This window comes from Gossypium arboreum, chromosome 12, assembly GCF_025698485.1.
Source record: "Gossypium arboreum isolate Shixiya-1 chromosome 12, ASM2569848v2, whole genome shotgun sequence".
Lineage (NCBI taxonomy): Eukaryota > Viridiplantae > Streptophyta > Magnoliopsida > Malvales > Malvaceae > Gossypium > Gossypium arboreum.
In genome coordinates this window covers 94,751,559-94,823,647 of record NC_069081.1, presented here as the reverse complement: position 1 = coordinate 94,823,647, position 72,089 = coordinate 94,751,559, and the positions used below count along the sequence as shown (strand labels likewise).

Here is a 72,089-nt window from a genome sequence, read left to right as displayed (position 1 = left end):
ATGGTCATAAATGAAGTAAAAGGTTTTATCTCATTATTTTAATAAATGTTTAAAAGGAATTATAGACATTCATCATTAATATATTTATAACACTTACACATAAAATAAAAAATACTAGAGTATTTAAAAAAACCCAAAAATAAATATGAAAAGAGTTAACTAATCGATCACATCACGTCAATTACATCAATGACTTAATAGGTCTAAAGGCTAGCTTAGCTTTTAATGTTAAAAAAAAAAAATACTTACCTGACTTAAAGTTGCCTCCCTCCCACAGCGCCTTATATATAAAGGGGGTAGGCCTTTAGTTTGGTCCCATATTTTAGAACTAAAATTTTAAATAGAAGAGAAGAGGAGAGACAGGTTAACTTTTTTTATTAGTTCTAATCTAAGTTTATTGTGTTTGTGTTAGTTTGTGCTATTTGAAATTGAAGTTAATAAATATGATTAAGGTATATAAATTATATATTTTGATGTCCACGTATTATATTAAAAGTAGTTATTGTAATATAATATTTAATTATATTTAATTTATCAAGTGGTGGTTAATTTTTTAAAAATTATGCAAATATTAGAACGCCTTTTCCAATAAATGCATATCACACTACATCGAAAGTCAACAAAACAGTAAAATTATTAAATTAAAACTATTTATTCGCGTGATATTTATTTATAAAGCGTGATATGTTTTAATACTTCATTGCCCAATTTATTATCATTATCTTATTACCTATTTTGTATTAAATTGATGATTGATATTAATTGATGATATTATCATTATGCTTACAATTTTGGATTCATTATCTTACTACCTACTTCGATAAGCTTGGATTGAATTTTGAATTCAACATTTAAGAATTTTGATTGAGTGTTTTATATTATGTAATTTGTTATGCCTAATAATTTAAATATAATATTACATTATATATATATATATGTTAAAATTAGTTTCTTAGGTTTTATATTGAAAATTCTTCCTTTTTCAATTCAACATGTTTTTAGAAAATATTTATTTATAATTTAAATATATTATATTTATTTGTTAAAATTTTGGTATGAAATTTTAATATTCAAATTTAAATATATTTTTCATTAAAATTTATTATATAATCAAAATTGTATTAATATTTAAAATTTGAAAAACAAAAATATTTAGAAATTGTAAATTTTGAAAAAGAAAAATACTTAAAATTTGTATAAGTTAAAAATGCATATTTCATTTAAAATATATATTAAGATATACTTAATTGAGATATTAATTTTTATTTTACCATAAATTTTATTTTTAGATATTTGATTTATCCTTTTTTTATATAAAAATTTACCATACATTATGAGTATTGGGTATTGAGGTCGCAAATCCATTTTCCCAAGTACTGTCTTGAGACGAGCGGATCATATCTTACTTACAGTTGGTGGGATTTAAGGGCGTGACATTGATCCGAAAGTTTGACCTAAGGGCTGATCTAATATCCATCTTGGTTAAGCGGTGGCACCTAGATACCCACACTTTCCATATGTCGTGCGACAAGTGCACGATCACATTAGAAGACATCACTATGCAACTTGGCCTACAAGTTGACAATGATGTGATCACGGGATGAAACACAGTGTTGGAACCTTCGATGGCATGTAACAGCTTGCTTGGATGGTCCCCTGGTGCTAGGAAAAAGAACTTCATGACCTTGAAATTCTCATGGTTGAGCGCGAATTTCAAGAAATTTTCGAGCACCACCACTGAGAATGAGCTAAGGTGCGTTGTTTAAGCCTATATTTTGTAGCTGCTAAGTGAGGTACTTATGTCAGATGGAACGTCTAATAGGGTCCACTCAATGAACTTGTCTCTATTGGAGGATTTCAACAGTGCTGGTACTTACAGCTGAGGATCAGCAATGTTGGTGACATTGTACCAAGAGTTTTGTCGGGCAACAAATCACAGGGCACATAACATGGTTGGTTGTTTGGTATTGTTACAGTCCTAGGTGGTGTATAGGATGTCGTTTTTGGCGCCTGTTAGGCACCAACCATATATATGCCCACTTGTAACAGGTAAAAAAAATTATATTCAACATTTAATAACTCATATAAGTGTGGATAATATTTTATGGTTTATGTGCTAACGTGTTTGTCTAGATTTCAGATGGGCCACGCCTCCGGGTATTGGAACAAGACACTTTGTTCTTGTACTCCTTGTGGAAGTTGACAGTGATGTGGCGAATGGACCACTACAGGACCTCAGAATACCGAGACGCAACAAGATGGCCCTTGGATCTGTTAAAGACAATACAAATGTTATCTTTCCTGAAAACATGCCTCCACAAGTTCCTAATAAAAATTCTCACGATTTGAAGTTCTCTGACTCCACGATGGCAAAGAAATTTGGTAGTGCATTTCAGTTACCGTCTTGTGCAATTGCAATCAATAATATCTACGTGTATTTTCCATAAAGCCATGTTCCATCAACGTGCACTAGCAGTTTGCTGTAGGAGAAGGCCCTAACACATAAATCAAATGTCCAGAACAACCTGTAGAAAACTCTTCTCCCCGGTTCAAGTTCCCCATTCAGGCCTCTGTAAGGAAAAGTCTATAAGTTCACGACATTACTTTGCACGTACTCCAGAACCACTGAAATCCATCCCTAAAGTTCATCATATGACTCATCCCAATCACCGTACAACTACTCAATGGCAATTTGTTTCGCCCACCATGTTTTCCTGTACCACACTCTATACTGGAATTAGGCCTACATGTCCACAATCAGGACCAATATAGGAAAGGTTGCCATATTTTTTACCAGCGGCTTGGTGCAGTTGCAGATACTTTTAGTATCCAGTTTCTAATGGTCTTACGTCATACGTGCAACGGTGCATATATGAAGCCCTTTTAAATACAGCTCAAAATCGCCAGTCGTACCCTTCGTCAGCCCTCTAACATTCCCAAACATATAATGTCAGTGTAGACTTTGTGACCTAGTAATCAATCGACACCTTCATGATGTACTATTTTATGGAAAATACGGAGTCTCCCTTGTTTTGTAAACCATTACCCAACGAACAACTCTTCCAATTGTGAATTTGACGCTAATCTATGAGCAGGAGCTATATTAGCGTACTCAAAGAACTCAAGTGCATGCATTGTATCTGTATTTACGCTCAACATGTAGGCCCTAGGGTCAATCTGTAAAACAATGCCACGACTCGGGTTCTCGAAAGAAGGGGTGTAAACATCTTCAACCTCTTGTAGGCTTTCATCGTTGATATCATCTAGAACCTCATTAAAATTGGGGTCACTAAAATCTTCAACGTCGTGATTAAAATCTTTATCAGTACCGGACCCTTTTTCGACATATGCATCAGTGTCCATCACCTCCAGATGTATTTATAGTCAGGACCAAGACAGGGTTTTTATACGAACTCCCACCATAATTTAAATTTTCGAGCATTTGCGATGTCCCTCCACAGTCTGAATGATCTGTCCATCCCACATTAAGATCAAAGTCAAACCCATAATGTTGACTTATTGGATTGACATTTTTAATGAGCTTTAAATCGGCTAACTTAACGAATAACTTAACTAGTTAGGGATTCTTATTCCCAATCGACAACTATATGGTAATCATAGTACCCAAATCATCATCATCTAACAGTTGAATCTCTATAAATTTCCACGGATCTATAGAGATTGGAAACTTCTAAAATAATCTCAACATTATTAGGAAATGTGCCCATATTGTAGTAAACATGTAACTGTTTTCTATTTATTTGAACGATGAATAAATAAATAAAGTTAATTTCACATTTCACTATTATGTCTTTTATATTTTGCATGCATAGCGAAATTGTGACAAGCAAATATTAGCTCATTGATTGTTTAAAGTTCAAATTAAAGATAAGTGGCATTGTAATGAATGCTTACATTACGAGAAGGACAACTTACTTCAGTAGATAATCTAAATGAGTTCGTAATCTCGTAAAAGAATCAAAGTGAGCATTTGATTCAAATAATAAGAAGGATTATTATGTCGTCTATAATTCCAATTTGGGAAATGGCTAGCCTTGGCTACAAAGCAGTTAAATCCACGAGTAGAGATATAGATGTATTCATTGGTAGAATAATACATTGGACTGGACCCAAGATAATTAATTCTGAATTCGTTTTTGAATTAGTTCACTTATGACGTTCATGGTATGATTTACCTAAATCCTGAGTTAGTCATTGATCATGCGTATGCAACTCATGTGCTTTGATATAAGTAGAGGCTTATGCTTTAAAGATGATCGAGCCCATAGTTGGTATGTTGGGTACATAACTTGTTATGGCATGACTTTACTAGCAATAGTAGAACTCATAGCTCAATTAAAGAGTTAATGATATCCTCTTATCGACATTGTGTGGATTGATAAATACGTAATGTGACCACGGGTTACTCGTTCTCGAATAAGCAACTTATCACAGTCATTTGTTGACAATGATCATCTTAATCATTAAGAAGATACAATAGAATCCATGAGATAAAATAGGATTGTATTAAGTGAATAGATTTAACTCAAAGGAATCAAGGATATCATATGAAGGTAACACACATATGACGAGGTTATTGGACAAAGTAGTCGGATGAATTACATTCGTAAAGAGTATACAATAAAGAGTTTTTAATCATGGTACTTCTTATGAGCTGACTCCATGATTAAGTAATTGCGAATTATCGGAACGATGCTTCTGGATATAATTGCAATCACTAGAGCCTAATAATATATGTCTGATTGGTCCATCCGCTAGCTCAAAAAAAGCTTGATCGAACTACATTTGAATCAAAAAAAAATTACGACTTTGGGAATAATTTAATTGATTCAATTTATTTTGTAACACCCCTCACCTGTATTCAACTCCGGGACGGGGTTCGAAGCGTTACTAGACTTAAACATTCACAAACATACAAAACCGGGTTACCAAATTTTGCCCAAAATTAAAAATTTTCAAACACATGCATATTTCCCTTATACAGGCCTTCGAAGCCTATAACATACATCGGGTTGGTTCGGGACTAAACCGAGAACTTTGAAAATCTTTGGGCAACTTAACCAATTTTCTAGCTTTGAAGAGTCACACGCCCGTGTGGGTTGGGCCGTGTGGTCGGACACGTTCGCATGGCTTGGGACCCGCCCATGTCCTCAACCCGTGTAACTCTCTATTTATGACGTCAACAACCGTTTAAGGGCATACGGCCAAGGCACACACCAGTAGCCAGAGGCCGTGTCCTCCACACGGCTGAGACACACAATCGTGTCTCTACCTGTGTGGTCAATACTTAGGCTAATTTCCAAGCATTTCTGTCATCTTTACATATACACTCATACACGATTTCAATGGCATTCATCATGTAAATATGCCATATACTTCTCATACATAGTGAACAAGCACAATCACATAACTACATCACAAGACATTAACACATATCATGGATAAATAGACTTACAAGCCAAAATCTTTATAAGCCACATCTCATGGCTATAAAAAACAAATCAATATAAACCAATACCTTTGGCTAATCACAACAATATTCATCATAGAAAAACTAAGTCCCTATACATGCCACTCGCATAAAAACATTTCATGTTCACATGCCAGTACTCCAAGGATAATGACTCGATAGTGTGATGCTGCCTCCGACGATCTCCAACCCTGAGCTAGCCTGAAAAAACTAAAAGAAATGGAAAGGAGGGAGTAAGCTTTACGCTTAGTAAGCTCGCATGAAAATAATAAGCAATGCGATAACATGCTATTTTCATATTCTTTCTATTTATTCAAATTCCAGCTAAGTTGTTTTCCCAAGTCATAGTCATTAAATTTTTTATATCCAGAGCTACGGAACACAAAATTAATATCCGTTAATTTTATAAGAAACTAGACTCATATATCTTCTTATCATAAAATTTTCATAATTTTTGGTGTAGCCAATAAGTACAATTTATTATTCGAAGTCTCCCATATTTGCTATTTGACAGCTTCGACCTTTCTTCACTAAAATTTATTTATCCCCTAGTACGAGACTCGAATAATGTTCCTATCTTTTTCTCCTGAAATTATGCTCATTAATTATTTGAGTAATATGAATTTTAACTCATAATTATTTTTGTACAATTTCTAGTGATTTTCCAAAGTTGAGACAGGGGAATCTGGAATCACTCCGACTCTATCTCACAAGAATTCAAATATCTCATGATACAGAATTCTTTAGCTTTCATTGTTTCATTTTTCTGAAACTAGACTCATTAAGATTTAATTTCATATATTATTAAGCTTCTAACTCAATTTCTACTATTTTTAGTGTATTTCAAAGTCAGACCAATGCTGCTATCCAAATTTGTTTTTGTACAATATAATGATCACTATCATAAGATCATTTCCAACTATCATGAACTTACCATTTCATGGATCCCTTACTCATTTTTCACGATGGAGCTCCATATAAAAGTTATTATTGCTCATGGGCACATTTAATCATACATTCCAAGTATAGGATAATTTCCTATCGCATGCACTCATGTGACAGCCCTAATTAGACCCTAGTCGGAATGTGGTTTCGGGACCACAAAACCGAGTCACAAAAATTTATTTTTATTTTAATTGCATATATTTATGTGTGATAGTGTATGTGTGAAAAAAAAATTAATTAAATGTTTAAAAATTAGTCTTAGGAATGTGAATTTTCTTGAAAGGACTTAGTTGAGAAACTTAGAAAAGATGATATGTAAATTGTAAGGATCAAATAACAACAAGCTGAGAAAGCATGGATTTGCATATCAAAATACCCTTAATGCATGAAGTAGCTGGCCATGTGATGATGTTCCTCCACTAAGTCTAATTAAATATATATTATAATGGTAAATGACAAAATAATCTAAATAAAAAAAATAGATTAATAAGAAAAAGATGAATAAAAGAAGAAATGGAAGGAGAGAGAAGTGTTCGTCTTCTTCTTGCAAAGCCGAACCTAAGTGAAGAAAGAAAGAAAAATTTTTAAAAGCATTCGGTCAATTTAAGGGTTAATCAAGGTAAGATTTCATGTTTTTTTTCATTAAATTTTATGAAATTTAGTTAGTAGACAAATCTATATTATAACCCATAGGTTGATTTTTCTATTTGGTGACAAAATGTGCATTCGGTTGTGATGTTTAGATGTTATGAGGATAGTGTTTGATGCTTTGGATGGAATATTAGAAAGATGAAGAATGAACTAGTTAATAGATATATGAACATTGGTATGAACTTATGAATAGATGTGGAGTTTTTATTATTATTTTTAGTTAGAAACATTTGGTCAAATTGTTATGTGGAGGAACTAAGTGTTTAAATGAAATAAAAATGATATTACATTTGAAACTGTATATTCGGCCTTATAATTAAGTATATAGGTGATGTTGAATTTAATCTTGCACATTCGGCTATATAGGTATACACATTTGTGATATTATCTTTGATTGTATATAATCGACTAAATGAGTGATGTTGGCTTATAAGTTGAGTTTGATTCATGATTATATATATATATTTGAATGTAAACATATTTGAGATAATGTTATGTTTGGAAGTGATGATGCATCCGACCTTGAGGTAATAGATGAATATTTGTTGAAGTTTTAATGTCTTGAACAATTACGGTTGTAAAATGTAATGAAAATTATTAGACTATATATGTGGGTAATTAGCAAGGGTGGTTGCCGTATATACAAATATATATATATATATATATGTGTGTGTGTTATATATGTATGTATAATTAAAATATTGATTGGATTATTGATAGTAATGTGATATTACGTGGTTATTAGCCGAATAACTCAAAAGCATAAGGTAGAAAGATCAAATTTTACCATGTGTTCCTTATGATATAAAATCATTAAAATTTGGATACAAATAACTAGCAAGGCGGTTAAACTAGTTAATTTATTTAATCAAGCTAAAGAACTTAAAGGAGGGGAATCAAGCAAGGGCAAAGCGAGGAGCATCGAGTAGCCGATTTGGAACTGTTTTATCCAACACAAGGTAAGTCCATAAGCATTTCTAAGGTTGATTAATTTATACATAAATGACTCTAGCGTATCATGAGAGAATTTCTTTTGTTAGGTATTCTTTTGGAGTGATATACATATTTATAATTGTGGCCGTATATGCCAATTGAATTAAGTAAATTGTCTTATTATAATGGGTCAACATTGGCACTATGTGTGCGGATTTGAATGGCACTATGTGTGAGGAATTGAATGGCACTATGTGTGCTGATTTGGATGTCAATACATGAGTAAATCTTCAAGGCACTATGTGTGCGGTGTAGCATGGCACTATGTGTGCGAATTTGTTTAGCACTATGTGTGCGAAATCGTTTGATGATATAAGAAGTATAGGGAAAGAATAAAGTGCTAGAGCTATTACCTGAAATATCGAAGTTGAGACATGAAACGTATATGCATGGATACATCTACTTCACCATTGTTTCATACTTTGAAAAAAAAAAGAAGATTTAAACCATTTGGTTGTTTGATAGTTGATCGGATAGCAATATTTGGCTTGTGGTTGGATCGATAATCTAGTTAATTGTAGCATAGATCGGTATGGCTGAAATAGTTGATCTTACATTATTTCTCTTATAATCTCATGTTAATGGTCTGTATTATATTGCTTATGACTTACTGAGTTGAATACTCATTTGGTGTGTTTGCTTGTCTCCTATTTAGATTTCCTTGACCCATTTTGTGTGCTTGGAATCATCGTCGAAGTCATCACACCAGCTTGCAACATTTTGGTACCCTCTTCTTAGTTGATCTAAATGAACATTTTGGCATGTATAGGCTAATATGTATTTTGTTTGAACTTTGATATGTATACTTCCAGCCATGTGAATATGGCTTAAATACTAAGTTTGAATTTGGTTATGTTTAATCATGGTATAAATCGTCTTGGTTATAATGTGTAATGCTATTAATGAATTATATATATATATAAATCTATACATATGTTTGAGTGTTGAAAATGCTAAGAAATATTGATTATGTGTTTTTGGGGTAGTTCGATTATGACACATTTATATAGGTGATTAATTGCAATTTGGCTATTGTATATGATCTTAGTATTTAAATTTAGATAGCGTAATGGGTCGTCTGGTTATGTCTGAACATAACATAAAATCGTATGATATGGTTGTTATATGATGTAAACTTATGTAATGGTTTTGATTGAACTTGATAATGATGAATTATGTGTTCCGGCTATGTATGAATAAGGATCGTATATGGTAGTATAATGAATTATGCATTATTAAAGATGAACTTAACGAAATGAAGATGATGGAAGAAGATGCATGAAAATTTTACGAATAAGTATTTGGTTCGGTAATATCTCGTAACCCATTCCAGCGATGGAAACGGGTTAGGGGTGTAACAACTCAATCATCAAATTAGTCTCATGACAATGCACCATGTAAATTTGTCCTAGGAGAGCTCATCATTTATCATTTCATTGATATACATCATATTAATCCCGTTGAGTTTCTAGGAAATTTCGATGGATTATCCATTTACCGTCAATTGATAAGAATGATTATTTCATGTATGCACTCCCGCGAACCTCACATCTTACGGCGGGATTACCAGTCCAGGCTAAATCCCCCGTATCATAAACTCATAAGGTGATGTCGGGATTACCAGTCTAGGCTAAATCCCTTATTGCGACAAACACCCTTACTGAGTTCGGATCTGAATTGCCAGTCCAGGCTAAATTCAGACCCTAATCGGATTACCCGTCCAGGCTAAATCCAATGCATATATATTTTACGAGAGGCTCGATCATCCAAAAGAACACCCGTCTGGGCTAGATCCATTTCATAATTGAGATCAACGGATTACCCGTCCGGGCTAAATCCTTTTCTGTAACACATGCAGGATCTCAAGTCACATGTAAATCATGATTTATCCATCGAACTTCCTTTTAACCTCAGCCGAGACATTTATCATCATGTCATTATTAATCACACATTTCATTGATTTTCATGCCATCGTCAAATATAATTATCATACATTCATAAAACATGAAATTAGGCATATTATGAGTTTACTTTAAGTTATTTGAACTTACTTGTCGAAATCTCGCCAAGTACAACTGTGTAGCAATTCATACAACCCAGGTAATAGTAATTTAACGCTCAATTCATGTAACAATAATTTGCCATTCAATTTCACATGACACAACAAGCATTACATTTTTTCATATCATACATACCATCCATCAACTTCTCTTAAACATATTAAATCATACAATTTATGTCATATCAATAGAGAATTACAATTCATGCATGGTATTGCATTATTATTAACACACGAACTTACCTCGATCCAGAAACGGTAATTTACCATTTTAGTCTATAACCTTGTATTTTCCCGATTTAAGCCCGAATCTCGATTTCCTTAATCTATAATATCACATTTAGCCTAATAATTAGTCACATTATTCATACAGGTCCAAAAATCATATTTTTAAAAATTTACATTTTGACCCTTAAACTTTTGCATATTTTCACTTTTGCCCCAAGGTTCAGAAATTAAAATTCATCCTATTTTCTTATGTTTTATTACATGCTGATCATTTTTCCCTTCTATGGAAACATCAAATTCTCACTCTAACATGTATTTATGAACATTAAGTATTTTTACCGATTATATCGTTTTACTCGTTTTCACATAAAATCACTTAGCAAAAGTTGTTTAACACAACTTCAAACTTTATATTCTACCATTAAACATCAAAATACATGCATATCATTCATGGGTAAATTTTTAAACACAAACCCTAGCTCAAAATAATGGTAGAAATAGCTAGAACATGTTACCGGAACTTCAAAAATGTAAAGAACATTAAAAACGAGGCTCGAGATCACTTACAAATGAGCTTGGAAAGCTTGAAAACCCTAGCCATGGTGTTTTTCATGATACATTCAGACATGAGGAAGAAGATGAGCAAATTTGGCTTATTTTGGCATTTTTAATTCATTTAATTACCAATTTACTAAAATGCCCTTAATGAAAAACTTTTAAAAACCTATCATATCATGTCCATTTTTGTCCAAAAACTTAAAAATGGTCTAATTACCATTTAAGGACCTTTAATTTAAAAAATCATAACAATTAGACACTTCTAACATGTAGAACTCAACTTTTGCACTTTTTACAATTTAGTCCTTTTGACCAAACTCAAACATCGAAATTTTTGAACAAAATTTTCATGAAATCATTCCGTGAAATCGTAGACCATAAAAATATAATAAAAATAAAATTTTCCTCATCGGATTTGTGGTCCCGAAACCACTGTTCCGACTAGGCCCAAAATCAGGATGTTACATATTTGATATGGAATTAAATTAGGTGGTCATTAGTGTAGACCCAATTTTTAGCCCGGGCCCATACACATGCAAAAACCAAAAAATAAAACAAAATATTAAATAAGTCTATTTACAAATAATAGCCAGCCTAATTACAATGAATAATAAACCCAAAATAGAAACCAATTACATAAAAATCCAAGTGAAACAAAAGCCCAATTTTTCAAAAAAAACCCTTAGCCCACAAACTTTTTTTTCAGCAAAGAAGGAAACTGCCTCCCTTCAGCCACTGCCCACGTTCTCCACCCACGACCATCAGCACCTCTCCATCACATGTTGGCACACCAGGCACGACCCACAACTCGTTCGTTGCTCGGCCACGTCCGTTCATGTCACCATGGCTTGCGATCTAAGCAAGAAAATGGGCAGAAACCGGTTGTATTTGGCTAAAAAGCCATTAAATTTTTTATTGTGAGAGGGGTTTTTTTTCTTTCTATGAATACAATAGCGAAAATACATACGAAATCAAATACAAACAGAGAACAAAAGCAATAATATTTGTTGAAGGTGATTTTTTAGTTTCTTTCCTGTTCTGATTTTGTTATTATTCTTTCATTTACTTCTTGTGTGAGAAAGACAATAATATTTGCTAAGGAAGAGAGAGGAGGCTCACCGGAGCCATGTCGTGCTCGCGTCGACGAAGGGAGACTCACCAGAGTCACGGCGGCGGTTGGGTGAGCCATTGGTGGCCTTTTTGGCTGGAAGGCAAAGGAGAGAGTGAGGGAGAAAAGAGAATTTCATAAAACTTTTAGGGTTTTTTTAAAAAAATAAAAGGTTAAAACGTTTTTGACAAAAAAAATTTGGTTTTAATAGTTAATAAAAGGAAATAGCATTGGGGGAAGAAACAGATAGCTTTTTGCCTTGATTTATGCGCATGATTTCTTTAAATGGCTAATTTGCGTGTTTGGTCCCTCCCCCTTGCGCTGGTTTGTAATTGAAGCATGTTTATATTTTTTGTTTTTTTTTTAAATTATCCCAGGAATTTGCGCATTCATTCATTTCAGTCCGTGCTGAAAGGAATTGTTTTGGGGCACGGTTTATTTGCTTTTTCGGTCCTTGCAAATTCACACGCGCTATATTTGGGTCCTGATTTTGGTTTTGATGGCTTATTTTATTTATTAATTGTCCCATTTAGTTTAATTTTATTTCAATTGAGTTTATTTCCATTTCAACATATATAAATGCATTATTTCTTTAATTTATTTAGCATTTAACTTTTTAAAATTTTTAAACATACATTTTGGGTTACTAAAATTTTTACTTTGTTATTTATTTGTTTAAATTGTAAAGTATAATTTTAAAATTCTATTTTTATGTAGTATTATTCTAAATTCTTGTATAATATTTAATTAAAATACTTTTATATATTATTATTGTACATGTATAATTATGATGAAATTAGTTTTATTTCATATCGTTATTAATTCTATGTTTTTATATATTATTATTGTACATGTATAATTATAATGAAATTAGTTTTATTTCATATACGTTATTAATTCTATGTTATTTTATTTATATAGTTTCTTTTAAATCTATTTAATATATATTTTCTTTTCAAATCATTATGTAAATATTTTCTTCTAAACTTATTATATATATATTTTCTTTAAAATTATTCATATACAATTTGGTTTTTTCGAGGATCCTGTTTTAAATTGCATATTTTATTTATTTTAATTACTTTGGTATCTTTGTATATAAATTTTTTATTTTTCATGTAAATGTGTATATCATTTAATAATCACATATTTATTATCCGTTTTTTATACATATAAGCTATTTTGAATTCTAATATATGTTATCCCTTTGTATATTGTTCATATGGTTTTTGTTTTGCGTTATATGTTCCTAGTTTTCATGTAGATTTGTGTATCATGTGTTATTTTTTGTTTTCAATTTGTATTCACTTATTATTGTTTCATGCTTATAATTATGTTTTAGTTTCTTATTATTGCATCATGATTTTTTTAAAAATCCCGCATTTTCGCCCAACATCGATTGCTTTTTAACTTAAAGTAACCCAAGCGAATTTTTTTGAGCAGATTTCATAATTGCTTATTTGGGAAACTCTTCAAAACAAGGCAATGTTTCGTGTTTGAGAAATTCGGGAAAACGTGCCCTAACGTGTTGGGTTTCGATTTTATTTTTCCGTTTTGCCAAATAACGGAGTACCCTTTTAAGAATTCGTTGTGTGTTTTGGAAATTATGAGGTGATCTCAGTCTTTGGTGGCTTAAAGTATCGTGTCCTAACGTGCTGGATGTGGTATTTTATTTCTTTGGAGCAAGTGAACCTTAAAATCCAATTCGAATTGTTCATACATTTTTAAAGGAATCGTATTTTAAATTTTTTCTAAATTTTCAACGATAGGACATTCAATAATCAATTGGCACCAATTTTGGGCGTTACGGAGGTGCTAACCCTTCCTCGTGCGTAACCGAATCCCGAACCCTTTTTCTAAATTTTCGTAGACCTAAAATTATTATTTTAATAAATCAAATGTTTTATTAAAATGATCAACCTCAAGGTGATCCGATTACACCTTAAAAAAGGTCGGTGGCGACTCCATAATTCGTTTTTAAAGTCGATCCCAGTTTTTTTTCCAAAATAAAAATGGTTTCGACAATTAAAATTATTCAACTAGAGAATTTGATTAAAGAATTTTCTTGAAAAATTAATTTGGAAAATCTAAGTGATTTTTGGAAAAAAAAACAATTTTGATCAAGTAAGATTAAATTAATCAAATCAATTAAAATTAATATGATATTTTTGAAAGTTAATTTTCAAGTCAGACAATTGGCCCGATGGGTACTTGAACTTGAAATTTGGACCTGAGATCGTACATTGGGCTCGGGAGCCCAAAACTGAGACCAAGACCCAAAAACTGGTCGAACCAAGCCTGGTATGTGAAATTGGGTCTGATATGTGAAACTAGGCCGACGGTCCAACCGGTGGTTATACTGGATTAGTTGGATCATCATTGACCCGAACCGAATCGGCTCGGGTTGCCGTAAGGGTGTTGGACTTGCATCACTAAATACAGTAGTGACGATGGCTACGACGGTGACGTCTCAGTGGCCAGTGACGGTTAGTTGTCGGTGGTTGAGCAGCGGAAGAGTTACACTTCTACTTGGACTCTATCAGAGGACTTGATTTCAGATTAATTATTCCAAAATAATATTATTTTAATAGTTTAATATTAAATTTAATTTAATACTTATCTTAATAGTATTTTATTAATTTAATCTGAAGTGATTATCTTAATATTAAATTTAATTTAATATTTATCTTGTAGAGAAACATCCTATTATTTTAATAAGATTTAAATATTATATTAATTTAATATTAAAGTGATTAAGTTTAATTATAGCTGAACTCTTTAAGCTTTCCATTTATAAAGAGAGCCTTGGGTCATTATTTTCACACACTTGAAATCAAGATAAAGTTGTAGAGAAAAAATTCTCTAAAAAGATTATTCTAGAAAATTTCTAGAGATATTTTTCTGATTTACAACTTAACCTAAAAGTTTAGAAAAATTACAAAATTACCCCACTGGTAATTTTTGTGAATTTTTTTTTTTTGATTCGAAGTAAGCCCACACTAGGCAAACGTGAGCTTGAGAATAAGAGAGAAGATTACTTGGTTGAAGTGTTCAACCTAGACGAATCAAAAAGGTACATTATTTATTTAAATGTTTATTGCTTTAGATATCACAACCAAGATCTTGTTTTGGAAAAAAAAATAAAAACTCTGATTTTTTCCCTAAATTTATTTTCCATTGCATTTTCTAAATCCGTTTTTCCAACAGATATCGCCCTTCCACAACAGATAATTATTTTCGCACTGATCTTTCTTTTCATTTCTTCTAGCTTCACAGTTTTATTGAATCGCAATCCTACTCTCTGTCGACCTTGAAATACACAACCAACATCACCTTCTACAATTTCTCCATAAAAAAGAATGTACACAAAAACACTGAGTTATCCATCTTCACAACAATTTTTGAGCTCTCCTACTGAACACAACAATTTTGTCTCTTTTTTTTCTTTTTTTTTCAATTCAACTGTTACAAGAGTGTTAAGAAAAAATTGTATATGAAGCACCACTAAGGTGGTCAAGCCAAAGAGAATGACTCCACCAAAATTTAAAAAAATTATTTTTTGTTAAAAACAATTTTAAAAAATTTAAAAAAAAATGGGAGTAGATGGCGCTAATCTCTTTGGCTCTACCAACTTTTACTATTCATTTCAGGTCAATTACGTACATGGTCAGCTTTATAACTAATAAAAAAAAAACTAAAAACATGTTTCTCTGTAATTCTTTTTCAATCACGACCAACTATATAAAAATTACTTTTACATATTTCTTTAAATAAATTGATACTCAAAAAGGAAAGATGAACAACTAAAACTTCTTTTTAAATCAAAGTGACCCAAAATGAAATAAGAAAGTTATGTGCTTTTTATTAAAATATATTATTTGTTATGTTTTAAGGGTAAATTTTACCGGATCAAAATAAATGATAAAATTGTTAAAGAAATACTATTTCAAGTAAAATGTAATTGATAATATATGTTATAGTAGATTAAATATTAACTTATCTCAATTTTTTATTTCTAATTTATTCAACATAAATTACAAATATTTTTTTATTGTTAAACTCAAGCTTAACTCTGGCCACTTTGTATTTAAAAATTATATTATTTTTTATATAAATAAGATATATCAAATACACTCAAAACATTAAAATAAATATTTCTCAACAAATTGAAAATACATAAAAAGAAAAAAGTTTTTATACTTAAATAACACTAAGATAATTGCAACTTAGCAAACAAATGCCTCTAACTTAGTAGCAAAATTAATAATAAAACAAGATTTACACAATATCCAAACAATAACAACAAAATAATAGCAAAATAGTAGTGAAAAGAATTTAGGCAAATTCAGGCCAGACCAGGGCCTGGCCAAAAAATCTTACCAAATGCCTGGCCCATTTAGAAAACAGGCATTATTTCTGTCCAAGCTCATTTCTCGGGCCTATATTTTTGCCTAAACCCTCCTATTTTTCAGGCGGGCCGGCTCATGATTAGGTCTAAAGTAATCTTCCTTCAAACATTAGAGGCATTTGTTTTGCGTTAATTAAGTTTGTCTTCTTCACGACTTATTACTTTTTGTCATCATTTTAGCGTTACTTAATTATCATCCAAATTTTAAATCAATCCTTAAATTTTAAAAAGTTCTAATGAAGTTTTTAAAATATAAGCATTATATCAATCAATCCTTCCATTAGTCTACCTCTAAATTTAAGCTTAAATGGGTCGGATTATGTACCGCCTTATTTTGGTATGTATCCTAACTCTTTTATTTTCATACAAGCACAAATTATTGCACCACATTTTTCTGTTTTTAGTCTTATGTCAGGTTGGACTGTTAGTCATCCATCATAGATATGGTACACGCCCAGGCCATATTATTTCCTGATGACCATGACGCATACGACCGAAGGCGAACCCTGACAACCACAACCCTAACCGGAAACTGAACCTGGAAGGAATCCAGCGTGTAACCGTCGACCACCTCGATGTGGCACAATAACATTTAAATTAATATAAGTTCTTTTGAATTTTTTTGTGCACTATTTGATTTTTGTACCATTAAACTCTAATCAAAATTCGAATTTACTTTGAATATTTTCACATAGCACTATAATAAGATTTGATTTGAACAGAAATATCAAAATTTTTTTGTTGAAAATTCACATGAACAAATATTAAATTTATTTTGGATTAACAATGGCTAACAATTCCCATGAAGAAATATTATAATGTTTAACTTCGATGTGGATAGGACGGCATTTTATGACCCGGGTTCTTACACCACCCGCATAACCTTTGTTGGTTTGAGCGTTTCCAAATATCCATGTTGTCGCGTATTTGGGTCGAGTATGGTCAACCTTTTGGTTTGTGACGAAAGTCTCTACCAGGTAACAACCTAAATGGAGCAAGCGATATAGACATCCACTTATGTTCATCTAGAACTGATGAGAATACGTGTCGCCACACGTTGTACGATTTTTCTAATTTGTACACTTCGTCAACAAAGCTTATTGGATCCAAACAAATATTCATACTACTTGCAATTGCATGAGCACATGGATAACGAAGTGTGTCAAATATCCCACAGTCGCAAGTCCTGTTTCTCAAGTGTACCCGATACACCCCCAGTAATACCTTTATTCAACCTGTCAAACTTCGTCACCCAAAACCATAGGTTGTCGTGCAAGTGAAAAACTACTTGTATGCAATTTGCTCGTGCCTTACCATTATTAATTTCTTCCACTACTATCGGGCACTATACATGGCCTCTCTGTAATTTCCCGGCATAACTGGCCACTGGCTTTGGAAACACTTTTACCAGAAAGAAGTATGTCTATTTCACATGTAGTTATCGACAAATAACGTGTTCCTTTTAAAACAAAATTAATGCATTTTGCCATGTTAGATGTCATGTGGTCATATCATAGCCCACTGTAACGCCCTAAAAGTTATATTTTTGTTCTGTTATAACATAACACAAAATCTGTATCTACTTCAGTAGTTAAGTATTCTGGGTGTGTGTGTGAGGTCCCAAGTTCAAGCCGTGACTTGGGCAAACTTTGATATTTTTTATAAATAAAGCCCTAACCCTTCTCAGTAGGATTAAGTTTAATTGTTGGTAAGCTTATATCAAAATGAGCCTGTTGGCCTAGTGGTTAAGATATGTGCTGCTGCGAAGGGGATCCTGTGTTCGAGTCATTGCAAAGATATTATTTTTGGCTTGTGTGTTAGAAGAGTTTGTATTAGACTAAAAATCTGAATAGAGGAGTTATGGGGAGAGATTTAAGGAGTGAATGAATGGATGAGGGAAAGATCTTCTTTTATTTTATTTTCTTTGAATTTTTTTCTTTCTTCAGGAGAGGAAAAAAAAAAGAAGTGACGTGAATTCTTTGCCTTCCTTTTTCTTTTCGTTTTCTTTCTTCCCCAACTCTGTAATATTCAGTTTTACTTCCTTTTCGATCAGTTCCTCATTCATGGTTCGGCTGGGCTTGAAATTGTTGGACTCGTCCTTTCGGTGTAGTAAGTATATTTTGGTTTAGAAATTTCTTTAGTATCAAAGAGTAATCCATGGTTGCTAAAGGTTGTTATTTTGTATTTAGGAACAGATTGTGGAACGGAGGATCTTTCGTCAGCGATTTAGAATGCATAAAAAGAGTTTTCGTCAGCAGTTAGTTAGGTTTTTTCCAATTCGTTATTGTTGGAATTCGTTAAATACTTACTAAATGGACGTTGTGTATCTTGGTTTTAGGACTTGAAATGCTTGAGAATGCTAACTCGTCAAAACCGATACCAGGTGTGTACCAGAAACGTAGAAAATTGGGTTAGGTAAAAAGTCAAAAAGCTTACTATCGATGCCACACGGGCATGTGGTCGCCCGAGTGGTAGGCCATGTGACAGCACACGGGTGTGTGATCGACGAGCCAGGCCATGCGCATATGACACAGCCGTGTGTTGGTTGGGCGAGGCCGTGTGTGCCACACAAACTCGGCCAATTTGGGCTGTGTGGGCCATATGAGTGTGTAGGATTTTGGGCCAGGCCGTGTGATCCACACGGCCAAGGCTAACATGGGCCGTGTGGGCCCACATAGGCAGACAATATGGGCGTGTAAGCCCATTTTCACTGTTTGACTGTTAAGGTTGCAGAGGTTGCCCGAGTCGACTGTGGACCTACTGTAGGGTCAGTAAGCTTACCTAAACCCCTAAATGAATGAAATGATTGTATGACTGATTTATATGTATACATGTTATCGAGCATGACACTGAACTGATATTGTATGTACTGTACTATGATTATATCATGTCATAACTGTATAATGTATTGTATTGGGTTGGGGTTGATATTGTTTGGTAGAAGTATACTGAAAGGCCTCGAGCCTAATTTATTGGCAGCTCAGCTGCAACCCGCTGTATAGTGTCGCATTCGGTACTACTTGAAGTGTAGGGATGGATGGGTTGATTATATCCCTACATAGAGTATAGAGTTGGACGAAGATGGTGTGTAGAGGCTGGTTGGGTAGGATTTTTGTGACTACATATATGTTACTGTTACTGTACTGAGATGGGCTAAGGCCCAAACTGGACTGAAAATGTTACTAAAAAAGGCTTATGCCCAAACTGTGATTATCTGTATGTTATCTGTTTTTGTGCATGGGGATTACACACTGAGTTTATGTAAACCCACCCCTTCTGTCTTATCTGTACAAGTAATCCCTAATCATAGGCGGATCGGTACAACGAGGGACTCAGAGGTGGCCACACGACCGCACATATATTTTCATACTTGATTATGATTTTAAGTATTATTATTTGGGGTATTTTTATTGTAATAAGGCCTTTATGGATTTTTACCTTAATTTTGGATTTTTTTATCATTTATTATGATTTATAATCACTAATGGTAATGAAATATGAGTTTTCAAAAGTTACAAATGTTTTCTTTCAAAACCCCACTACGCAAACCGTTTTAAAAGCTTCCTCAAATTATATCGACATGTAAATAAATGTATAATGATTTGGAAATAAATAACTTGATTTAGAGTTAATATAGGATAACAAAAATTATTTAAACGAGGAAAATGGTTTTTCAACGACTTAGTTTTCGAAAGCACTTTGATGTGACATCGCCAGATTCGGCCATAACATCTAGGCCAGGTTTGGAGTGTTACACCCGTCGTCGTATGCTTGTGTCCACTGTTCTAATGGTATGTTTTCGAGATATGTTTTCTCTGCCGAGTTAGTTGAACCCAATATTTCCAATATCTCATGAAAATGGTCATTCATGATCTTATACCCTATCAATATAAGTGCATAGCGACAATTACATACCAAGAAATATAAAAATACAAACAAGATATTACAAACCAAATAATATTGGTGGAAATCAGATACCCATGTTCTTCACTTATTGTCACTCAATGGTAGATTGATGTTGCTAATAATAGTTGGACGCAACGTGCCTTAATCAGTACCGATAGTGTGTGAGATCCTAAATGTAATGCCCAAAATTGGGTCTAGTTGGAACAGAGGTTTCGGGACCACAAAATTCGAGATAGAAATAATTATTTTATGATTATTTTGAGGTCTATGATATGATTGCATGATTGTGTGAAAATTTCGTGAAGAAATTCTATGCATAAAGTGCTCAATTTGAAGTTAGGGACTAAATTGAATAAGTTGCAAAACTTGCATTCTAGAAGTTTCTAGTATGAAATTGCTTTGAAATATTAATTAGGAGGTCTTGAATAGAAATTTTACCAATTTCTAAGTGATGGACAAAAATTGGACATGGATGGAATTTTTGAAAGTTTAGTAAGGAAGGGCATTTTGGTCATTTGGTAATTAAAAGAAATAAAAAGGGAAAATAAAGCCAAAATTGACTCATCTTTTTCATGGAGGCCGAAATTAGCATGGGGGAAGCCATGGCTAGGGTTTTCAAGCTTTCCAAGCTCAATAGTAAGTCCGTTCTACTGCCGTTTTTCAAGTTCTTTACATTTTTGGAATCCCGGTAATTTGATTAAGCTTATTCTAGCAATAATTTAAGCTAGGGTTCATATTTGGAAAAATACCAATACGTGAAATGTGTTTATTTTGCTGTTTTATGATAGAATATGAGGTTTTAAATTATGTTAGACAACTTGTGCTACTCGGTTTTGAGTGAAAACGAGTAAAAGGGCTTAATCGGTAAAAATACCTAATAGTCATAAGTATATGTTAGAGTGAGAATTTGATGTTTCCATAGAAGGGAAAAGTGATCAACATGTCATGAAACATAAGAAAAAGGAATGAAGTTTAATTCCCGAGCCTTGGGGAAAAAAGTGTAAATATGCAAAAGTTTAGGGGCAAAATTGTAATTTTTCCAAAGTTTGAGTTAAGGACTGTTTTGAATAGTACATTAATTAAATAAGTAAAATATGATGTTTTAGATCCCGAAAAATGAGATTTGAACCTAGAATGAGAGAAAAATCGAAAATTGGGAAAGTTGGTAAAATGGCCGTTTTAGTATCTAGGTAAGTTCATATGTATAATAAGCATTAATTTATGCATGTTTCAATGTAAAATTGATATATTTATTATGATTTCGAGGTGTTGAAAGTATGTAAGTTGGTATGATAATAATACTGACAATAATGTTTGTAATTTATATTTGAAAGTTAAATTTAGTGAATTAATTGAATTATGTTAAATTAAATGATTATGGTGCCAAGTTTATGAATTGATTTAAAAATATGTCTATGGTACATGAAGTGCATTGAATTATCATACATAAATGTGATTTCTATGATTATGGATATTATGGGAAATTGTAAGTTCATATGATTTTTAATAAGGCAATGTGTAATTTAATGTTATTGCCTTGATATTAAATGAGATGTAAGTTTATATACAAGTAATACATCAATATTACTTGTATTAAGATATTTTATAATAATATTGGAAATATGTTTGTGGATAATTACTTGATTGGTGAAATTGTTGGAAAAGAGAGAAATCTCGGTTGAACCTTCGGAAGATTGGATGATGAGATAGTATGTAGCTAGGTCACATGTATGGTCTTGAGTGCACATCATATGTACAAGAGAGCTACAAGACATTATGATGTAGCTAGGTTGCATGGGTGATACTATGTGTACACCATGTAGACAAGAGAGCTACGGGATATATGTAGCTAGGTCGCATGCGTGGTTCCAGGTGAAGGACACCATGTAGACAAGAGAGCTACGACATAAATTGGCTAGGTCACATGGGTGGTACTGCGTGTTCATCATGTGTACAAGAGAGCCGAACTATATGATGGGTGGAGCTATATGCTGAAACCACCAAGTATCGAGGATTGATCCGAAGTGTTCAACGGGAGACTCTCTATGTATTGCTTTGTGAGTTTTGTGATGAATAAGTGCAGGAACTTGGTTATGTGAATGATGTGTTCCTTAAATGACCAGGATGTGGTAAGGTTATAAACAAGTAAGTTATACATGAGGATGATTTTATGGTGACCTTGTGATCATGGGCCTATACTTGTGATGTATGAAATGTGGTGAAAATGATTTGTGATATGTATGTTAAAATAAGGTTAATACAAAGAAAGTGTGAAAGAGTGAATTAGCAATAAAACTGTTTTGGATAGTAGTAGTGATATGACCTTGAAAAATCACCAAAAATAGTAGAAATTGAATCAGAGACTGAATGAGATATCAAATTAAAGATTAATAAGTCTATCTTCATATAAAAGAAACACAGCAAGAAAAGGAGTTCTATATTTTGAGATATTTATGTTTTTGTGAGACTAGTTCAGAATGATTATGTAATACCCTGTCCTGACTTTGGAAAATCACAAAAATTTAGATAAAAATAATTAGAGGCTTAAAATTATATTTTTAAAATCCCTAATGAGCCTAGTTTCAAGATAAATCAACAAGAACATTATCCAAGTTCTGTACTGTGAGATAATTAATTTTTAGTGAAGAGAGGTCAGAACTGTCAGAAAGTGAAACAGGGGAAATTTTAATGAATAAACTGTGCTAATTCGCTAAACCAAAAATTATAAAAATTTTATGGTGGAAAGATATGTGAGTCTAGTTTCAGGATAAATTTACGGATCTTAATTTGGAGCTCTGTAGCTCAAATTATAAATAAGTAAGTGACTATGACTCGTGTGGACAGTTTGATGTGAGCATTTATTAGTAAATTGTGAAATCGTACTTACAAGAATGCTATATACATTAAGGATGTGGAATGGAGAGGAGGAGGAGGAAAATAAATATATGTGGAATACATGGAAACTATGGTATATGAAATATTGATATAATGAAATAAATGATATGTGTTTATAAGAAACCAGAAAGAGAATGATATGTATCATGACATGTATATATATATGACTAGTCTCAATGTAATGCTTGTTGGGTATGAAGTTGAATTGAAATGTTTCAGGCAAACATGTTATTTTGCGCATCTGAATTGTGATATTTTATAAAGATATGATCTAGTTTTAAATATGAATACTTGATGATTAAGCTGAATATATTTGGTAAGATGATAATCTTGGTATAATTGTATAAGTGGTACTATAATAAACAAGGTAAAATGAGTATGAGAGACACATGTATGATGACATACAAATGCTATGTTTGTGGTTTAATTGAGAATATTTAATTATTAAATGAATACCATGTTATATGCTTTTGATTTTGTATAAGTGTGTAAGAGATTAAGGTTGACCAAAGCTTGGAAAATAGCGTAGGTATATTCCCCACAGGCAGAGACACGACCATGTGTCTCAGCCTTGTATGGAACACGACTTTGGGACACGGGCGTGTGGAGCCTTAATACATGAAATTTTCAAGATTTTCGTAAGTTCTCGGTTTAGTCCCGAACCTTTTCTAAAGTATGTTTTGGGCTTCGGAGACTCAAATAAGGGACTATGTGTAAGTGAATGAACGTTTTGAAATATGAATGAAATTTTATGGCCCGTATTTTAGTTTTGTGTTTGTATGTTTGTCCGGTAACGCCTCGTACCTTATCCCGGCCTCGGGTACGGTAAGGGGTGCTACACCAAAGGCTTATCTGTCGTTCAATTACGGATAGTATTCCAAGTTCCCAATCTGATATGACGTATATATCAGGTTGAGGGTAGACATGCCTCCTCAACCTAGACAAAAAAAAATCTCAATCGTCTGTTTTCTCCCCCGTTGTTATTGCAAACACAATTGGAAAGATCCCTCGATTACTATCATATGTCATAGCCAACAAAAATCGATGGGTATATTTACCATACATAAAGGTAACGTGTAATGGCCCGATAGTCACGTGTATCAAAAAGTGTATTTTCGGGTCTTCGTTTTCGCAAAACGGATTCATAAATATTTACTAAAAAAATATTTACAAAGTTAGCTGTGTGGTTAATTAGGTTTTAGTTAAGTGAATTAGTTTGAATTAAGAGTAATTAGGTGAAAGGATTAAATTGCATATAGAGTAAAAATTGAATTATAGATTAAAGAAAAAGTAATTGGACTAAATAAGCAATTAAGCCTTATTTAACAAGTGTATGGTAAAAATAATTACATGTGTACAAATAATATACATATGTATATAATAATATATGTATACTTAATATTTCAGTATATTATATTATATTATATTATTATAATAATTAAAAGATTCAACAAATAAATAAAAGAAAAAGAATAGAAAAGAAACAAAAGTAAAACGAAACAGAGAAGGAAAAGAGAGAAAGAAAAATGAGAAAAATTAGGGTTTTCAAGAGTTCAAAGCTTAATTGGTAAGTCAATTTAGTCTATTTTCTTGTAATTTTTATGTTTTTAGAATCCCAATATTAAATACTACTGACCCATGACAAAATTTTAGAAATTTATTAAGTTTTTAAATGTTGTTTATGTTGAATAATTTGAATATTAGGGACTAAATTGATAGATTTTCAAGTTAAAAATGAAAAAGGATTGAATTGTAGAATAAATAGTAAATTTTGAATAATAGGGACTAAATTGTGAAAATTTTGAAAATTAGGGATTTATGTGAAAATAGGGAGTTGAATTTAGTCTAAAGTGGAATTTGCATGAAAATAAAGAACTAAATGTGAAGAATAAAAGTTAGTCTCGGTTTAGGGACTAAATTAAAATTTAGGCAATATTTTAAATTTTTAAAATATTAAATATGAAATTGAATTGTGTTGTATTGATGAATTTTAATTGTTTTAATTCCTTAGCTAACGTCGTACCAGAATAATCGACTAAAAAGGGAAAAGATAAAGTCGGCGTCGAATAGCTCGAAATTTTTTGTTTGTATTTCTATAATCCGAAACTAGTTATTAATTGTTGTATTTTGAATTTAATGTATATGGTAAGTGTTGAGGTGAGAATTATTGTGTTTTGCAATTGAAATGGATTGATTTAATATGTGATTGTAGCGACGTAAAAAAAATTTAGTTTCGCTTGGTCGCTAATTGTGACGATTTATTAAACATTTGAAAACCAACTTTCGATTTTATTAACAAAGGGAGTCGCCACCGATCCTTTTTTATAGGTGTGATCAGACACCTAATAAAATTATTTTAAAACAAAAGAAGGCCAAATTTAGGTCTACATGAAAGTCCAGAGAAAAATTGGGGTTCGGAGTCGATTACGCATGAGGAAGGTATTAGCACCTCGCGACGCCCAAAATTGGTATCTCATAAACATGTGTTGACTTGATTTTCAAAAATACGAGTTCAATATAATATTTAATCGTGATCCGATTGAAAATGAGAATTTTAGTTTTGAATTTTTTTAGAAAGGGTTTCGTTTTTTAACACAAGTTTATTTAATTTCACCCAACATAGCGATGAAATCGATGGCTTAATATTAAATCGGTACATTGCCTTATTTTTAAATTAATTAAAACATGAGAAAAATATTCCTAAAGTGAGAAATTAAAATAGATAAAGGACCTTAAAAAATGATATCATTAATGAAAAATATTAACATGGAATACTAGAATATTAGAATAACAATAATAATGATATTTACAAAATAAAAACAAATCATGTACTAATAATAAAATAGGAAAAATAATATATTTGGTAATAATAATATAAAATAATAATATGTACATAAAATACATATATATATATGCATATAATAAAAGTATGTAATAATAATAATAATAATAATATCTACAATAAAAGAAAATATTAGGAAACGTACATAAAAAATATATACATAAAAATTTACAACAATAATATAAAATAATGATATGTGCAAAATATATATATATATACATATGTACATAAAATATACACTAATATAATAATAGTTATAATAATACTAGCAATAGTAATAATTTGTAATAATAATATATACACAATATGGTATTTAAAAATATATATATATATATATATATATATATATATGTATATAATAGTATTTAAGAATATATACATAAGAAATATATAACTAATGGCATTAAAATATATACATAATATATATAAAATACCTAAAAAAGAAGGGGAAAGAAGAGAGAAGGGAGGGGGAAAGGAAATCCGCCAAGGGGGTCGGTCATCGGTCGATCGTCGGTCGTCACCGTCGTCGCCATCATCAGCCACACCGCCTACAGTGGCGGAAAAGGTAATTTTTTTAACAATATATGTATATATAAAGAAAGAAAAAACAACACAAAAAAAGAAAAAAGATTCGAAAGAAGAGGAAAAAGAAAAGATGCAACCTTTTATTGATGTTTCTTTTATGTTCAAAATTTGAAGGAATTTTTGTGTTTTTTTTTCAATCTTTGTAAAATCCCCTTACATGATTTTGAATGGCTTTTTATAGCCATCTTTACATGATTTTCTATTATTTTTTTTCTATTTTGTAGGTGATGGTGGTAGACAATAGATATCAAAATGGGAGGAAAAATGGGGCAAGTGGGAAAGTGGCTAGGTGGCTAGGGTTTCTTGGTTTTTTTGGGGGGTTAGGTTTTTTTTTTTTTTTGGGTTAGGTTTTTTTGGGGGGGCTTAATGGGCTTTTGAATTGGGTTTAATATTTGGGTTTTGTAATGGGTTTGGGTAGATGTAAATGGGTCATGGGTTAAGGGTTTTAGTGGGTTTAGAGGTTTGGTTGGGTTTTGATATAATCGGGCCCGGGCAATTTGGGCTTCTACAGTGATGAATTTATTGAATTTATATTGATTGAATTGGTATATATATATATTGATTATTTGAATTGAAATGAATATTGGTTGTATTTGAAAAGTGAACTGAAACCCTATTAATTGTATCGGGCTGAGTCGAATATAGATGGCATGCCACAGGATTGGAAGAGTTCAGGGATTTCTTCAACTTTGAGTCAATGAGACATTAGGTGTCAATTTATTACTTGGGATTAATTTGATGAGCCATTGGGTGCCAATTTACTTCAGTTTAGTCGATGAGACACTGGGTGTCAAATTATTACTTCGAATTATCCAATGAGGCACTAGGTGCCAAACTGGTGTGTTTTAGTTGGATTCATGTATACGTTCGAGTCCGAGTCGTGTTAATAGGGGTAAACATATAATAAAGTTTTATAATTGATATTTAAATGGCATGGTATGAGAAATGAAATTGATATAGTGAATTGAAAATAGAATGTGAAATATGTTGTAAATACGTGGAATACATGAGTTAAATACTCATGAATTGACTATGGAATGGATAGTGCCATTTGTTTAAATGATATGTGAACAAATTATGGAAAGCTATTATATAACAAGTGATGAAAATTGAGTATGGTATATAATGATGTGTTCATGAATTGAGTATTGCATGACTAATGCCATTATACGAATAAATATGGCTTGATATGTGAATAACCATTTATATAGTAATTGTGCGAATAGAATATTGTTTAATAAAAAAAATGATAGTCATGATACTAGACAATAATATGTCCTTATAATTTAATTGTGCTTATTATATTATCATGTCTTTAAATATTCGGATTATAGAAATACTATTGAGTTTACTCAATGTACGGTTTTGTTTTCCTTGCGCAGATTAGGTACAGTGATTTTGAAGAGTTGTAATTGAGGTTGTAAGCATCCATTTCATCACATCTCTAAGTGCCAAGAGGGTATGTTTCAAAAATTTTGAATAGAATGGCATGTACTTAGGAAGATCAAGTGTGTTCCAAGTAGTAGGGACAAAAATATAATTTATGAAAACTTAATTTTTTTTTTCAAACGTTCAAATATATTAGTGATTAGCCAAAATCACTATGGCACCAAATGTAATATTCCTATATCAGGTTCCTTGGATCGAACCGGGTATAGGGGTCTTACATACTGTCTATTTGTGCCAACGACTTGTAATATTGGAATGCATCCCGGCATTGCTTGAAGGTCCAAAACAGACGCTTAAACACTCGGCACCCACAGAGCAAGCGATCATTGTAGTATGCAAGACCCATTTCAAGATTTGTTACACAACCAGGTACATACCTCTCTAGCACTTGATACTACTGCCATACCTCGTTGTATGATGCGTCCCACCCATTGTGCATATTCTCTAAGGCCTTTTTCTTAGCTATCCACACCTTATAGTATAAGGTGTGTAGTTCAATTGGCTATGAATACTGACAATTAAAATTGACACATTAGTCCTCGAATCCACATTAATCATCAGTAGTATTAGGCATGTGATCATATCTGAATCCAACTTCGGATGATCCCGTGAAAACCTGCAACCCACGACTACGTTAAATTAACTGGAAATAACCTTAAACCCTAAATAAAACCTAAAAACCCAATGATAATGTACCAGAGGAAAAACTTGTTAATCATCCATAACCCCATCTTTTTCTTAACAATAGCCATGATTTTCCATGAGTAGCTGATGTCTCGCACCGCACACTTCCTTTCAAAATTCTCAAATTTGAATTTAACCATGTGGAAGTTAACCCCGTTCTTGATGTTGTATAGCTTCAATGCTGTGAGAAAACCATCTTTACTGAAAAACTCCCTACCCACTTCCAAATCACCCGAATCTGACAATGCATTTCTGTGGCCCGGCCTCATGTGTGGCAAGTATGCAAACTCCAACGCATCCTCTTTCGAAAGATCGAAATTATGCATGTGGGCTGCCGAAAAATACACTTGAATTGTAGATCTTCTTCTTTATCACCCTTTTCACCGTCTTCAGGTTCAGTTAGGACAAACTCTGGTTCAAAATATAATCCAACTTCTGAATCATCGGCACCAGGCTCTCGGGGTGGATCCACATCGTATTCATTGTCATCTTCATTCTCCGACCTACTAACATTTGCCATGTTGGAGGTCCCCTCACTAGTGGACGTCGTAGGGAGTAAATCATCCCTTCTCGTGTATGTTTTAGAATGTCAAAAAATCACATGTCATTTGCTAACCACTGCCGTTCCCTAGTAAGTATTCCCAGTGTTGAACATCAACCCACCGAGGTGCATGTCTCATCTACTAACTGAGTGTCGTACAGAGATCGTGTATTCCGTTCTACCACCAAAACCTGATGGTTCAGTGTTCTGCCTCTTACGATTGAAATCTAAGGCTGAGACAGATGAGTGTCTTCTTGTTGATGATCGTGAGATATCATAATGGGAATTTTCTAACAGAGTGTTGTACTATCGACACTTTCAATCGTTCTCACCTCTTAAACAATAAGAGTTGTTGAAGTCACAAGTCCTTCATCTGGTCTTGAAAATTCCACATATAACTCAATAAACGGTGATCCACTTTTAAAGTGCGTCTACACCATCACCTCTAAGCCCCTAGCACCTTTGATATCAAATGAGTCATATCTCGCAGGATCAATTAAAACAAAAAATCGATACTTAATAAATGAAACTCACATTTAAATAGATCCGAAAATTTTTTGCCAAATTCTTTTACGAAGTTCTGTCAACTCTATGTTCTGATTAAAAGCTAGTCACACTATGTTCTCCGATAAAAAAATCACGTTGTTCTTGGTGTCAAAAACCTCACCGTCATAATAAATAATAGCATTAATTCGTCCACTTATTTTCAACCAATTTATCTATTGAGAGAAATTTGAAACATGAAAAATTAACATGTAAAATCAAAACATTATGCAATAAATATAATGCTTCATATAAATTTTAACATGAAAAATCAACTTATACCTTCAACCCCAACTTCTATTCTTCTGAACTTCTTCAATTTCTATTCCTCCAACTTATGCCATCAGAGGCTAAAATGTGGGTCATTTATAGCCTAAAGGAATACATACCACTCATTTCTGTAAAATGCTCCAGATAATGGGGGTTGAAATTTGTAGAGGAAAAACACTCCAAGTAAGACACACTATCAAAAGCAATACTGAAAAAGGGTGTCCAGCTGGAAGCATTTTCTGTACTTTTGCTAACAATACATCCTGCTTGGAGCGTTTTTCCTCTACAAACCTCAACCCCCACTATTCGAGACATTTTTCACAAACCTTATCCCGAGAATCGCGAGATATTTTTTTTAGAACCATCTCATCAAATTTATTTTCTCAGAAGCAGCAGTACTGAAAAGGGCGTCCACTTGGAAGCGTTTTCTGTACTTTTGCTGAATGTGCATCCTATTTAGAATGTTTTTTCTCTACAAAAGTCAACCCATCTAATCAAAATTATTTCTTCAAAACTCATCCCCTCAAAACTATTTTTTTAGAACCCATCATGTACAAATTATTTTTTTCAAAACCTTAAACCTTAAAAATAAATAAAACCCTATACCTAACTACCTAAAAAATAAAAAACCTTAAACCCTAATTTCATAAAGCATAACATTAACCCTAACCTTAAATAATTAAAAATTAAAAAACCCTAATTGAGACTAGGAAAACATTGGCAAAAGCACGCCCACGTGAACGCTTTCTAGTAAAACACTTCCAGGCCAGCGTGTTTTACATGTCATCAGGGAAAAAAGCATTGTGCTGGACGCACTTTTCTGCGTTTCTCCTAAAAATGACGCTAGCTCAGTGTGTTTTTGTTCTCGTTATTTTAAAAAAAATTGGCCCATTTTTGTAATTTTTTTGGAAATAGGCCTTTTCTAGTCAATTGGTCGCTAATGAAAATGTTATGCTTATTATTATTGGATGTTAATGATATTTAAAATAAAATGAAATGAAAATAATAGTTTAATTATCAAAATGAGATTAAAAAATTTTAAATTCAAAAAAAATGAAATTATAATTGAAATACTAAAACAATGGATTTTAAATCAAGAGTTTCAATTGCTTCAATCATCTAGTTTAGTGGCCTTTTGTATGGAAATTAGTGTAAAAACAGTGATAACGGTGAAATTAAATATTACAATAATTTTATAATACGAGATAAAAAGAAAACTAAATGCACCACACTAAAAATAAACGTTTATTCAAACAAACCTTAAGTTTTAATTAAATAAATTATTAAAATCATAAATATTTAAAAATAGAAAGAAACTACAATTCATTTAAAATCTGGTTTAAGTCTTTGTTGGGATGGATATATCAATCTGTTGCTACTACAATTGATTCGTTCAATTCCAACAACCGTCATTGGAGTCGAAATGAAAATCAACACTCTGAAGGTTTGTTAATAACACGCGTCCAAATGTAAAACATATGAATCAATATATCATAGACCCGCAACACAGGTTACCAGATCTCCTCCATCTCCATCTCCATCTCCATCTCCATCTCTGTCTTAATCTTTTTCACAATTTATTCTCTGTTTTGTCTGAACATCTTTCTACTCTCTCGTCTTAAAGCAAAGAAAAAAAAAGTCGATTCCCTTCTCTCTAAATTCAAATTTATCCCACTCCGGATAACAAAAAAACAATGGGCCCTGAATCGAGCTCCGCAACATCATCATCGTCTCCATCTGGGAAACGAAGCAGAGATCCCGAAGATGAGATTTATATCGATAATCTCCACTCTCACAAGCGTTATCTCAGTGAGGTTTCATAGTTTCTTTTTTCCTTGTTTTTTAAATGCCCAAATCATCAAAGTTTCAACTTTTTGTAATCTTTGTCTAAATAATTTTATAATATTATACCCGAAGTTCTGGGTAGTTGTTATCTCCACGTACGATTTGTTTGTTTGTTTCATCGGATTATTTGCATTAAAGGGGCTTCAATTATTGAAAAATTAAAAATACCTTTTGGCAGATAATGGCATCTAGCTTGAATGGATTAACTGTTGGGGACCCACTTCCAGAAAATCTCATGGAATCTCCTGCTAGGTCTGAAACCATGTTCTATCCCAGGTTTGTTGTCTGTCTTAACCTTAATCAACTATTTTGTAAGTGACCCTGAACTATGAATGTGTTATTACTGTTCATGTTGAGTTCAATACCGTTATAAGTGGATTCGATCGTATGTAATTTATCTTTCAATATCCAATTAGCTCTTTTTTGGTGCTAGAAATAGACGGTGCAACGGCTATCTATGGCTATATTGTAGTCTGCCACTTGGTTCACTCATCCTTGTTATCTTTCCAGGGATGAAATGTCTTGGCAATATTCATCGATGTCCGAAGATTCGGATGACTCGAGATTTTGCGAGACACCTATGTTGAGTACTTGTTTATCCCATTCCGATAGCCGGCCTACTAGTCCTGTTTCCCCATACCGATATCAAAGACCAGCGAATGGTTTCACCTCTGCTCCTTCAACTAGTTCATACCCTTTGCACGGTAATGTCAGCACTATCGGTTGTTCTCAGCCACGCCAAAGAGGCTCGGATACAGAGGGACGGATCCCATCCTCACCGAGTGATATCTGCCACTCAGCTGACTTAAGGAGGGCAGCACTCTTGCGGTCCGTGCAGATGAGAACACAACCTTCCAGTCCGTCATCATTTGACACGCCAGTTGAGGATAGAGAATATCAGATTGAGGAGTGTTCTACTTTGGGTATCTCAAAGCCTGAATTTAGCCAAGAGAAATCTTTGCATAGTGAAAGTGGATGAATACGCTGATTAGAGGTCTTCCATCATCGTTCACACTCTTGTTTCACACGCTTTTCTCAAAATCTGGCCTACGGAACCTTTGTAAAATCGGTCTACTGTTTAAACGTGTTATTTCACATCTATATATTGGTTTAATTCAAAATAAGTTTCCAGGAAATCTATAATAGGAAAATCAGGAGAAAAAATTCGAATAAATGCAGAGTGAAATCACTGGTCAAAACTAGTTATAGGAGAAAAATTCCATCATAAGAACTTTTACTAGTTACTGGTGCTGCTGCGCGCAAATGGTGCCCAAGTCCTAATCAAGGCCTAGCGATTTGCTGCTGAAAGATACCCAAAACATAAAACGCTAAGATGATCCCAGTCCTTGAAAAGGTCGATGAAACTTGAACCTGCCGCAGCACTAGAAGAGGTGAAATACATTGATCTAAGAAGATGCAAATGTTGATAGGATGTTCTTCTTGAGCGTGAATTCATCAGCTTTTGCTGGGCTTATTGACTGCATCAAGAACAAAAGAAAAAAAAAAAACTCATGGTTCAGAACAATCACCACTGAATATTTTAACCGTTGGCAACTAATGGTGTAGAGCCAAGTGGATCCCAAATACTGGCAAACTCAAGCTCGACTTGAAACTCAAGGTTTTGATACTCAAGTTGAGCTCGATTGAAGATCAATTTCTAAACTCGAGCTCGACTCGAAACAAAATTGAGCTTTGAGTACCTCAATTTCGATTGAGCTCATTCACACTTAAGCTCCTTCAACATGAGGGTAAAAATGTAATTTCCTAATATAGAGATATATTAAAATGAGTAGCTCAATTAGGCTTGTTAGCCATTCAAATCAAGCCATTACAGTGTTCGAATTCGGCTCAACTGATAGCTTGAGCTACTCAGCTCAATAATTACCGAATTGAATTCGAGTTTCTTTTAGTTGATCTCAAAAAGCTTACAATCACTATTGTCTCATTTACACCCTTATTAAGATATGCCATAAGATATGGCAAAGATGATTCAGGGCACCATCCTGTTAATTAACTGTAACAGTCAAACCACTCACTATATGTACTTCTATTACAATAGTAACTCTTTACCTTGTCAAGCATGCGCTGCAGCCGCTCAATTTCCTTCTTGGGGTAGTCAGCACCTTTCTCTAAACAGCTTTTAGCAGCTTTCAAGTATATCTTTCCATGCCTGACAACCAGCAATATGAACATTTATACATAGAAATAATAGTAGTCCTTTGACACAAAATTTTAAAATGGAAAATAGGTACTGATGAGTCCTCCTTTGGAACATAATATTGAGAAACTAAATGAATACCTCGCAGTAGAACCCTTGAGCTTCTCAACTTCCTCTTCAATCTTGGAGAAGACTACTTTCTTCTCGTCGGCAGAAGCAGCCACAAACTCCTTCACTAATGCATCCAAACTTGACAAAATACCAGCCTATGCAAAGAAAACCGAGAACAATTAATCCATATAGAAGTATTGATGACAAATATGGTGTACCAGCCTACATATGAGCTACCAACCGTTGAAGTTAACAGCCCTTTTGCATCACGACTGGTCCCACATTTCTCGTTGATGAAAGAAACAAAGTCATCTAAATCCCTGCCACCGTCATAGTCTTCGCCAGCTTTGTTACCTTTAGGGAAGAATTTCAATGTTGGAAACCCACTTATTCCATACCTGCAACAAAAGCATAGGCCTTAAAACCCACTGATAACTCCCTAATTGTTAACAAACACTTCATAAAAGAAAACCGAGCTTGTTGGATAACTCCAAGCTTACTTTTCAGCTAGATCCCTGTATTTGTCAGCATCTAGATTAGCTATCACTACATCTTCTTCCGATTTAAATGCCGTTGCTACCTTTTCATAGGTCTGCAGAGACAAAAACAAAGGTTTAGAATGCAGATCACCACTTGTACCAGAAAAATAATGCCTACTTTATTAAACAAAGATAGATGCTTACAGGAGCAAGGTTTTTGCAATGGCCACACCTGGCAGAAAACCAACCCAGAACTTGGTCAAAACAAGTTCATATAAAAAGGGAGATGGAACTAGAAAAAGCTCTTCGGTTTCCCTCCAAAACAGTAATATTACCAACCCAAGAAAAAAAAAACACGCTTACCAAGGTGCATAAAACTCAACCAACACATCTTTGGTTTCATCAAGGACAATCTCATCAAAATTATCCGCATTTAGCACTGCAACATTGGATGGCAAAGTGGCTATCTTCACATTAGTCCCTGTCAATAAATCAGTTTAGCAAAATCATATTGTGTTTTGACTATTTTGGGTATCAATCTACATTGAGAAAGTCAACCATACACAAGAAAGAAGTAACGGCAGACCACAATGCGAAAATTCTTCAGAAGGAAAAAGACATATGTACCTCCTTCAGTGTTAACAAATTCAGCAAGTGCCTCAGCTGTGCGTGGTCCTTCATACCTAGGTAAAACAATTTTGATTTACTAAGACCATGGTTTAAATGAAAATAAGAGTAAAAGAAACTAAACATAAAACAAGACCTAACTGTCACAAGATCTGTTCCAACATGTTAATTTATACTCACTTTTTAGGTTCCAAAGAGCCTTTAGGAAACCACTGAACAGTTGGGTAGCCTTGAACACCATATTTGCTGCATAAACTCTTATGTTCATCACAATCCACCTACACATAGCAATAGCAAGAAAAAACCTTTATTATAGTAAAAAAATTTCACAATTCAAAAAGCCTCGATAAACAATAATTCATAAATCAACAAGCAAAGCTATGTAATTATAAATCACAAACCTTTCCAATCAAGACGGATTTAGCCTTCTTAAAAGTTGCCCCGAGCTTCTCGTACTCAGGAGCTAGCTTCTTACAGTGTCCACACCTGTAGTTCGAAATCAAAATAACATATATTCAGAATATAACTAGCTGGATCTTAAGTTTTTTCCATAATCTAAATCCATACTCAGAAGTATACCAAATTCAAAACAAAGAAAAGAGGAATATATTTAGCAACAATTCAGTGACCTAGAGAGTATGATCCTAAGAAACAAACATCAGAACCAAAAAAATGAATAAGAGAAAACAATCGATGTTCAACTATGACTTGCTGATCTAACGATCGATTAATGAGGATCTACTCTAAAACATCAAAAAAAATACAACATAAACACTAATCTAAAAAAGAAATGAAAAACAATAGGCGATAGAAAAATTATTTACCAAGGAGCATAGAACTCGATGAGAGCTCCTCTATCTTGACCAACTTCCTTATCGAAGTTCGCTTCGGTCAGTACGACGACGTCATCGGCCAAAGCTGAAGCTAATAACAAGGCCAAAGTTCCAAAGGCTAAACAGATCTGAGACGTCATTTTTTTTTTTTCTCTTCTTCTTCTTCCTCTGTTTGAATCTCCCTCTGGTTTCTTTATTATTCTGCCGGTCTATTGAAGACTTTTTTTTATTATAGCAAGTGCTAGCCGGTTGGTTTTTTTTTTTTTTAATTTCTACTTTTTTATATAAAATAAATTTCTTTTCTTTTTGGATAAATTTAACCAAGGACGATACTTTGAAAAACAGGGACTATGTGATGACGTGGCGAATTTTGAATTGTTGAACTGAAAATCATGAGTAGTATATTGGCGTATTGTTGTACGATGATGCGTGGCGGATATGATACGCTCCATGGCTATTGGTAAAGCGTAGGCTCAGTGACGTGTTTATAATGACGTGGCATGCTGTGATAGGTTCGATTGTCGTGGAGGAGTTTTATGCTTGGAGCTGCAGTAACCCAATATCTTTGTTTACAAAGGACTATCTTAAGTCTTAACCCAATTAGTTATGTAGGATTGGGCCAACACCCATTTTATATAATTTTTCAATGAAAACTAAAAATAATAATAAAACCATTCTCGAATAAAAATGGTGTGCTTTTTTTTAATTGGTATATTTACACATTTAATCCTCAACACTTACACATTCTTTCCATTAGAAAATGAAAATAAAATCCCCCATTATCTAATAGGTTAAGTTTATATCTAATAAGGAATAAAAGATGTAGAGATAGATATTATGAACTCATGAGTTGAATATGATTTGTTTGTCATGGATTGAAATGTAAAAAAAAAGAAATTTGAATAATTAAAGGTTTAAAAAGAGAAGATTTGCTAAAGAGTCTGTCATTCCGCTCACACCAACTAATATGTATAAATGCAGTCAATGGAAGTTTGAGAATGCAAACTAAGAGAAACAAACCTTTAAAGTAAGCCATAGCCCAATTCAACTCTTGAACCCAAGTCCCATTAGGTCTTGTAATACCATGAGAACCAAAATCAATCCCCAAAGCCTTCGGGAGAACTCACATTAAAAATAGATGTGGTCTCTTGTTTCAGTAGCAGAGGAACATAGAAGGCAGCTGCTATCAATGTTAAGACTGTTGAAAAGTCAATTAAAGGGTGAGTTGAAAAGTCAAAAATGGGAGGTGCAAGTGGCACCGAAAGGAAAAATGGTAGGCAAGTTGTTTAAAATTGAATGTGATAATTGCAATTTTGGTCCCTAATTTTTTAGGCCATTTGCAAGTTAGTCCCTGAACCTCAACTATAAATAGGCCTAACCATTTCTCATTTCAACCATCCCAACCAATCTTTCTCTCTTAGTTTTCTCTCTTCTCCCATTTGAGAATTCTTAAGGAATTCTATTTGTTTGTAATATTTTGGAGATAGTAAATTTATCATCTGGTGTTAGTGCCCGAGGACGTAGGTATAATTTACCGAACCTCGTTAAAACTCTTGTGTTTTTTTCTTGTCTTATTTTTCTTTCAATATTTGAGGGTATAATAGTAGTACTTAATTGTGCTATTAAATTACTATAGAAGGGATATTCTGACTAAGGAAAGACTTGGTATTTAAGAGATCCTTGTGATCCACCTCTCTTCCCTGGGAATTGAACTTTGTGTGATTTTTTAGTACAATAATTTACACGCTTTCGACTCTATTGGAACAACAAGTGGTATCAAAAGCCGAAGGTTAATCATAGTATGCTCTGTGGTTGCAGTTTAAACTGATCTTCCACATCAAAAAAGATTTCCTTAGGTATATTGAAAGATTATGGAGAAAACGGTCGGTTTAGGAGCTTCAACATCGTCCATGTGGACAAGACCGATAGTTGCAAATGCAAGATTGGCCGTGGAGATCTTTGATGGCACGGGCCATTTTGGTATGTGGCAAAGTGAGGTTCTAGATGCCCTTTTTCAGCAGGGTCTAGACATTGCCATTGATGAAGAGAAACCAGATGATGTACAAGAGAAAGATTGGAAGGCGATCAATCGGTTGGCATGTGGCACAATTCGATCATGTCTTTCTCGAGAGCAGAGGTATGCGTTTTCAAATGAGACTTCTGCAAATAAGTTGTGGGTGGCACTTGAAGAGAAATTTTTGAAGAAAAACAGTCAAAATAAGCTCCACTTGAAGAAAAGACTGTTTCGCTTCACTTACATCCCAAGTACCACAATGAATGATCACATCACCAAATTTAATCAGTTAGTCACTGATTTACTAAATATGGATGAGACATTCAAATATGAAGATTTGGCTTTGATGCTGTTGGGGTCACTTCCTGAGGAGTTTGAGTTATTAGAAACTACTCTACTTTATGGCAGGAGTGATATATCTCTGAGCGAAGTCTATGCGGCCTTATACAGTTATGAACAAAGAAAGAAGGACAAACAGAAAAACTCAATCAGAGATACAGAAGCTTTAGTAGTCCGAGGTCGATCATACACTCGGAAGAAAACTCAGAAAGGGAGATCAAAGTCAAAGTCCAGACTCGGGAAAGATGAATGTGCCTTTTGTCATAAGAAAGGCCACTGGAAGAAAAATTGTCCAAAGCTGAAGAATAAGGGAAAAACTGCTGTAGATGCTTGTGTTGCAAAGTATGATACCAGTGACTCTGAACTATCACTGGTTGCATCATCATCGTCGTTCCATTCAGATGAGTGGATATTGAATTCGGGTTGTACCTATCATATGTCCCCTAACCAGGAGTGGTTCTCTGATTTAGTAGAACTAAATGGAGGAGTTGTTTATATGGGCAATGACAATGCCTGTAAAACTGTTGGGATAGGTTCAATCTAATTAAAGAATCAAGATGGATCAACCAGAGTTCTGACTGATGTTCGGTACGTGCCCAGTTTGAAGAAAAATCTTATCTCATTGGGAGCCTTGGAATCCAATGGTTCAGTTGTTACTATGAGAGATGGGATTTTGAAAGTGACATCTGGCGCACTTGTGATATTAAAGGGCATCAGGAAAAATAACTTGTATTACTACCAAGGTAGTACAGTTATTGGAGCAGTCACTGTAGCTTCCGGTAACAAAGAATTGGACTCAATGCAGTTATGGCATATGAAGTTGGGACATGCCAGCGAAAAATCCTTGCAAATTCTGGCAAAGCAAGGATTGTTGAAAGGTGCAAAGGCTTGCAAATTAAAATTTTGCGAGCATTGTGTTCGGGAAAGCAAAAGAGAGTGAAATTGATCGCTATCCATAATAAAAAGGTATTTTGGAATATGTTCACTCAGATGTGTGGGGGCCTTCCAAAACACATTCGTTGGGAGGAAAACACTACTTTGTTACTTTTGTTGATGACTTTTCCAGAAGAGTTTGGGTGTATACCATGAAAACTAAGGATGAAGTGCTTGGAGTTTTTCTTAAATGGAAAACTATGATCGAAAACCAGACTGGCAAGAAAATCAAGCGGCTTAGGATGGACAATGGAGGGGAATATAGAAGTGATCCATTCTTCGATATGTGCCAAGAGTATGGTATTGTTCGACACTTCACAGTTAGGGATACACCACGGCAGGATGGAGTGGCAGAGCGTATAAATCGAACATTACTGGAGAAAGTTCGATGTATGTTGTCCAATGCTGGGTTGGGCAAGCAATTTTGGGCTGAGGCTGTGACATACGCTGGCCATCTTGTTAATCGTTTGCCATCATCTGCATTAGAAAGAAAACTCCTATGGAGGTATGGTCTGGAAAACCGGCTACAAATTATGATTCCTTACATGTGTTTGGATCCACTGCATATTACCATGTGAAGGAATCAAAGTTAGATCCGAGGGCAAAGAAAGCTCTCTTTATGGGAATCACTTCTGGAGTGAAGGGATTTCATCTTTGGTGCTTAAGCACAAAGAAAATGATCTGTAGCAGAGATGTTACCTTTGATGAATCTACCACATTGAAAAAGGTAGCAGATGAAGATATTCAGACAAGCGATACTCCACAGCAGGTAGAGTGTACTCCAAAACAGGTGGAGTTTGATCAGATGGGGATTTGCCCAGTTAATAAATCTAATTCTCCAGCCACAATGGAGGAATTAGAGGTTGAAGAGGTTCTGACCCAAGAACCGTTAAGTACACCAGAACCAACTGCAATTGCAAGGCCACGGAGAGAAATTCGTAGACCTGCTCGATTTACTAATATGGTGGCCTACGCCCTTCCCATTGTTGATGATGATATTCCTGTCACTTATCAAGAAGCAATCCAAAGCTTAAAAAGTGACAAATGGAAAAGCGTCATGGATGAAGAAATGCAATCTCTCCGGAAAAACAATACTTGGGAGTTGGCGCAATTACCGAAAGGTAAAAGGGCAATCGGATGCAAGTGGGTGTTCGCAAAGAAAGATGGATCTCCTAGCAAGAAAGATGTTCGCTACAAGGCAAGATTGGTAGCTAAAGGCTACGCCGAAGGAGGAATTGACTACAATGATGTATTTTCCCCTGTTGTGAAGTATTCCTCCATTAGAATTTTGTTGGCCTTGGTAGCACAGTTGAATTTGGAGCTAGCTCAACTTGATGTTAAGACGTCTTTCTTGCATAGTGAGTTAGAAGAGGAGATCTATATAACCCAACCGAAGGATACATGATCTTGGTGGTAGAAATTGGGTTTGTAAGTTGAACAAATCGCTATATGGATTGAAGCAATCCCCGAGGCAATGGTACAAGCGATTTGATAGCTTTATGAGAAGGCGAATACACAAGAAGCAAATATGACAATTGTGTGTATTTGCGTAGTTTGATGATTGAATCTTTCATTTATCTACTCTTATATGTTGATGATATGTTAATCGCTCAAGAGCCAAAAGAGATAGATAAGTGAAGGCTCGGTTGAATCAAGAGTTCGAGATGAAAGATCTAGGTGAGGCCAAGAAGATTCTCGGCATGGAAATAAGTAGAGATAGACAGAGAGGCAAGCTTTGTTTAAATCGAAGCAATATCGAAAAAGGTATTACAATGTTTTGGTGTAAATGAAAACACAATACATGTAAGTACCCACTTGCTTCTCATTTGAAACTCAGTGCTCAATTATCTCCGGCGAAGATGAAAGAGAATATATGGCGAAAGTCCCATATGCTAATGCAGTTGGGAGTTTGATGTATGCGATGGTGTGTACGAGGCTTGACATTTCACAAGCTGTTGGAGTTGTGAGCAGGTATATGCATGATCCTGGAAAAGGGCATTAGCAAGCTGTGAAATAGATTCTACGGAATCTTCGAAAAACCATAGACGGTGGTTTAATTTTTGAGCAGGATGAAGTACTTGGTCAGTTTGTAGTTGGATATGTTGATTCCGACTTTGCTGGTGATTTAGATAAACGTCGTTCAACTACGGGGTATCTGTTTACTCTTGCGAAAGCCCCAGTGAGTTGGAAGTCTACCTTACGATCTCTGATGAGCAGTGTCTACTACTGAGGCGAATATATGGCGCTTCGAAGTCATTAAGGAGGCTATTTGGCTTAATGGATTGTTGAAAGACTTGGGAGTTGTTCAAAGTCACATTAGTCTATATTGTGACAGTCAGAGCGCTATTCATTTAGCGAAAAATCAAGTCTATCATTCAAGAACCAAGCATATCGACGTAAGATATCACTTTGTGCGGGAAGTCTTTGAAAAAGGAAAAATTCTACTTCAGAAGATTCCGACAGCAGATAATCCCGCAGATATGATGACCAAGGTGGTAACAACAATCAAGTTTAATCATTGTTTGAACTTGATTAACATCCTGAAAATTTGAGCACCTTCAGGTGTATGGCGCTCGAGAGCGCATTTGAAGCACTACAAAAGATAGCTTTATAGAATTTGGGGAGTTGAAGGAAGTATGTGAAGATGTGATTATCCTAATCAAATCTTCAAGGTGGAGATTGTTGAAAAGTCAATTAAAGGGTGAGTTGAAAAGTCAAAAATGGGAGGTGCAAGTGGCACCGAAAGGAAAAATGGTAGGCAAGTTGTTTAAAATTGAATGTGATAATTGCAATTTTGGTCCCTAATTTTTTAAGCCATTTGCAAGTTAGTCCCTGAACCTCAACTATAAATAGGCCTAACCATTTCTCATTTCAACCATCCCAACCAATCTTTCTCTCTTAGTTTTCTCTCTTCTCCCATTTGAGAATTCTTAAGGAATTCTATTTGTTTGTAATATTTTGGAGATAGTAAAGTTATCATCTGGTGTTAGTGCCCGAGGACGTAGGTATAATTTACCGAACCTCGTTAAAACTCTTGTGTTTTTTTCTTGTCTTATTTTTCTTTCAATATTTGAGGGTATAATAGTAGTATTTAATTGTGCTATTAAATTACTATAGAAGGGATATTCTGACTAAGGAAAGACTTGGTATTTAAGAGATCCTTGTGATCCACCTCTCTTCCCTAAGAATTGAACTTTGTGTGATTTTTTAGTACAATAATTTACACGCTTCCGACCCTATTGGAACAACAAAGACCACAAGCAATTAACCTGTCCCTCGTAGGTAGCCTGTTCAAAATAGCCATCCATGCAATAAGTGAGTGTTTAGGCACATGAAGTGGAAACCAAATAAGCCTCTGCCAAGGCACCTTTTCCCCTTTCATTCGAGTATCCTCCCAGAGCTTAGTGGTAGACACATAGACACCGATAGGGAACCACAAAATAAATTCAGCAGCAAGATCCCTCTGCTTAAGGAGCCTCCTCCTTGTCCAGCTGCTAGAGGAATTCAAAGAAACATTCCTGAAAGAATCCCCTTTTAAAACATACCTTTGGATCCAAGCGATCCATCAGGAACCCTCAGAAGCAAGCAAGGCTCGAATCCATTGGAGCATGCAAGCCTTTTTCCACTCCTCCAAATGTCTGATGCCTAATCCTCCCTCTGACTTGTGTAAGCAGATGGTCCTCCAACTTACCCTAGCCCCTGCAGCACTGCTATTGGACCCCTTCCAGAAAAATCTTGAGCACAGTTGGGCAATACTTTGGAGAATAAACTTACGCAGAAGGTACTGTTTGCTCCAGAAAGCTTACACACTGAAGAGAACAAATTTGATCAGTTGAAGTCTGCCAGCAAAACTCAAAGTATTTGGCAAACTACTAATTAAAATTTTATTGTTTTGTATTGTTTTTAGAAAGTGTTTTGAGAAATAAAATATTTATTTTATACATGATGTGAAGTAAATATATGCATTTAAAAATTGTTCAAATTTGTTCTTATTATGATATTTTATTAAAATAAAAAATAATTTATTGTAGCCCATTATTAATATTTTAATATATGAAATATAAAATTTAAATATTTATAAATAATTAATATTAATTATTTGTAAAATTTAATTTGAATGTATAATCTATATTTTAAAAATATAGTTGTTATAAATTTAAATATATAACATTTTATATTTGAAATAAATTTAAATACAAGATAATTATATAGTTATATAAATATTATATCAAATATATCAAATTATACATAAGGGTTACAGATGTCATTTTGGCTCCAAAATATTTTTTCAAAAGCAAAACTAAAAATAAGCTGCTTTTATTTTTGGGTCTTGAATTGATTAATATTGATTATGACTTCAAAAGTATTTTTAAAAAGCATTCAAAAACAAAACTTTACTATGAAGTAAATGTGGATTGCAATGCAAGTTGATCACCAATATCGTTAAGAAATTATTATTTTAATCAACATTTCTCTTAAAAAACGAATTGAGTCTTTTTAAAAGATTAAATTTAATTTAACGAAAAAGAATAATGTCCAAATTGATAAAAGATATAAACATTAAGGGTTAAATTTATCGCTAACCCATTAATTAATGATGTTTGGACTAATGTTTTTCACCTTGCATTTTCTTTATTAAAATAACAAAAGGAGCAAAAGGTAGTTAACAAATGAACAGATCATCATCCAGGAGACGCACAAAAAAAACAAGGAGACCGATATGTTAACTGTGTCTAGCTAAGAAGTTCGCATCTACGTGAAACAGCCAAACAACCATGGAATATCATGTCTCTCACACTAAAAACTCCTTATTTTCCAACATATATCTATCCCTTCACCATTATAATCACTATCCCACAACCAGGATGAGTTGCAGTAGTACTCTCAGCATCAGTTGCATCAAGTAGAACTGGCAAATTAGACAGCTTTGAGCCAAGAACCTCAAACCAATTGCTAGAACTTGAAAAGTGGACTTGCTTCTTAGGAGGTGGAGAAGGTGAAATAACAACTGCGTTGCCCTTTCCTGATTCTTCATGAGCAACAATACTATCAGCAACAACACTGTCAGTAGTAATATTATCAAACACTGAATCCTCAACCACTTTATCAACAGATTTCTTATCCTTGACAGGAGTCAGGAGTCTACTTAGGGCAATTCTTCACAGAGTGCCCAAAAGAACAACAAGGAGAACAACGAGCAAGCATGACACCATAACAGTAATAGAGGTGAGAGATCCATCACTCAGTTTCACATTGATGGAACGAGGAATTACGGTATCAACACAAATCTCAACACAAATCTTAGCGTACGAGAGACAAGTTTGAGAGGCAGTTACACTATCCATGTACAAAGGAGTACCAATAGCACTTGCAATGTAACTTAGGCCTTTTTGCGTAAACAATTCCAAAAGGACTCGATAACATTGGATCCATACGGGCATCCAGCCTAGATTCAATTCCAACTTCCTAAGATTAGGTTCCCACTTACTAAGGATAACATAAATATTTTATATGTGCTAATAAATGCCAAAAGTAACATGTTTTAACATCATTCTTAATGTGTTTTTTGGATAATTATTCGATTTAAAACGGTGAATTTTATGTTCTCAATCCTTTAAATTTATGTTTTTATACTTAGGAGAGCATTTGGGAGCAAAAGGAGCGAAAATCGGAGCAAATTTCAACAGCCACATGGGCTAGGCCATTCCACATGGGCTGGGCCATGTGAGCTACACGAGATGACACACGGTCATGTGCCAAACCTATGGATTTCACGAATCGCACTCCAAACATGTAGGAGAACGCAATTTTTAGGTTTTTCAAACATTCTAAGACCTATATATGACACAAATAAGAAGGTAGGAGGGAACCGTCATAGAATACTCGAGAAAACAACTCGAAAAACACCATTAAAGCAAACTCTGAAGCAGATTTCTATCAAGATTGAATATCTCATTTTGATTTCTTTGAAGTTTATTATGAGTTTATTTATTTCTTATTGTTATCCTTTCTTTGAAATGTTTTTGTTTGTGATCATGAATTAATTTTTTAAATACTTAGGGAGATGAACTCTAGAATAGATTTTGTTATTTGATTTCTATTTTTACGCAATAAATACTTAGATATTGTTCTTAAATATGTGTATTTTATTCTTAGTTTGATATTTCTAGATTATTAATCCATATTCAATGTACTTAAATTTGAGGAGGAATAGACCCTATTTAATGGTAGATCTAGCATAATTGAGTAGAGTTGCATGTAATCCTAGAAATAAGACGATATAAATCTATCGGATTAGAGTCAAATCTAATAGGGGATTCATAGATCGAGTTAATATAATAATATGAGTTTTAATTAGAAAGAAATTTCGATCAATCAACCTAGAATCAATTACTCTTAGTCTTGAAGAGATATATTAGTATAATTTAGGAATTTATACGGATCAATATACTAAGTGAAGAAATTATGAAATTTAGTTGGATTCTTTCCTGGTGTTGTTTCGCTTCTTGGTTGTTAATCGATTATTTTCCTGATTTGTTCTTTACTTAATTAATTTAGTTAATTTTAGTTTTGATCAATCACTCCAATTTGTCGGTTAAATAATAGAAAGACGGTAATTACTAGTATTTTTAGTTCTTATGAGAACGATATCTTTTCTCACTATAGTTATACTATTAATTGATAGGTGCACTTGCCTTAATTAAATTTTTAGTTGGTTTACGATTGCATCAAATTCCAAGATCCATGTTCCAGGACCTAGACAGGAGCAACAGAAGAACCAAATTGAAATATGAACAAATTGTCACCTGCTAGATGCACAGTTACTTCACTTTGTTTACTCCAAAGAATGTTGACTAGTCTCTGCATCGTTACAAAATTGGGCGCCTTCCCGAAGATCTAAGCCACCAAAGAGTGCTGCCATTTACGGACCACCTTCCACCAAAACATCAGCAAGGGGCTTCACAGTGACCTCACCGTCCAAGACTTGCAGTGGAAAGTAAGCAAGTGACTGCTCATCGGAAGAAACAAACAATGGCCTCCAATCAAGAGGGGCAGACATGAACCAAGGAAAGAAGAGCTCAAAAAGAGAATAAGAAACAGAGATCAGAACAGCTAACAAATAAAACCAAGGAGATCAAAGAGAAAGAATCGAGAAATCGAAAGAGAATGAAAGAAGGCCAAGGAAAATCCGGTGCAGGATAAGCCTGCTAAATGCACCGAGAGCATTTCGCTAAACGTACGCCTTCTCTCTACCTTATGTATATATTTGGACTAACTTAAGATGATGTATTACAACAATTAATGAGTCATGTACTAACAATTAAAACCATCAATGGCAGCATCATGTCTCTGTAACTCAAAGTCCTTGTTCTCAATGCTGAACTCACCCCACTGGCTTAGTGACACAAATCATCATTTGGTCGTTGTGTTTCACTACCCATGATGTTCTTAAAACACAACACCTAACTGCTTTCAATGTCTTGTACTCTCTTTCTCAGCATTACCTCTAGGGGATTTGGCCTTCAATTCTTTCAACTACGTACAGTTTAGACATGCCAAACTATAGTTTATCCATTTATCTAACTTGTAATTTTTTTCTTCCTTTTGTAACTGGTACCATAAAAATCAAACTCAAATATTTAATTACAATTTTTTTTAAGTGCAAATTAAAAATATTATGTATTAAATTGAGACAAAATAAAACTCAAACATAAAATTGAATATCGAAGACAACCTCAAGTATCAAATAGTAGTCAACAACCTCTTAACCTAGTGGCAAGAACATTGTATTATAGAAATGAGAGCTTAAGCTTAATCCTAAGTAGCTATATTCCTTCCACGATTAAAAAAAAAAAAGTATCAAATAATACATAACTCTTCTAGATTTGGTTTACGAAGGTTGATAAAGCAAAAAAAAAAAAATTAAGTAGCATATTTTTGGGTAATATGTTTTTGATAATTTAGGGTCAGTTTAATATTGCTATTGCAGTTGAGAATTACTTTTGAAAAACTTGATTTGGGAAAAAAAGTTCTATTAGAAAGTGTTGTGGAAAAGTACTATAAAAAATGTGATTTGTTAAATTAAGGTATTTGACATTGCTCTCAAAATTACATTTAAAAGTTAAAATGCTTATTTTAAACATGTTGAAAATTAAAAATAAATTAATTTAGATCATTTTTAAATAAGTCACTATAATTATATATAAAATATACATTTTAAATACTCTTTTAACAATTAATAAGTTATTTATAAACTTAATTATACATGAAATACTTTAATTTTAAATATAATAAATATTATTTAAACAATTAATATAATTATACATAGAATACAGAGTAATCCAAATTTTAAATACAATTTAAATAATTTACACAAATAAAGATATTTTTATAATTTGTACTTCAAAACTAAAAAAATCAAAAGCACTTAAAGCTCGAGATTTGCATTTGGGTGGAAAAGCCACCAAGTGTTTGACATTGCTTTTGAGGTTGAAAGCAATTTTCCACCCTAACAAAATCCAAACAAAGCTTTAGGGATTGTTTCTCCTTCCTTTTTTAAAATGTCGTGAGTAAGTAGGGGTGTTTAGTCGATTAACCGACCAGAAATAACATTAAACGAATTAATCGACTCTTTAAAATTTTTAACCGTTAACCGAACCGAAATTTTTTCAAAAAAATTAACCAAACCGAAATTTTTTTGGTTAATTCGGTCGATTAACCGAATTAACAGATAATTATATTTTTTTATTTTTGGTTAAAATAAATATAAAATTAACCGAATTACCCGAATTACTCAAATTAACCGAATTAACCGAATTATTTGTATAAAATTATATGTTTTTATTTTTATTTTTATTTTAGTTTTAGATTTTATTTTTATTTATTAAATTATTTGTAATTTTTATAATTGGGTTGGGTACTTGGGTTAATATATATTAGATTGGGTATCTGGGTTTATGTTGGATTGGGTTTGAGTGAATAGTGGGCTATTAATATATTATAATTTTATTTATTATTTTTCGGTTAAACCAAAAAAATTCGGTTAACCGACCAGTTTCGAACCAAATTAACCGTTAACTGAAAACTCAAAAAATTATTAACCAACTCCGACCGAATTAATTAGGTTAACCGACTGATTAACCGAATCGGTTGGTTAACCAAATTTTTTCAGTTTTACCCGAATTTTTCACACCCCTATGAATAAGTGTTATTTTAGAAAAGCTTAGTTTAAAATTTAATTATTTAGTATTGTTGTCAAAAATATTTTTAAGAAACAAAATGTTTATTTGATTCATGATGTTGTGAAGTAAAAATATGCATTTAAAAATGTTCAAATTTGTTCATATTTTGATATTTTAATAAGAATAAAATTCTTTTATTATAACTCATATAAAATTTAAATAGTTGTAAGTAATTAATATTAATTATTTGTAAAATTTACATAAAATTCCAACTTTGAACTATAAAAAGTAGGTAAATTTTACCTAAACAAAGGCAAAATCAAAATCTTTTTAGAAAGTCGAAATTAAATTATAATTTTAAGATAAAAAATATAATTTTATCATTTTGATAAATTATATCTTTATAATTTTAAAAAATTAAATTTATTTATATTTTAAAGGAATTAAAATATAATTTTAACTTTACTAAATTAAAATTTTAAAATTTAAAACTTCATACGGAAATTTTTACCATACACTACTAATTCTTAAACGTAACAAAATGTTTGGTTTTTTATTACCAAATATGGTGGACCACAAAATCTTGACTATTTAGGATGCCCAATTACTTTAGAGGCATGTTTGTTATGAATTTTAGTACAACAAAGGTGGGAAATGCTTGTACCACGTGGGTGTTATAAAACACCTATTCACCAAAAAAAAATCCCTTTTCTTTTGTAAATTATAGAAATGAGTTGTTTTTAAAAAAATGACAAGAATGGTACATTTTTATTAAAACGTGTTGAGCTGACATTACTTTTAGGGGATATGTAAAAAGATACGTCCAGCTCATCACTTTTTTTTCTGTTGTCAAGTAAAACACATTAACGTGAAAGTGCTTTTCAAAAAATGTCCACATGGGCACGCTTTTACCAATGTTTTCTCAATTATGGTTTTGTTTTGTTTTTTAATTATTTACAGTTAGGGTTTTTTATGTGAATAGATTTAGGATGTAGGGTTTATTTTTCCAATGTTTAGGTAAACGCGTTCACACATGGACGCTTTTTTGAAAATCACTTCCACATGAGTGTGTTTTACCTATGTTTTTCTGCGAATCCCCTGAAAATAACTATAACTCCGAGCATTCTCGTTATTTTTGAAAAATCGGCCCATTTTCATAATTTTTTAGAAATGGGTCTTTTCTATTCATTTAGTCATTATAAAATACATATATTATACAAAAAATGTAAATTTAAAATACATAAATAAATTTTATTTTTATATGACGATCTAATAAATATATAAATTTATTATTTAATATAAAATTATTTTAAAATCAATATTATTTTTATTATGTAAGATATATAAAATTTGAATTTTATAATAATTTAATAAGTATATGAATTATAAAATAACTATAAATATAATTAATAAAATTATTATTTTAAAGTAAAACTTAATATATTTATTTATTTTTCTATATAATTTAATTTAATACGAATCCAAGTGAAGTACACTAAACTGCGACCGTCAGTTACCCTGGCCACTCGCACATAAATCAGCTGGCAGATTCATTTTTGTATAGTTGGAATAAAAGAAGTTGAGAGTTATTAATTTTACAATAATTTAACTTTTAATTTAAAAAATTTAAATTTGGTCATCGTCATTTTAAAAAAATCAAATTTTTAGTTTTAACGAAAATATTGACCAAAACATTAAATTTTTTAATATAGCAACTCGCATGTTTTTAGAAATTTGAATTTATTTTTATTTTTAAAATATTTTTATAATTTTTATATTAGTTATTGATGCAACATTTAAGATAAATAGTATCATGTTAGTATGAAGTAAATGAGGATTACAATATAAATTGAGCGTTAAAAACAATTTGATTATTTTGAAAGATTAAATTTAATTAAAATAAAAATAAAGACCAAATTAATAAAAGATGTAAATATTAAAAATTAAATTTATGAGTGACACGATTAATTAAAGATGTTTGGACTAATGTTTTTTCACCATGCATTTTCTTTAATAAACTAACAAAAGGAGCAATAGATAGTTAACAAATGATCAGATCATCATCCAGGAGACACACAAAAAAAAAGAACAAGGAGACAGATTGATTAATACTGTCTAGCTAAGCAGTTCACAGATAAGTGAAACAACCAAACAACCATGGAATCTCACGTCTCTCGCACTCAAAACTCCTTATTTGCCAACCTTCTCCATTATAATTACTATCCACAACCAATATGAGATGCAGTAGTACTCTACTACTCTCTATGATGATCATCATGTCAAAGTTCATTCCCTTGAGCTAAACTTTCTCAGTATTCCAAATCAAGATCATCATCAACAAAAAATGATGTTATTGGATTCAAATCATCTCCAATACTGTTCTCACCATACCCACTTGATGTTAGTGAGAAATCATCATCTGGTGGTAACAGTTCACTGCCCATGATGTCCTTAGAACACAGTTCCCAAATGTCCTCACTGCCTGTCTCTTTCTCCGTGTTACAACTACTAGAGTTTGGTCTTGAAATATTCTCCATGTTTCTTTCCTCTTCTGACCCCGAATGAGAGGGTATAACAGGCACCACCTCCATAGGTTTATTTGAAGAACTGATAGCATCTTTCTGGGCATTATAACAGCAGCTTTTGTTTTTCTTCATTACCCATCTATAGATTTTCCTGCTCAAATGAGCGTTCCAATAGTTCTTTATCTCATTGTCTGTTCTTCCCGGTAAGTGACTAGCAATCAAAGACCACCTGCAAGTTACAGCACAAGCAGCAAAAGATTAGATTAATACGTAAACCCAAAATGGCATTGTAGCAAAAGAGAGCTCACCTATTTCCCAAAGTAGAATGCAAATTAACAATGGTTTCGTCCTCTTTTGCAGTAAAGTTTCCTCCCTTTAAATCGGTTCTCAAGTAGTTAATCCATCTCAGTCTGCAACTCTTCCCACACCTTAGCAATCCTTCAAAATGCCAGACCGTACACACCAATTAATACGCAAAAAAAAAAAAAACGAAAAGAAAAACCCTTAATATGTACGTACCTGCATTCTTGGGCAATGATCTCCAGGAGCCTTCTCCATTAACTTGAATATACTTGGTCAAAATCTCATCCTCTTCAGCCGTCCATCTCCCTTTCTTTAACCCTACTTTTTCACAACAAGGAGCCCTCCCCATTTCTGGCACTGCACTGCACAGCAAAAGTGGTCATTAAAAAATAGCAGACAAAAACAGTAAAGCGCAATTGGGGTTTAAAAGCTGAAAGTGAATATATAGAGTTTGAGAGAGTCAGAGAGATACCTGAGGTTGTGGTGTGGATGTTACGAGAGACACCTAGGGTTGTGGTGTGGATGGAGCAGTGATAGGGACTTTATCTATGGTGATGAATGCCGCCATGTTTGCCTTGAATAGTGATGGGCTCGTTTAATAATGGCTTCAACCTTTCAATGTGAAAAATATAAATAGGGATAATATACTATTTCATACCTGAATTTTGTTTCAATATTTAATTTAGTACCTTTGCCAAATTGTATCAATTTGTCAAATTTAAATATCAAATTAAACTAATAAATTAAATTAAATTTAAAAAGAGGTATAATGATAAGTTTAACTCTCAATATTTATATTTTTTTATAAATTTGACTCTTATTCTTTTTAGTTTAGTTTGAACTTTTAACCTTTTAAAAAAGTCAAATCACTTTCTTTTAATGAAAACAATAACTAAAACATTAAATTTTTAATGATATTAGAATGACAACCTTCATTATAGCCTACGTGTATTTTATTTTGATATGACACTATTATTTTATATATGTCAATAAGTAATTTAAAATTTAAATAAAATATATATATAATTGAAAAATTACCATGCATGCTTTAATATTTTAAATTTTAATATTTTCATTTAAAAATAATAAAATTAATCATCACATTAGATTTTTTTTGTATAAAAGTTAAATGTGAAATTTGGTAAAAAATTAAAGGTTAAATTGATAAAGAAATATAAAACATTAAGAATAAAATTTGTAATTATGCCTAAAAGAACCAGAAAAACGTTGATGAGCTTTAATGATTTCCATACACCTTAAGTTCCACCTTCCCCACTGCAGTTTCAGTCGTTTTTCTTTGTATGGCATAATGACTTTACACTTCAACTTTATAATTATTCATTCATTTATTTTAGTTTTAGTTTTTACCTTTGCGTTTTTTTTTTAAATTATTCAAAATAGATTGAAAAGTTAATGTTTTTAATTTTGTTTATATATGTACGTTGATTGTCATGTAGATGACATATTATCAATTAATTAATTTTAAAATTTTTAAAATATAAAAATAATTAAAACTTATTTTTTAAAATTAAAATTATTGGAAAGGTAAAAAATATAAAAATGTTTTTAAATATTTTAAAATTTAAAAGTTAATTAAATGTTGACAGTTAATTAAATGTTGGCATATCATCTACGTGATCCACGTGTATGCTACGTCGATTAGGGTGAAAAAATCGATCCGATTCGAAAAACTCAATAAAAAATTTAAATTTTGAATTAAATAGTTTGAGTTATTTGAGTTAATCAAGTTATTCGGATCAACTCAAATAAAAAATTAAGTTTTTCGGTTAAACTCGAATATGAATTACACAATTCGAATTATCCGAAAATTCGAATAAGAAAAGACAAAACTATGTCGATTTGATAAATATTTACTTTTTTAAAAGTTAAAATTCAAAATAATTAAGTTAAAAGGCAAAACTATGTCGTTTTGATAAATGTTTACCCATTAAGTTAAAAGGCAAAATCATTATATTATTCATGTAGTTAAATAATTTTATATTTAGTCTATTAGTTAAATAATTGGTCCATCTAAACGCAACATTAAGTATAAATAATAGGATTCGTTCGACTCTATTTGACTTGAATTTTTTTTACTCGATTTGATTCGATTTGAAAAAAATTCAAATTGAGTTCAATTGCTAAAATAGAATTTGTCAACTCGACTAACTCGAAATTTTTTCACTCGACTTGATCGAATACTCACCCTTAAAAACATTAAATTTTCTATTCATTTTTTGGTGATTTGACAAAAAATCAAGAATAAAAGCTAAAAACATTTACTATATGTGCACAAACCCCTTCCTCACGAAGGACGAACAAAAAATAAGAGATTGAAATTGATATTTTTTTATTTTTATTAAGTTTAATGATTTTAATTAATTAAATCAATTGCTATGATATTCTTTTTTAATGATAACTATCATTCAGGATTAATATGTATTTTTACGTAATTAAGGGTAGGGGTAAAACTATAAATTTTTCTAGAGAGGGTTGAAATGAAATTTAATTTTTAATGGTCTATATCTTAATAATTTTTAAAGGATTAAATTAAATTTTTATAATTTTAGGAGATTAAAATATAATTTTATATTTACTAATTTAAAATTTTAAAAAATTTAAACAATCAAGACAATAATTTTCTATTTTAGGGTCCTAAATTCGCCTCTCATTAAGGGTATAATTAATCTATTAAATCCACAGATGAGTCTAATCCAAATTTATCATCATTTGATGTCAATGTCAACTTTTTGGTACATTTTGCTGTCCGTGTCACCAACCCAGCATTGAAGAAATACTATTGTAATTAAATGGGATAATTCAGTAAAGGCCCCTGTACTTTAGATTTTATTCTAATGTGATACCTATGTCTTCAAAATGTTAGGAAGTGACTGTTTAATCTAAATAATTCTTTTTCCCTAATTATAGTGGATTAAAATGGATAAATTTGTTGTATAAGAAGTTGAGATTAAAACAATTTTAGATAATGATTTTTATGGCCTTTTCAAGGTTAAATGATTTATGAATCATTTGGGAGCAATATTAGATACATCATATAAAAGCATTACAATACGATAGATGATTGTTTGAGGTGCTTGAATATTTGGTGTTATTTCTAACTAGCTTGTATGTCTTAAGTGATTTGTGGACTTTGAGTCTAGGAAATGGCAGTATTTTTTAATCGTATAATTACATGTCATAATAAATATTAATCCATCTTAATTTTATATGGTGCATTGGTCATTTTAGGGTGGGTTTGGATGGACAATGGGGTGCAGTGCGTTTGGCTTACTTTTTGTCTCACCCTACAATATCACTACAGTATCTAATCTCACCGCAAAGTCTCACGCTACAGTATCTAATCTCACTGTCACCGTTATTTTTACACTAATCGCAGGTAAACGCATCACACATCCAAACTCACCCTTACAAAGTCAAGGAGTGGTATGTAATGATTGACTCATACATTTTAACTTTATTGTTATTATAAAAGAGTTATATAGGTAGTTAAAATTTTTTTAGAAGAAAAAAATATTTTTTATGAAAAAATTTCAGTCGTGAAAACATTTATGTTGTATTTGTTTCGTCAAATACAATTTTCAAAAAATCGAGTTAAGGAAAATTTATCTAATGGAAAATGTTTTATGTAAAATCAACCAAACACTCGAAAATCATTCTCCAAAAGCAGTTTTCAGTAAATCAAACAAGCCCTTAGACTTTGTGTGCTGAATTGAGTTCGATTATTGTCAAATATTGGTGGAAACATAATTAAGATTCGCTGGCAGTATTAGCGGTCTTTGTGTTGTTTGAAGGCTCTAGGTGGAATGGGGTTTCATATTATGAAAGAATTTTTTGGGTATAATTAAGGTATTCTCCGTGTCCATTTTTATGGTCCATGAAGACTAATCTTTTTAAGAATCTCTTTTTGCCCCATTAATAATATCGTCTCCAAAGTTCGAACTCGTGTTCTTCCCTTTAGAGTACAATGTGCCTTGCTCTGTAGGTTGTGTTTTACAAGCCAAATACTTTACCATGTATGGTTCTATGAGTTTGGACCCATCGCTTACATGACGTAGGGTGGTCTCTATTGGCAAATAAGTGATGGTGCTTATGTACTAGTGTAGGATCATCCATTGATCCATAGTGCTAGTATCACTAGATTACAACAATGCAAAGTTTTGAATGGTATAGTTGTTTATGTACACGATCTATTTTGTTCGAACATTGCCACTCGTTGTTAGGGTTCTCATTTCTTGCGTTAGATTTTTGGTTATACAATTGCCCCAATCATTCTTACTATCCCTTTGCATCAAGTTTAATATGGTGATATGTTAGACCGGGGCTTACATATTGCAAGTTACTCTGGGAAATGCGACACATCTATTGGTGATGGAGCATCTTTGGGTTGAGGCACCCCTTTCTTTGCTTCTTTCAACCCTAGATCTACCTTGTAAATTTGTTGCATTTATTTTATAACTAGTTTTTTTTTATTCGTTGCGTGTTAGTAACTATAACTGGTAGTTGAGTTAGATAAGAATGGTAGTTTTCTATTAGATTAGTCGTTATAATATGTTCTAATTAGTTTGTTCAGTTAGAGGTTAATTGAAGAAGGTTAGCTAGGATTCTTGTTAGTGCTAATCATTCTTCAACACTCTAGTCTTTTTCTATAAATATGAGACTCGTCCCTATTTTAGGTTTAAGTAGACCAATTCTTTTTACTTTCTTCTTAAGTTTTATCCTTTGTTATTGGAGTGTTGTGTTCTTTTTGTTGGAAAAACGGGTTTGAAAAACACAGTAGAAAATAAATTTAGGGAAAACAGAGTTTTAATTTTTTTTTCCAAAACAAGATATTGATCGTGATATCTAAAAGTAAGAAACATTTAATCAAAATTGTACATTTTTTATTTGTCGAGGATGAGTGCTACGAGTAGTCTTCTCCGTTATTCTCAAGCTCACATCTACCGAGTGTGGGTCAGTTTCGAATCAGAAAATTTTTCACAAAAATTACCAGTGAGGTAATTTCGTAATTTTTATAAAATTTTGGGTCAAGTTATAAATCAAAAAAATATCTCTAGAAATTTTCTGGAATAATTTTTTCAGAGAATTTTCTCTCTACAATTTTCTCTTGAATTCAAGTGTGTGAAAATAATGACCCAAGACTCTCTTTATATGAGGAGAGTTTAGAGAGTTCAACTATAATTAAACTTAATCAATTTAATATTAAATTAATATACTACTATTAAGATAAATATTAAATTAAATTAAATATTAAACTATTAAAATAATATTATTTTTGGAATAATTAATCTAAAATCTGTTTCTTTGGTAGAGTCCCAATAGGAGTGTAACTCTTTCACTGCTCAACCACCAAAGACCAACTGCCGCCGATGCAGCTGCCAACACTGCTGTGTCCAACGATGCAAATGCGACACCTTTATGGCACCCCGAGCCGGTTCGGTCTGGTTCAACGACGACCCGATTGGTTCGATCTAGCCACTGGTTGGACCGTCGGCCTAATTTCACATACCATGCCCGATTCAACTAGTTTTTAGGTATTGGTCTTAGTTTTGGGCTCTTGAGCCCAATTTAAGATATCAGGTCCAATTTTCAAGTTCAATTACCCACTGGAGCAATTGTCTGACTTGAAAATTAATTTCTAAAAATATCATATTAATTTTAATTAATTTGATTAATTTAATTTTACTTTATCAAAATTAATTTTTCCAAAAATCACTTAGATTTTCCAAATTAAATTTTCAAGAAAATTATTTAATCAAATTCTCTAGTTGAACAATTCTCACGATCACCTAATTTAATTTCGCATCGAATAAATCAACTCAATTAAACTATTTCCAAAGTCGTAGAATTTTCTTTTGATTCAAATGCAGTCTGATCAAGCTTTTGTTGAGCTAACGGGGGGACCAATCGGACATATACAATTGGGCTTTAGTAATTTCAATTATGTCTAGAAGCATCGTTCCGATAATTCGCAATCACTTAATCATAGAGTTATTCCAGAAGAAGTACCACGATTGAAAACTCCTTATTGTGTACACTTTACGAAAGCAATTCATCCAACTACTTTGTCCAATGACCTCGTCATATGTGTGTTACCCTAATATGATATCCTTGATTCCTTTAAGTTAAATTCATTCACTCAATACAATTATATTTTATCTCATTATCACCATTGTGTCTTCTTAATGATTAATATGGTCACTGTCAACAAATGATTGTGATAAATTGCTCATTCGAGAACAAGCAACCCTTGCCCACGTTCCATATTTATCAATCCACACAATTCCAATGAGAGAATATCATTAACTCTTTAATTGAGTTGTGGATTCCACTGTTGCTAGTAAAGCCATGCCATACACAAGTCATGTACTCAACATATCGGCTATAGGCTCGATCATCTTTAGAGCATAAGCCTCCACTTATATCAAAACACATGAGTTGCATATGAATGGTCAGTGACTAACTCAGGATTTAGGTAAATCACACCATGAATGTCACAAGTGAATTAATTCACAAACGGATTCAAAATTAATTCATCTTGGGTTCAGTTCAATGTATCATTCTACCAATGAATACATCTATGCCTCTACCTGTGGAGTTAACTGCTCTGATAGCAGAGACTAGCCATCTCCCCAATTGGAATTGTAGAGAACATAATAATACTTCTTAGTATTTGAATCAAATGCTCACTTTGATTCTTTTATGGGATTACGGACTCATTTAGATTATCTACTGCAATAAGTTGTCTTTCTTGCAATGTAAATGTTCTTACAATGTCACTTATCTTTAATTAAACTTAGACAATCAATGAGCTAATATTTGCTTGTCACAATTTTGCCATGCATACAAAATATGAAAGACAAAAAATATAAAAGACATAATAGTGAAATGTGAAATTAACTTTATTTATTTATTCATCGTTCAAATAAATAGAAAATAGTTACATGTTTACTACAATATGGGCACATTCCCTAATGAAATTTAAAGCAGGTACTTCAATTATCTGGTTTTGCTTGGCCTTCCGTTGAGTTTCGACGGTGTGGCAGATACATCCCCTTCTTCATATCGTTTACTATTAGCGGACTTATTCATTGTTTGAGTCATCAACATTTTCTCTTACGTATGCGAACTTCTATGGTATAGGCCAAATTTCACCGCAACCAAACTTCCCTTACAACCAGTCGTGTTTATTTCCCACATCTTTAATCGTTTTTTAAATGAATTTCATTTTCCAATGTAAGTGTCCAATTTTTTTCCCCATAGGTTCCAACCTTTAGTCTCCACCACTCTTGGCAGATTATTCATCCGGGGTAACCCCACATTTGAATTCTCTTCCTGATAGCCCCATGTAGTCTATCCGACGTGGTTTTCTCTATTCAAAAGTGTAACAACCCGATTTTAGCTAAATTGGAATAGTGGTTTTGGAACCACAAATTCGATGTCAAAAAATTATTTTAATATTATTTTCGGTATTTACAACGCGTTATTTGATATGTGTAAAAATTTCGTGAGCTAATTTTATCGATTGGTTGGTTAATTTGATAAAAATGATTAAATCGCATAAAATGCAAAAGTTTCATTCTACTTGTTAAAGTTGTTTAATTGCTATGATTTAATAAATCAAAGGTCCTTATAATGTTATTAGTCCATGATTAGTGTAAGTGGACAATAATGGCCATCCATTATAAAACAAAGGTTATTATAGCAAATTGACAAATTAAGTTAATTAAAATATAGCAAAACATGATTTTGTGTTCATCTTCTTCCTTGATGACCTAATATCAAAGGAAAAAGAAAGGGTTTGAAGCTTTCTAAGTTTCAGCACACTCCTAGCTTGATTAAGGTACGATTTTAACTCGGTTTTTGATGATTTTTATGTTTTTGTAATCGATACAGCTCAATCTAGCTAGCCCATACCTTTAATTTCAAAACTGTTAAAGGTTTTGAAAGTTTTCATTGTTGAATCTATGTGTTCTTTGATGTTTAATGTTGAAATATGAAAGCTTGATAATAGATTTTCATGTTTTGTAAAGTGATTTTTAATGAAAATGCATAATAGGAATTAAATTGTGAAATGTGCAAATTTTATGGTTGAAATGTGAAATAAATAAAAGTTTTGGGCTTATAGGGACCTATAAATAATTCGGTCAAGCTTGGGTTTATTGAAATTATGTGAATTTTGTGTTTTGTGAAATAATGATTAAATTGTTAAAAGTGTGAAAGTTTAGGGGCTAATGTGCAAATAGGTCTAAATGTATGTTTTGGACTAAATTGAATTCATGGTTGATTAAATAAGTTAATTTTGAATTCACATAAATCAAGAAAGAAAGAATTTGGATTTAGATCGGGGGAAAAGCAAGGTTATCGAGTAGCCGACCCAATCCATCAATTCCGAATATGAGGTAAGTTCGTATGTGATGATTACATTATAAATGTATGTTAAAATACTTTAATATTGCATAAATTGTTAAAACGGGATTATGGATAATGTATGAATTATGGAAATGACTCTACAAATGCATTCGATGATAGAAATGAAAAGTGTTAAAGCCCGGTTGAACCTTAAGAATAGTTTTGGATACTATTGACATGTTAGTAAGTGATACGTTGAGTTGGCTTCGGGCCATGATTTTAGCACTTCGGGTGTGTATTTTACTGATTTGGCTTCAGGCCATGATGATTTGGCTTTGGACCATGATAATAGTTCTTCGGATAAGTTACCTTGATTTGGCTAATGGCCATGGTATAAGTACTTATCGTACGAGACTCTTGAGTATCCGATTTCTATTTCGAATGGTTCAACGGGTAAATGAATGATGTGGTTAAGAAAGAAGCTAGTACGACGTGACACAAGTATGTGCAGAACCTATTCGAGTATTAAATAGTGAAAGTTCGATGAGTTTGTATTAGATCATGTTTTGATACATGAGAAAGGTTTGTAGTTAATGTGTATATGGTTTTGTCATGTGTAATTGGCTGATTTGCATTGATTCGATGAATTAAGTTATTCACCTACGAGCTTACTAAGCTATGAAGCTTATTTCGTGTTATTTTTCTATGTTTTATAGTGAATCAAGGCTAGCTCGGATCCAGGAGTCGTCAAGAACACCATCGCACTATCAAACATCTAAGTTGGTACTTTTTGAGTTAAGTTTTGAGTATATGACATGTATAGGGACTTTGATCATTTTGGTATATGTGAAGCTTATGAAGTTAGCCATTTAAAATGGCTTGTAAATTTATATGTTTTGGTTTGTATATATAGCCATGAGTGATGGCATATTTTGGTATGTTTTGGTATGAATGTGGTGATGGTTTTATACTCAAATGGTTAATTGATTTGTAAAGTATAAATACTTGAGAAATGCCTTGATGAGATATGATTTTAGATGTTGTGTTAGTTATTTATAGGGTAAGTTATGTATGTGTAAATTATGGTAAATAAGTCATATTGTTTGATATTGTTTTGGCATGTATTTGGCTAAGTAAATGGCAGTGATTTGAGATTTGGAATAGATGAAATTATAATGGTATGAATTGTGCATTTGGTTGATGATTTTGGCTACCTAATTGTATGATGAATTTGTACCATTTGCTCTTTTATAGGTATACTTGGTTGGATGACAAAATAACTTGGCAAATAGCCTATTTTTGTTAACTCGGGTAGAGACATAGGCGTGTCTACTGGCCGTGTGAGGTACACAGCCTGGGCACATGGGCGTGTGTGGCCAATTCAATTGGGCACACGGGCTGGCATACGAACGTGTGGTCGACCATGTGACCCAAGTCAGCATACTTTCCAGTTTTCACACGGCCTAGCACACGGGCGTGCCTGGAGCCGTGTGAGGCACACGGCTTGTTCACATGGGCGTGTGACCCCTGTATGGTTGAAATTTTTCTAAAGTTTCCAAAAATTTCATATGTTATTGGTTTAGTCCCGAACCACTTCTAAAGCATGTTTAAGGCCTCGTAGGCCCTTATAAGGGACAATGTGATTGTGTTGAATGGTTTATAAGAATGAATGTTTTATGTTTGATAAATGTATGCTATATATTGTGAATTGATCGGTAATACCTTGTAACCCTACTCCGGCGACGGATATAGGTTAGGGGTGTTACAAAACGACCTCCTTTTAACAAGTTTCTAACAACATCTTCTAGTCAAGTTGTTACTAAATCATTGTTCTTAAGGAAACCTTGGCGAACTTCCCTATTCCTGGCTACATTTTTACCTGCTAACCCCTCAATAGCTTAGGTCCCACAAGGTCTACATTACCTCGTTCCCGACCTGGGTCTATTCGCCAAACTTGTAATGTTATCTTCTCAGCTCGAACTTTGTGGCGAACTACACCTGATGCCATAACCGAGCCTTGGACTTCACCGTCTAACCCGTATTTAATGCCTCAACAGGTTACCCTGTGTTTATTTTCCCGATGGACTACCCTATGTTTATTGTCCCAACGGACTACCTATAATGTCATAGCGTCTTTCAGTTAAGGTCTTATAGAATATAATCCCCTATTTACTGTCCTGACGGACTATCAAAGGATGTCATTACGTTTTTCATCTATAGTCTTACTCATATTTATCGTCAATTCATCTTATGATGCTGTGGTGTCTTTCAGTCATGGTCTTACACAACAAAAATCGTGTTTAGTGTCTCGACGAAATATCAAAGGATGTCATAACATATTTCAGCTATGGTCTTACTCCAATTTTATGTATAGCCTTTGATTGGTCCTATGGCCCAGCCATGATTTTACTCCTCCCCTTTTTCATTCTATCCATTCCTCCGTTACACTGTCCTAACATTGATGCTCAAATATCATAGTGTCCTTTCCGCAATGCCTGAAGCTTTACCATCACGTGTACACTTAGCAATAATGTCTTAATAATAAATTATACTATCAATAGTGTATTTGTAACAGCCCGATTTTGGGCCTAGTCGGAACAGTGGTTTCGGGACTACTATTCCGAGGCCAGAGAAAATTATTTCAGTATTATTTTATGTGTTATAATATAATTTTTTAAGTGCGTGTAAATTTTGGTAAGTTAATTTTAGCGATTTCTAGTCCAATTTCGAAAAAAATACTAAATCGCGTAAAAGGTAAAAGTTGTATTTTAGTGTCTAAAGGTGTTAATAGACTAAATAACTAAAATTGGAGGCCTTTAAAGGGCAATTGGACCCTTTTTAAGTGTGTGGCCGGCCAAGGGGAGACAAAATTTTTAAAAAAGCCAAAATTTATGGAATATTAGGTGACTTTTGACCAAATAGGTAATAAAATAAAAATAGGATGATATCATCCCTTTTTCATCTTCTCTCCACCGATTTTTCCAGCCAAAAAATGGGTTTTGAAAGCTTCATATTTTCAGCAACTTTGAGGCTTAGCAAGTAAGTGATTTTAATGTCTTTCTTGAAGATTTTTACATTTTTGTAACCCCTAAAGCATGAGCTTTCATAAGAGGGGACTATTGTGCAAAATGATGAAGAGTCTAGGGTTTTGCCATGAGAGTAAATGTGTTGTTTGTTGTGTTTTTATGGAAGATTATGAGTTCTAGTTGTCTAATAAACAACTTTTGTGAAATAAATTGCATGAAAACACCTTAAAAAGGGCTAGATTGCTAAGTTGTAAAATGAGTTGTAAATGTGTGAAATAGCTGAAATTATGAGTTGCTATAGTTATTAAAATGGTTCATCTAGACTCAAGGAGTAAAGAAATGTGATAAAAATTATTTTACGAGCCTAGGGGTAATTTGGTAATCTTGGTAAAATATAGGGGCAAAATTGTAAAAATAGCCCAAGTGTGTCAATGGACATTTGATTAGTACATTGTTTTAATAAGTTGAATGTGATGTTTTAGATGATGAAAATTGAGATTTGGACCTAGAACAGAAAGAAATCGATTAAGGGATAATTACGTCTTTTTTTTTTACCTTTGTGGTATTGAGGTAAGTTCGTATGTAAACAATACCATGTTATACATGTATTTAAATGTTATCATTACATGAATTGTACAAATATTAATGTGTATGTGATTAATAGAAAGATGATAAGAAAAAGCCTTAATAGACGAGGAAAAATCCCGTTTGAACATTTGGAATAGAATAGGATACGAGTGACATGTCACTAGGAATTATGAGTCTAGATGACTAGCTCGAGAGTGAGCATTGAAATGTCATGAGATATGAGGTAGCTTTAGCTACAATTGAGGCACTTATGTGCAAAGGCTTTTCCGAGTATCCAATTAGTATTCCAAGTGTTCAACGGGTAATCCAAGGAAAGAGTTGATGATGGTCCCAATGAGGTAAGTCATTGGTGAGTATGCACTTGAGTTATGTTACGAGTTGTGCAAGTATGTATACTAAGCCTATGAGAATGCCTTGATATATGATGATCTATGATGCATAATATGTGTTCTTACCATGATGGATGAAATGATGTTGTATTAATTTTGTGAACAATGATCATGAATGAGTAACTTAGCCTTGACAGATTTGAGTTACTGCAGTAGTGTAACTTTGAAAATACACTAAAAATAGTGGAAATTGAGTTAGAGGCAGAATAAAATATGAGATTAAATCTTAATGAGTCTATTTTCACATGAAAGAAACAGGGGAAGAAAAAGAATTCTATATTGTGTGATATTTGAATTCTTGTAAAACAGGGTCTGAATGAATTCGAGATCCCCTGTTTTGATTTTATAAATCCACCATAAATTGTACAAAAATTATTAAGAGTCATACATTACATGTATGGATTCCTTATTGAGTCTATTTTTACGGGAAACAAACGACATGGTCATTGGAATTCTGTACAGGGATAAATTCGGTTTGTAGTGTACAGAGGTCAGAGTAGTCATACCCTGAAACATGGAATACTTTAACTAATAAACTGTACTAAATGGCTTGACCAAAAATTTTGAAAATTTTATGGAAGAAAGATAAATGAGTCTAATTTCAGGGAAAATTTATATAACTTAATTCGGAGTTTCGTAGCTCCAGATATAAATAATTTAGTGACTGTTGTACAGGAAGAAAACTTGTCGTAAACTTGAGAATATCTTGTAAACATTGATAAAACAAGTTAATGAGTTGCTTATTGTTTTCATATGAACTTACTAAGCGAAAGCTTACCCCCTTCTTTTCCATGTTCTCTAGGGTTTCCAGGTCTGTTCGGGTAGGAGTTCGTCGGAGATATTATCACACTGTCAAGCTAACGCTATTGGTGTAGTGATTTCAAGTACTTTGAGTCTATGGCATGTATAGGAGTTTAAATATTAGAGTATGTGATATGGATTTGACCATATGTGTTGGCCTATTTTGATTATGGGATTATAAATTCATTTTAATTATTTGAGATTTCATGGCCCTATTTAGTATAGAAGTGTTAGTAAAAGTTAGGTAGCACCTCGAACCCCGTCCCGGCGTCGGATGCGGGCGAGAGGTGTTACATTTAATGGTATCAGAGCTACAGTTAGTCGATTCTAGGACTAACGTAGCACGTGTGAGTCTAGCTATACATGCCATAAAGTGATAAAATGATAGTGTGATGATTTCTGACAGTTAAAATGTGTTTTTCATAATATAATGAATTCCAATCCCGATCAAGCTATAGCAGATGGTATTGAGAGGATTGAAACATGCTTATGATGTGTCAAAATTGAGAAAGGTATGAATAGAAGTATGATATACATTTGAAGCATTGAAATGCAAAGTAATTTTGCTGAATGTGTTATGAAATAAATATGGAAAAGTATATTAGGATAATAGTGATGTATATTGTATGCATGAGAAGTTATATTTTGGTTCAGGATTTTATGTAAATGGGCGAAATATATACATATATATGTCATCTATTAGAGATGGAATTGCTGTGTAATTTATGCTTTGTTAATGTTATATATGACGTTATGTTTTAAATATGTGAATGAGAACTTTGAAGAGAAAATAATGTATTTGGAATGAGCCTACATGTAAATGATATCTATGATATAATGTCAAGGTGTATATGATATGTATATATTGAAATGAAGTAAGTGAATTACAAATATGATATGCTATATGAAATGTATTAAAATGTGAACAAATATGCATGAAACTCGATGATATGTATTCGGGCCTTCGTGCCTAGCAGGCTTCGTGTCGGTGATGTGTATTCAGGCTTTCATGCCTAGCAGGCTTCGTGCCGGTGATGTGTATTCGGGTCTTCGTGCCTAGCAGGCTTAATGCCGGTGATTCGAGCAAGGTTTAAGTGTTTATTACTATATGAATTCAAAGTTAAATGAAAGAATACGTTTAAAGTGTACATATATGATGTTTTATAGACTTGGTTAAGTCATTTCAATGTGTAATAATGAATGAATATGGGCATTATGTGTGCGAATGATTAGAGGCACTGTGTGTGCAAATTCCTTTAACCGAGCACTATGTGTGCGAGATCAGTAATTGAGGCACTGTGTGTGCAAACTCCTTTAATCGAGCACTATGTGTGCGAGATCAGTAATTGAGGCACTGTGTGTGCGAGTTCTTCAACTGAGCACTATGTGTGCGAGATCGGTCAGTGGGCACTAAGTGTGTGAAATGAGATTCATGTAAGACCTCATCTGGGACGAAGGCATTGATTTGAGATGTTGTGTAAGACCATGTCTAGGACATGGCATCGACTCGATATGTGATAACATGTAAGAACATGGTTGGACTATAGCTTTAAGTAAACGACATACTCAGACAACTACGACGCTCTTTAAATTGACAAATGTTAGGAAATAGAATTGAAGTTAGATGTTGAATTTTAATTAGATACTGATATTCGGTATTTGTGTTTGAATTGGGGATTAATAGATATAAATTGATGATTGATTATTGTTTCGACTGTAATTTTGTTATAAGTGGATACGTAAAAAAAAATGGTGGATATGTTGTTAAGGAATGGATTTACGTTATATGTACACTTAAGTGCTTAGTTGAAAATGTGTTATGGATTTAGTCTATGAGATTCTCGGTATATGAAGTTATATGTGCTATTGCTTAATGGACACTATTTTGTTAATCTTGTTCAAGAAATTATTTTGATTAAGTCTCGACATTCGAAAGTTTGTAAGAATTTTTGATGAATGCTGATAATTTTGGATATACGAGTTATGCGCTAGAATAAATCTCATGCCAGTGTATTATATTAAGCTTTATGCCTAATCGACTGTATACGGGTAACGTTAACTATGATTGAATGTGCTAAATGAACTAAATGTTCAGGTATGTGGAAGTTGACTTTTCTTTTGGAAATGAGTTAAGTTGAATATTGAGATGTGATAAAGTTATAAAAGACATTCATTGGGATGTTTGAGAATATGTGTACTTTCGGCCAGGTTACAGCTTATACATGAATGAAAATGTGGGTTATGAATATGTGAGTTGATGTTATGTATTATACATGTTAATATGTGATTTATATGTGTTTGAAATGCAAGTGTAAATTCAATTAAGTGATTATTGCTTATGAAATCAAGAAAATGAGATGTATGTGTATACTTGTAGAAATGTTTATGTATTTGTTTTAAGATAAGAAAGATGTGAAAGCAGTAATGAATTACAATTGTTATTGATGTGCTAATGTTTATATGGACATAATTCAATAAGAGGACTAACCTAGTCGCTACTAAGATTTTCGGGGACGAAAATCCCTAAAGGGGGGAAGAAATGTAACAGCCCGATTTTGGGCCTAGTCGGAACAGTGGTTTTGGGACCACTATTCCGAGGCCAGAGAAAATTATTTTAGTATTATTTTATGTGTTATAATATAATTTTATAAGTGCATGTAAATTTTGGTAAGTTAATTTTAGCTATTTCTAGTCCAATTTCGAAAAAAAGACTAAATCGCGTAAAAGGTAAAAGTTGTATTTTAGTGCCTAAAGGTGTTAATAGACTAAAGAACTAAAATTAGAGGCCTTTAAAGGGCAATTGGACCCTTTTTAAGTGTGTGGCCGGCCAAGGGGAGACAAAATTTTTAAAAAAGCTAAAATTTATGGAATATTAGGTGACTTTTGACCAAATAGGTAATAAAATAAAAATAGGATGATATCATCCCTTTTTCATCTTCTCTCCACCGATTTTTCCAGCCAAAAAATGGGTTTTGAAAGCTTCATATTTTCAGCAACTTTGAGGCTTAGCAAGTAAGTGATTTTAATGTCTTTCTTGAAGATTTTTACATTTTTGTAACCCCTAAAGCATGAGCTTTCATAAGAGGGGACTATTGTGCAAAATGATAAAGAGTCTAGGGTTTTGCCATGAGAGTAAATGTGTTGTTTGTTGTGTTTTTATGGAAGATTATGAGTTCTAGTTGTCTAATAAACAACTTTTGTGAAAGAAATTGCATGAAAACACCTTAAAAAGGGCTAGATTGTTAAGTTGTAAAATGAGTTGTAACTGTGTGAAATAGTTGAAATTATGAGTTGCTATAGTTATGAAAATGGTTCATCTAGACTCAAGGAGTAAAGAAATGTGATAAAAATTATTTTACGAGCCTAGGGGTAATTTGGTAATCTTGGTAAAATATAGGGGCAAAATTGTAAAAATAGCCCAAGTGTGTCAATGGACATTTGATCAGTACATTGTTTTAATAAGTTGAATGTGATGTTTTAGATGATGAAAATTGAGATTTGGACCTAGAACAGAAAGAAATCGATTAAGGGATAATTACATCTTTTTTTTTACCTTTGTGGTATTGAGGTAAGTTCGTATGTAAACAATACCATGTTATACATGTATTTAAATGTTATCATTACATGAATTGTACAAATATTAATGTGTATGTGATTAGTAGAAATATGATAAGACAAAGCCTTAATAGACGAGGAAAAATCCCGTTTGAACATTTGGAATAGAATAGGATACGAGTGACATGTCACTAGGAATTATGAGTCTAGATGACTAGCTCGAGAGTGAGCATTGAAATGTCATGAGATATGAGGTAGCTTTAGCTGCAATTGAGGCACTTATGTGCAAAGGCTTTTCCGAGTATCCAATTAGTATTCCAAGTGTTCAACGGGTAATCCAAGGAAAGAGTTGATGATGGTCCCAATGAGGTAAGTCATTGGTGAGTATGCACTTGAGTTATGTTACGAGTTGTGCAAGTATGTATACTAAGCCTATGAGAATGCCTTGATATATGATGATCTATGATGCATAATATGTGTTTTTACCATGATGGATGAAATGATGTTGTATTAATTTTGTAAATAATGATCATGAATGAGTAACTTAGCCTTGACAGATTTGAGTTACTGCAGTAGTGCAACTTTGAAAATACACTAAAAATAGTGGAAAATGAGTTAGAGGAAGAATAAAATATGGGATTAAATCTTAATGAGTCTATTTTCACATGAAAGAAACAGGGGAAGAAAAAGAGTTCTATATTGTGTGATATTTGAATTCTTGTAAAATAGGGTCTGAATGAATTCGAGATCCCCTGTTCTGATTTTATAAATTCACCATAAATTGCACAAAAATTATTAAGAGTCATACCTTACATGTATGGATTCCTTTTGAGTCTATTTTTACGGGAAACAAACGGCATGGTCATTGGAATTCTGTACAGGGATAAATTCGGTTTGTAGTGTACAGGGGTCAGAGTAGTCATACCCTGAAACATGGAATACTTTAACTAATAAACTGTAGTAAATGGCTCGACCAAAAATTTTGAAAATTTTATGGAAGAAAGATAAATGAGTCTAATTTCAGGGAAAATTTATGGAACTTAATTCGGAGTTTCGTAGCTCCAGATATAAATAATTTAGTGACTATTGTGCAGGAAGACAGCTTGTCGTAAACTTGAGAATATGTTGTAAACATTAATAAAACAAGTTAATGAGATGCTTATTGTTTTCATATGAACTTACCAAGCGAAAGCTTACCCTCTTCTTTTCCATGTTCTCTAGGGTTTCCAGGTCTGTTCGGGTAGGAGTTCGTCGGAGATATTATCACACTGTCAAGCTAACGCTATTGGTGTAGTGATTTCAAGTACTTTGAGTCTATGGCATGTATAGGAGTTTAAATATTAGAGTATGTGATATGGCTTTGACCATATGTGTTGGCCTATTTTGATTATGGGATATAAATTCATTTTAATTATTTGAGATTTCATAGCCCTGTTTAGTATAGAAGTGTTAGTAAAAGTTAGGTAGCACCTCGAACCCCGTCCCGGCGTCGGATGCGGGCGAGAGGTGTTACAGTATTTAATAAATTCCTCCATTGTAAATGGAGACAAAGCATTGGGAACCCATCAACTTTCTAATACTCCACCTTATTAGTCTTAATAATACTCTGTCGGGAATCTCAAACCTTTCAACTATTTTTGAATATTTTTTCTACATCATTAAACATGTTGTACTAGCTTATAAGCCCAACATTGAATTTCGTTATCATCCAAAAACAAATAATTTTATAATATAATTTTTTATTAACAAAACAAATAATTTTAGTTTTTCATGTATGAATATTGAAAAAAAAATACCAAATCAAAAAGTGGCTTGTTGGGAGAGATAACAGTTGGAATTGTGGCAACTAGAGTATAAGAAATGAGATAAGAGTCAATTGAATAGAGGAAAAGAAAGGGTATTAGGGTTGTATTCGGGTTGGGCTTGGGTAAAAAATGACTTACTTAAGGCCTGACCTGTTTAAAAAATAGGCCTTATTTTTGTCTAAGCTCATATCTTGGGCCTATATTTTTGTCTAAACCTTCTCATTTTTCGAGTGGGCCTTTGAGTCAGGCATGGACAACTCTATAATAGAATGCTAAAGCAATTAGATTAAACATTTTATTTTTGTAATTAATCTTTTAACTTAATTTTGTTTAATGCTTGGATTAAGTATTATGTTTAATGCTAGGAAGGATTAAACTCATAAGAACTAGGAAAGATTCTCTTAATTAGCCTATTCGAACAAAACCCCGTAATTTGGGTCTAAGCAAGGGTAAGTTAAATTTTTCGAGTTTTCCCGTATAATTGGATAAATATATTTCCATGCCTATACTTGGACACAAATATATGATACAACTATTTGTTAGAATTTTAAATAATATTTAATATAAAATTTGAACTGTAAACTAGGATCTATCATGTCAAATCATCGATAATAAATAAATAACAGAATTATATGCGGAAGGGTACCTGAATCTATGGATTCCTTGAAATTTTCTGGATCTTGGGGTTTTGATATTCCAATTAGCACATAAGAAATTTAGAGAATATTTGCTCTCTCTTTCCTAATGATGGGATATTAGAAAATATATTTTGTGTGTAATTTGGGGACCATAACCCTAATATTTATAACCTTGGCATATTAGTGCGGATCAAATTCTAATTAGCCCATCATTAATTAGAATTTGATTAGAACTTAATTACTAGAGTATCTACACATATTTGACTCATACTTTATTTAATAATTAAAGCCCAATAAAATTTTAACCAAATTAGATCACTTTTAGTCTGGACTAACTTATCATGATAGTAAATAATAACATGTAATAGTAAATAATAACATGTGGTAAATACATGTTTCTTCATCCCATTCGTTACAAGAACATAGAACTTGGTCTTAGTTGATATTTGTTTCTTAAACTTGATTAAATGTTCTGTTTGTTATGAAACATGATTAGTTTCTGCAGTGCAATGGCTTCCAATGTAACTAACCAATCGCGTAATGTTCTTAGTAAAAAAAAAAAATCATGGTTAAAATTGAGGTAAAAGAAATTAAACATATCGGCACTGAATATATACGCCTGAGTCAGAATAATACTAACATGTTTTATAATAATAATAATAATAATAATAATAATAATAATAATAATAATAATATAAACATAAGACATTGGACAATATTAATCTTTTCTCAACAATAACCACAATTTCGTTTATGCTATTGATTCTTGTTGCCATTTTATTGGAAGGGATCAAGTTCAGTCCTTCATACCTGTAATTTGCTGTAAGTAGTAATATTATATAACATGTGTAAAAAGAAGATATGTTGATGTAATCTTAAGAGCTTAACATGATGCTGTTTTTTCTTTCCTTTTACTTGGATTAAGGCGAACCAAGGTTTGAAATTCAGAGAGCTATGCATAAGATCTCTTCAGGCTGAATTCTGTTTACACAGTTATCAATAGGTACGTCTATATTCTGAATGATATGTTATTCAAATTTGGAAATTTTTTTCCAATATATTACAAATGGACAGGTGTTGTATGTAGAGGTGTGCATGGGCTGGGCTATCCGGCCCGGCCCGAAGGTCCGCTCAAAAAATGGGAGGGTTCAGGTAAAAATATAGACCCGAAATATAGGTTTGGACAAAAAAAGAGGCCCGTTTAGAAAATGGACTGGGCTCGGGTAAAACTTTTTTACCCGGGCCCAGCTCGGCCCGAATTATATACTAAATATATATATTTTTTATTTTTAATCATATTTACATTTTATTTTCAATTTTAATATAATCACTTTTTATTATATTTTCAATTTGTGTATTGTTTTAAAAATTGTTTTAGTATTATTTTTCATGTGTTTCTTGTTTTAAATGTA

At 32.8% G+C, this 72,089-nt stretch overlaps 3 protein-coding genes and 2 long non-coding RNA genes across 7 annotated transcripts; 3 read left to right on the top strand and 2 right to left on the bottom strand.

Moving 5' to 3' along the window:
* The first annotated feature begins 31,533 nt into the window (after positions 1 to 31,533).
* On the top strand, positions 31,534 to 33,125 carry LOC108479785 (uncharacterized). Its single transcript, XM_017782572.2, has 3 exons — positions 31,534 to 31,970; positions 32,180 to 32,277; positions 32,512 to 33,125. Exons 1-3 carry the CDS (start codon positions 31,851 to 31,853, stop codon positions 32,978 to 32,980), a joined length of 687 nt encoding a protein of 228 aa, XP_017638061.1. The 5' UTR covers positions 31,534 to 31,850; the 3' UTR covers positions 32,981 to 33,125.
* Positions 33,059 to 36,541, bottom strand: LOC108479784 (probable protein disulfide-isomerase A6). The gene is made up of 11 exons (XM_017782571.2): positions 36,201 to 36,541; positions 35,778 to 35,862; positions 35,557 to 35,654; positions 35,377 to 35,432; positions 35,113 to 35,230; positions 34,954 to 34,981; positions 34,771 to 34,862; positions 34,512 to 34,668; positions 34,301 to 34,425; positions 34,072 to 34,171; positions 33,059 to 33,479 (listed from the first exon to the last, which is right to left on the bottom strand). The coding sequence occupies exons 1-11, from the start codon at positions 36,347 to 36,349 to the stop codon at positions 33,408 to 33,410; spliced, it is 1,080 nt and encodes a 359-aa protein (XP_017638060.1). The 5' UTR covers positions 36,350 to 36,541; the 3' UTR covers positions 33,059 to 33,407.
* Positions 36,542 to 50,694: 14,153 nt separating this feature from the next.
* Positions 50,695 to 52,092, bottom strand: LOC108478083 (transcription factor MYB12-like). 2 transcript variants are annotated; one of them, XM_053023244.1, is made up of 4 exons: positions 51,978 to 52,092; positions 51,722 to 51,867; positions 51,511 to 51,640; positions 50,695 to 51,431 (listed from the first exon to the last, which is right to left on the bottom strand). In XM_053023244.1, the coding sequence occupies exons 2-4, from the start codon at positions 51,852 to 51,854 to the stop codon at positions 50,987 to 50,989; spliced, it is 708 nt and encodes a 235-aa protein (XP_052879204.1). In that variant the 5' UTR covers positions 51,855 to 51,867; positions 51,978 to 52,092; the 3' UTR covers positions 50,695 to 50,986. The 2 variants fall into 2 exon arrangements, with proteins under 2 accessions (XP_052879204.1, XP_017636002.1); XM_017780513.2 differs by having other exon boundaries at positions 51,722 to 51,862; positions 51,978 to 52,080.
* A 10,683-nt stretch (positions 52,093 to 62,775) lies between these two features.
* Positions 62,776 to 65,136, top strand: LOC128285582 (uncharacterized). Of its 2 annotated transcripts, XR_008276059.1 has the most exons (3): positions 62,776 to 62,914; positions 64,681 to 64,906; positions 64,967 to 65,136. It is a non-coding gene; the product is annotated as an uncharacterized LOC128285582 (long non-coding RNA). The 2 variants fall into 2 exon arrangements; XR_008276058.1 differs by having other exon boundaries at positions 64,681 to 65,136.
* A 2,416-nt stretch (positions 65,137 to 67,552) lies between these two features.
* Positions 67,553 to 69,868, top strand: LOC128285581 (uncharacterized). Its single transcript, XR_008276057.1, has 2 exons — positions 67,553 to 67,691; positions 69,456 to 69,868. It is a non-coding gene; the product is annotated as an uncharacterized LOC128285581 (long non-coding RNA).
* The last annotated feature ends 2,221 nt before the right edge of the window (positions 69,869 to 72,089 follow it).

Excerpts from the sequence above, each read along its gene's own strand:
- LOC108479785 (XM_017782572.2), top strand. The coding sequence starts at position 31,851 with ATGGGCCCTGAATCGAGCTCCGCAACATCATCATCGTCTCCATCTGGG. Across the intron at positions 31,971-32,179 it reads ACAAGCGTTATCTCAGTGAG|ATAATGGCATCTAGCTTGAA; the intron begins GTTTCATAGTTT and ends ACCTTTTGGCAG. Across the intron at positions 32,278-32,511 it reads GAAACCATGTTCTATCCCAG|GGATGAAATGTCTTGGCAAT; the intron begins GTTTGTTGTCTG and ends TTATCTTTCCAG.
- LOC108479784 (XM_017782571.2), bottom strand. The coding sequence starts at position 36,349 with ATGACGTCTCAGATCTGTTTAGCCTTTGGAACTTTGGCCTTGTTATTA. Across the intron at positions 34,669-34,770 it reads TACAGGGATCTAGCTGAAAA|GTATGGAATAAGTGGGTTTC; the intron begins GTAAGCTTGGAG and ends CTTTTGTTGCAG. Across the intron at positions 34,172-34,300 it reads CTCAAGGGTTCTACTGCGAG|GCATGGAAAGATATACTTGA; the intron begins GTATTCATTTAG and ends GCTGGTTGTCAG.
- LOC108478083 (XM_053023244.1), bottom strand. The coding sequence starts at position 51,854 with ATGGGGAGGGCTCCTTGTTGTGAAAAAGTAGGGTTAAAGAAAGGGAGA. Across the intron at positions 51,641-51,721 it reads ATCATTGCCCAAGAATGCAG|GATTGCTAAGGTGTGGGAAG; the intron begins GTACGTACATAT and ends GGCATTTTGAAG. Across the intron at positions 51,432-51,510 it reads CATTCTACTTTGGGAAATAG|GTGGTCTTTGATTGCTAGTC; the intron begins GTGAGCTCTCTT and ends TGTAACTTGCAG.